At 50.0% G+C, this 70,588-nt stretch overlaps 2 protein-coding genes and 1 non-coding gene across 3 annotated transcripts; 1 reads left to right on the plus strand and 2 right to left on the minus strand.

Annotated features, from left to right (window-relative positions):
- Positions 1-16,482: 16,482 nt before the first annotated feature.
- TNFSF18 (TNF superfamily member 18) lies at positions 16,483-27,338 on the minus strand. Its single transcript, XM_056107399.1, has 3 exons — positions 27,198-27,338; positions 19,842-19,872; positions 16,483-16,829 (listed from the first exon to the last, which is right to left on the minus strand). Exons 1-3 carry the CDS (start codon positions 27,336-27,338, stop codon positions 16,483-16,485), a joined length of 519 nt encoding a protein of 172 aa, XP_055963374.1.
- LOC130016667 (U6 spliceosomal RNA) lies at positions 20,575-20,681 on the plus strand. Its single transcript, XR_008791251.1, has one exon. It is a non-coding gene; the product is annotated as a U6 spliceosomal RNA (small nuclear RNA).
- A 36,440-nt stretch (positions 27,339-63,778) lies between the features above and the next one.
- On the minus strand, positions 63,779-70,451 carry TNFSF4 (TNF superfamily member 4). Its single transcript, XM_056107383.1, has 3 exons — positions 70,299-70,451; positions 65,007-65,055; positions 63,779-64,125 (listed from the first exon to the last, which is right to left on the minus strand). Exons 1-3 carry the CDS (start codon positions 70,449-70,451, stop codon positions 63,779-63,781), a joined length of 549 nt encoding a protein of 182 aa, XP_055963358.1.
- Positions 70,452-70,588: the final 137 nt, after the last annotated feature.

The following is a 70,588-nucleotide window of genomic DNA, read 5'->3' on the forward strand; positions in this document are numbered from 1 at the left end:
TGAAGCCCTGCACCTGACGCTAAGTCTACCATGTTTCGACGGTTTGTTTGTATGTCTGTCTCCATGTAGAAAATGATTTGATCTTGTTTAGCTCTGCATCCTAAGCATGCATAGATGAACCTGGCACATAAAAGCTGCTCAGTAAATATAGTTGAGTAATATATGTATTGCAAAGCGTCACTTTCAACTTGAAGAGTAAAAAGGTGTACTTAAGACTGAAACTCAAACATGAAAGTTTTGTAACTGTATCTCACGGTGATTCGATTTTTTTTAAAAAAAAGGATACTTAAAATGTATGCTTGGTGTATACTTAAAACCCCAGGTATACGATAGGAGACCTCAGAATTTCACAAAGTCCCTTCCTGTTACCATTGTTCTCTCCAGGAAAGGGTTCAGGACACAATTTAACAACATATGTGACATTATGACACTACTAGCATGGTCATGGAGAGTATCATGTTGCGTGAAATGAGTCAGAAAGAGAGGGACAGACATAGAATCACTGCACTCATTTGTGGAATATAAAATAACATGAGATTGACACCCAATGACAGTAGAGACAAGGGCCAGGAGGATTGCTCCATAGTTGGGAGCCTGCCTCATGAACTGGGGGAGAAGGCAGCTGGGATAGAGAAGGGATCACTAAGAAAATGAGGGTAGGAGGAATCGGTCAGGATAGGAGATGTGTGCTGAAAGTGGATAAAGGACCCAATGTTACAACCTCTCAATATCTATATTACAAACCATAATGCCCAAAAGTAGAGAGAAAGTATAGAGGAAATTGTCTGCCATAGAGGCTGGAGCGATAGCACAGCGGGTAGGGCGTTCGCCTTACACGCGGCCAACTTGGCCGACCCGAGTTTGATTCCTCCGCCCCTCTTGGAGAGCCCAGCAAGCTACCGAGAGTATTCGATATGCCAGACACAGTAACAACAAAGTCTCCAATGGAGACGTTACTGGGCCCGCTCGAGCAAATCGACGATCAACGGGAGGGCCTTTACCTTTACCTTTTTAGAGGCAGGGAAAGGGTTGGGGTGGAACGGGATACTGGGGACACTGGTGGTGGAAAATGTGCCCTGGTGGAGGGATGGGTGTTGATCATTGTAAGACTGAAGCTCAAACATGAAAGCTTTGTAACTGTGTCTCAAGGTGATTCAATAAAAATTTGAAGAAAAATAAAACAACACCACTAGCAAGTACCCTCTGTGGCACTGGAGAAAATGCTCCTTCCAGGCAGTTCATTGGAGGCTGAAAGTGATTACTCTGAGTGACCCTCTAGTAGCTTAAAAGCAGTAAAGAAGCAGGCCAACCTTTATTCAGGAAGTTTTGAGGTTGTACCATTAGCGAGTTGGGTTTGTCCTCATGGAGGTCATTGCTGAAGCAGTTCTCTGGGAGGAAAGCATTCCAACAGCATTGCTCAGTGGATTCCTTCTCTTTCCCCGTCTTTTCCCGAGGAGAGACAAGAACTCACTGAGTCAGGGCCGCTAGCCCGGGACTAACAAATCCAGAGTCAGGAATTTCTGCCTCAAAATTTTGGGTTGGCCTTTTGGAAAACAGTATGGACGATTCTCAAAAAATTAGAATTCGATCTCCCATTTGACCCAGCTATAGCACTCCTGGGAATATATCCCAGAGAGGCAAAAATGTATAGTCGAAGTGACATCTGCACTTGTTTGTTCATTGCAGCACTCTTTACAATAGCCAGAATCTGGAAAAAACCTGAGTGCCCGAGAACAGATGACTGGTTAAAGAAGCTTTGGTACATTTACACAATGGAATACTATGTAGCTGTTAGAAAAGATGAAGTTATGAAATTTACATACAAGTGGTACTACATGGAAAGTATCATGTTAAAAGCGAAATGAGTCAGAAAGAGCGGGATAGACACAGAAAGATTGCATTCATCTGGGGAACATAAAGCAACAAAATGGGAGACTAACACCCAGGAATGACTGAGATTAGTACCAGGAATTTTGCTCCATGACTTGAAGGCCAGCCACACGTGCCAGGTGAAAAGGAAGCTCAGATAGAGAAGAGAGCACTAAAGAAAGGGTGTTGTGAGGACCCTCCCAGGGTGGGAGAAGCATGCTAAAAGTAGTCTATAGACCAAACATGATTGCCACTCAATGCCTCTCTTGCAAAACACAGTACCCAAAAGAAGAGAGAGAGAGAACAAGGGGGAATGCCCTGCCACAGAGGCAGGGTGGGAAGGGGGGATGGGGGGTGGGAGGGATGCTGGGACCCGTGGTGTTGGGAAATGGGCACCGGTGGAGGGATGGGTACTTGATCATTGTATAACTGAAACCCAAGCACAAAAATTTATAAGTCTATAACTGTACCTCATGGTGTTTCACTAATAAAAAAATTTTTTTAAATAAAATAAAATTTTATTTTATTTTAAAAAATTTTATTTTATTTATTTAAGATGCCGCGCGACATCTTAACAGAACTTTTTTTATGACATCTTATTGTCTTATTCCTACTTTGGACAAACTTGCAGGCTATCGAATGTAGCCTGCCCACAGGGCAGAGTCTGGCAAACTCCCCGTGGCGTACCAAATATGCCAAATACCAGTAACAATGATGGGTCTCATTCTCCTAAATAGCCTTGAATATAATCTCAGGGCTAGGATGAAAGAGACGTTACTGGGGCCTGCTCGAGGCAATCGACGAATAACAGGATGATGAAATGAAAAAATAAAATAAAAATATATATCAATCTTTAAAAAAATATTGGGGGTTGGGTTTGGTTTTCTGTTACCATCCATTGTTCCCGTCAGCGGCTGCCAAGTCAGCCCCTACCCTGGTAGCACAGAGACCCACGTGGGTCAAGCCGAGAAACCACCCAGAAGACCGAGGCATCCAGGCTCTTGCTGCTTCTCAGGACCCCTAATCATGTCGAGAGTCTCTCTGGCAAGAATGTCCTTATTTCTTTTCTTCTTTATTTTTTTTTAATTTCTAGTTACTTTTATTTTATCTTTCGCTTTTTGGGTCACACCTGGCGACACTCAAGGGATCCCCCTGGCTCATGCACTCAGGAATTACTCCTGATGGTGCTCAGGGGACTCTATGGGATGCCGGGAATCGAACCTGGGTCGGCTGCATGCAAGGCAAACGCCCTCCCCGCTGTGCTATCGCTCCAGCCCCTGAATGTCCTCGCTTCTCTTTCTCTTGGCGTCCCTTCCATTTCAGAAAGCCTCCCCAAGATTCCGGCCCCTCGAAGTCTTGGTAAAGCCCGCCGTACTCCTGTGCTCACCCACTGGTGTCCCCAATAGTCTTTTGTCCCTCGAGTCTTTGTGGAGGAAAGCTTGCTCTCCCTGGGCAGCCTGAAGCTACTTGCAGGCATGCGGATTGGCCTAGGACGCTGAGGTGGAGGTGTTCAGGGTGTGCTGCTACCTCCAGACCTTCTTCTTTTTTTATTTTTTTGCCTCCACCCTTTTCTCCTGCACTTCCAGCCCCACGGAAGGGAGGGTGTGGAGGCCGAAGGTTTCTCTAGGTCACTGTCAGCCCTGCTAAGGCAACACACACCTGGATTTCCTAATCCCCCAGGGCCATGATCTGCTTCTCCCCAACCTCGGCTCACTTCCTGTGGGTAGGACCCATGTTGTCATTCTGCCCGATGTGTAGGTGTTCTCAGAACAGGAGATAAAGCGCAGGCCGAAAGGGGTCCGAGGTGTGCTTACGGACACCACTACCAGAGTCTATGATGGTTGCTTTTTTTTTTTTTTAGTTGAATCACTGTGAGATGCAGTTACAAAACTTTTATGTTTGAGTTTCAGTCATACAGTGATGGAACATCCATCCCTCCACATTCTCCACCACCAATGTCCCCAGTATCCCCACCCCTTCCCTCCCCTCCCCGTACCTCCATGGAAGACAATTTCCCCCATACTTTCTCTCTACTTTTGGGCATTGTGGTTTGCAATACAGATACTGAGAGGCCATCACGTGTGGTCCTTTCCTTTTTGTGCTTTAATGTTTATTGATAGTACTCAGTGGGCCCAGTAACGTCTCCATTGTGAGACTTGTTGTTACTGTGTTTGGCGTATCGAATACGCCACGGGGAGCTTGCCAGGCTTTGCCGTGCGGGCGAGATACTCTCGGTAGATTGCCAGGCCCGCTCGAGCAAATCATTGAGCAATGGGAAAACAGTACAGTACAGTACCGTACAGTACAGTACAGTACAGTAAAGATAGTTCTCAGGCTTCTGATGTGTGGCATTAGAACCCTGCAGCTGCAGTTCCTTGTTTAACTGAGCTTCAAGGAGGCTCAGTACACTTGGAAGAACTGCAGGAGCATGTGGGGTCTCGCGATGGGAAGCGTGTGTGTGTGTGTGTGTGTGTGTGTGTGCGCGCGCGCGCGCGCGCGCGCGTGCGCACGCGCGCTTGCATGCATGTGCGTGCGTGTGTGTATGCAGGGCAGCTGTGGACACTTTGACCCCTGTTCAGCAGAGCCATGCCTGAGGGGTCACTGAGGATCCCAGTGAGACAGGCGAGCCCAGGAGAATGGCTCATGTGTTGTGTGCTAATGTGTTTATGTCTGCACCGTGAGTTTTTATTGCTGTTTTCTTTCAATCTGGAAACCACATTTCCTTGGACCCTGTGATCTTGGTTGGACTTCCGAGTCTCCTCCTCCAGAAGACACAGGCTCTGACCATCCAGGGTTCTCTGGGGGTTAGTTCAAGGTTCATGAGCCTTCCCTGAGATTCAGTGGATGGAAGTTGGGATAGAGGATGTTTCTGATAGATATATATATTGTACAGGTACATATATAAAAGCACACAAGGCTCAACTTCAACAATATGCTTGTGATCACTTCTAGAAGGTCTTAATGACCCCCGTTGAAATAGAACAATCTTCACACTCTTTCCTCTAAGGATCCTTTTTTTGTAGCGTTTTCAGTGGCGTTTCATGATAATACAAAAAAAATGCCATAATTCTATTAACACTACTGTCACTGTCACTGTCCTCCGTTGTTCATTGATTTGCTCGAGCAGGCCCAGTAACGTCTCTATTGTGACACTTGCTACTGTGCTTGGCATATCGAATACGTCATGGGTAGCTTGACAGGCTTTGCCGTGCAGGTGAGATACTCTCGGTAGCTTGCCGGGCTCTCCGAGAGGGGCGGAGGAATCGAACCTGGGTCGGCCAGGTTGGCCACGTGCAAGGAAAATACCCTACCTGCTGTGCTATTGTTCCAACCCATCAACAATACAAAATATATTATTTTGGTTCTACTTTGGGACAGAGATGGGGTTTGGGAATGGAAAGATCCAAAATACAGTGGTGAGAAGGTGTCATGGTGGTGGGATTGGTGTTTGAATATTAAATGTAATCAAATATTGTGAACTATCTTATAAAATTTTAAAAAATGTAGCACTGTCCTCCCATTGTTCATCAGTTTGCTCAAGCGGACACCAGTAACGTCTCCATTGTAAGACTTGTTACTGTTATTGGCATATTGAATATGCCACGGGGAGCTTGCCAAGCACTGCCGTTCGGGCGGGATACTCTTGGTAGCTTGCCGGGCTAAATAAATTAATTAAATAAATAAATTGAGGCGAAAAGGTAACAAAGACTAATGGGAGTGGGCCGCCTGGTGAGTATGGGATAGAGCCTGGGGGCTGCCTGCCTTGGGACCCTGCCTTCCAGGCCAGGGAGAGGGCTGAGTGACCTTTGATTCCGGGAAGGTCACTAACTCATCAGCCAGCTGCCATTTGGTCCTGAGCAAACCTTACAATTTCCCACTTTTATTATCATCATAAACTTGTCATCAAAAGAAAGGGACTTTTTCTTCGTATTTTTGCCAGGGACTCTGTGATTTTATCTTACCCAGCTGAAGGGAGCTGCTGTGAGGCGCTCTTCCTGAGGAAACCCATTCGAGCCACACAGTCTTGATCAGGAACCCTCAGCCTGGCCAGACTCAACTGGGTGCCATTCCGGGTGTCTGGCCTCTGTGCTTCCTGCAGAGAGAAGGAAATAAGAGGGAACTGTAGAAAGGTCTCCCTGATTTTGCCCATTATTCTTCATTTCTTGTGAAAAAGAGAATGACTTTCACCTGCTCTCATACTCCATAACTTTTCTCTGTCACCCAAGAGGACAAAGCATGACTGTCACTTGTCCTTACCAGCTGTAAGTCCTGCACCTGGCTGCATGTTTGAGGCCCCGAAGGTTATTTTAAATCATGACTGGAAAAAATGATGCTGTCATTCAATCAACAATGATTCCATAACCTGAACCTCATCACTTCCTATCTCTGGTGGGTCCAGAACATTCCGGGACATTTCTTAGAGAGCCATGGACTCTGAAAGAACTGAAGCCACACTTTAGTCTTCCGTAACATTCCCTAAGATATGTAAAAGGCGAGAATCAGTGACGTCAAGTTTCCATGCTGAGGACCATCGAGGTCAGAGCTGACGAAGGCACAGGATGGGAGGCATCACTCGGGTCGGGCAGGGAGGTCATGATCATAGCGTGGTTTGGTGTCCAGAAGTCGTGTTTTCATCTCCTCCATGCCTCATCCCTCTCGTATGAACTTGTTTCTTTTTTAAAAAAATTTATAAAGTAGTTCATCGCGTTCAGGGTGGTATGGCCGTCCTGGCAAGCTACCCGTGACGTATTCAATATGCCAAACACCGTAACAACAAGTCTCACGATGGAGATGTTACTGGGCCCACTCGAGCAAATCGATGAACAACGGGAAGACTGTGACCGTGACCGTGATAAAGTAGTTCACAATATTTGATTACGATCACAATCACACAATCATCCTGTTGTTCGTCGATTGCCTCGAGCGGGCACCAGTAACGTCTCCTTCGTCCTAGCCCTGAGATTTGAAAAAGTGCCATATTCAAGGCTCTTTCAGGGTTAGGAGAATGAGACCCATCATTGTTACTGGTATTTGGCACATTGGGTACGCCACGGGGAGTTTGCCAGACTCTGCCGTATGGGCAGGTTACATTTGGTAGCTTGTCAGGTTGTCCAAAGTAACAATGAGATAGTAAGATGTCATGTGGCGCTGAATGCGGCCGCGCGCTTCTGGGAGCTGGTTTTTATAGTCTCTGGTATAAAGATAAGTCTATAACTCTAGTCACTTATAGATATATACATATATAAACTCTAGTATATTCAAGACAATAAATCTTTCATCTGAAACTTTTTTTCCCTTCCTTTTTGGGTCACACCTGGCGATGCACAGGGGTTACTCCTGGCTCATGCACTCTCTCATTTGATTACATTTAATATTAAAACACCAATCCCACCACCATGACATCTTGCCACCACTATATTTCGGATGTTTCCATTCCCAACCCCAACCCGTGCCTCAAAGCGGAACCGAAATAATTTATTTAGTATTGTTTGTTATGAAAAACTTCTAAAAATGCTTTAAAAAATGTTTAGAGGAAAGAGTGTGAAGACTGTTGTAGTATTTCACCCAGGGGCCATTAAGTCCTTCTCTAAGAGAACACTTACATGTAGTTAGTGGTTGAGCCATATATGATTGTATATATTTCCCTCTACGGTTAGTTGCCTCCATACTTTCTTTTTTTTTTTTGCTTTTGGGTCCCACCCGGCGATGCTCAGGGGTTCCTCCAGGCTTTGCACTCAGGAATCACTCCTGGCGGTGCTCGGGGGACCCTATGGGATGCCGGGAATCGAACCTGGGTTGGCCGCATGCAAGGCAAACGCCCTCCCCACTGTGCTATTGCTCCAGCCCCTGCCTCCATACTTTAAACCCCATTAGATGTGGTGCCTACTGTTGGAGTATGGGTGGTGTGAGGTATGAGACATCCAGGAATAGGTTCCCTTGTGGGTGAGGTTCGGCTCAAGCATTTGGAGAGCGGCTGTGAGCCTGGCAGCAGTTGAGTTCTGGAGGTTTTCAGCTGCTGGAGATGGATCCCTTGGGGCGGGAAGGGGTCTCACCCGCCCCGCTTCAGGGCACCCCGAATCAAACAGCCTGGCGTGGGGTCCAGCGGCATGGTCTGGCGTGAGTCGTGATGAGCTTCTTCCTTAGTAGTTTCACTGGAAGGGATTTCAGCAGCACATCCAGAGGCTGGCTTTGTCAGGCACATCCTCCCAGCTAGCTGGCGACTCTCTCTGCATCTTCCCTCAGTCTCGAGTCTTCACTTTCCTGCCCAGCCCATTCTGGCCATCTGATCACTGTGCCCACCAAGCCAGCATCTGTCCTCAGGGACCAGGTGTGACGCTCTGTGCACTGTCCCGGTGCGTGGGGGTAAAATGTTTGACTGAGCTCTTTCTGTGCAGTGTGGAAGTGAGCACACCCCCAAAGTCAGGCGAACCGGTGATGCAAACCTCTGGAACGGGGGTTCTGCCTCTGGTGGTCGAAAGGGCCTGCCTGCAGGAGAGGAGCCCAGCTGAAGAGGGGTGGGGGGACACAGGTGGCTTATGTGAGGCAAAGAGGAGAGAGACGGTCACTTTCTTCCCCATTCACCTCTGCCACCCAGGGACCACCTGGGATGGCTCTTTGTAGGGAAGGAAAGTCAATCTTTTTGGGTCACACCCAGCAATGCACAGGGGTTACTCCTGGCTCTGCACTCAGGAATTATTCCTGGCGGTGCTTGGGGGACCCTATGGGATGCCGGGAATCAAACCTGGGTCAGCCACATGCAAGGCAAATGCCCTCCCCGCTGTGCTATCGCTCCAGCCCCGTAAAGTCAATCTTAAGCATCCCCCGGCCCTGACAGGTCTTGATCCTTCTCACAGGAAAGAATTTCAGGACTTGACGAGCAGGGACGGGAAAACGTTTTATTTGGAGGCTTTTAAGGAAGGGGGAGGAGGGAGAGAAAAGGGGGAGAGAGAAATGCTCTTGAGAGAAAGAGAATGGGCTCCCCCAAAGGCAGAGAGAGCCCCAGTACATGTCTCTAGCGGGGAGATGTGGGTACCACATGTGCTTGGCCACGTAGACCCAAGCAGCACATGGGCTCAGGCAGCATATGTGCACACTCTCTTTGTTCAAGGTGGCTTTTGTAGGGTTTCACCCAAACCACCCCATGTGGGGCTCCTGGCTAGGTAAGAGTCCGTTGCTAGGGTGGTTGCCAAGGGGAGTGGGGTTGGGATGCTCATCTTTGAAACTCCTTTCCTTGGTCTTTGTTCCTGCTGGATCTTCTCTTGGAGGGCGGGTCCAACCTTCTCTGCTCTGGGATAGCTCCGAGTAAAGGTCTGAGCACAAGGCGGGTGCTGGTGGCCTTAGGACTAGGTGGTTTTACTACTCCCCAGGAATTTCTTTGCCAACGTCTGTCTTTCCCTGTCCGTCTGTCTTTCACTGTCCGTCTGCCTGCCTACATCACAGCTGCCTTAGAGGATGAGCAGGTGGAGAGAAGGAAGTCAGAGGGTGACGGTGTGAACACAACACAACACACAAAGGCCAGAATGACTGCGGGGCTAGAACTGGGGTTCAGGGGAGGGGCGGAGAGGCTGCTGGTCCTTCAGGCAGACAAGAGGACCTGCCTGTCCCCTTTCCCAAGAAGGCCCCGGAGCTCTCAGCCCAGACTAGTCTACCTGGGACCTTTGGCAGTGTCATGTCCTTGGAAATGTGACCACTGTGCCCTACCCTGCTGGCACAATGGTGGCTGTGGAGTGGGGGTGGGCGAGCGCCACTAGGGTTTCCCTCCACTGATCCTCAGTAGCTAGGAGTTCCGTGATAAATATTTTAGCTCTTATATTTTGGTTGGTTGCTTTTTTTTTGTTTGTTTGGGTTTTATTTTCCTCTTTCTTTAAAAAAAATTGCATGGCATGACTAGCAACATGCAGAGGCTCCTTGGCCACTGCTGGGGGTGCCCAGGAGACCATGTCATGTTAGGGACTGAACTTAAAGTGCCATCATGTAAAGCCTATGTCCCACCTATGACAGAGTGTATGTAGACTCTGCTGTATAGACGTTTCGTCTTCACTTGTTATAGACGTTAGTGATAGAAATTGTGTCGTCATGGAATCCTTCATGTCCGTTATTTTTTTATTAATTTTTTATCGCTCTGGAGCGATAGCACAGCGGGTAGAACGTTCGCCTTACACGCGGCCAACATGGCCGATCCGAGTTCGATTCCCCCGCCCCTCTCGGAGAGCCCGGCAAGCTACCGAGAGTATTCGATATGCCAGACACAGTAACAACAAAGTCTCCAATGGAAACGTTACTGGGCCCGCTCGAGCAAATCGACGATCAGCGGGAGGGCCTTTACCTTTACCTTTACCTTTTATTTCAATGAATCATCATGAGATGCAGTTACTGACTTACTTTCATGATTGCGTTTCAGTCAAGCAATGTTCAAGTCCCCATCCCTCCACCAGTGCCCATTCCCCACCCCGAATGTTCCCAGTATCCCTTCCCCCCACCCCACTTTTCCCCACCTCCTTCCTCTGTGGCAGGCACATTCCCTCTTACTCTCTCTGTCCTTTTTGGGTGTTATGATTTGCAATTGAGGTAACAAGCAGCCATCATGTTCGACCCATAGTCTACGTTCAACCTGCATCTGCTATCCCGAGCGATCCCTCCAACCATTATTTATTTAGTTCTCCTTTCTTCATCCCAGCTACCTTTTCTCCTAGCACATGAGATCAGCTATCAAGTCATGGGGCAGTCCTCCTGACCCTGTCAGTTATATTTTATTTTTTATTATTTTTATTTTTATTTTTATTATTTTGCTTTTGTGGGTCACAGCCGGCGATGCACAGGAGTTACTACTGGCTCTGCGCTCAGGAATCACTCCTGGCATTGCTCAGGGGACCATATGGGATGCTGGGAATCAAACCTGGGTTGGCTGCATGCAAGGCAAGAGCCCTCCCTGCTGTGCTATTACTCCAGACTCAGTTCATTATTGTTTCTTTTTATTTATTTATTTATTTATTTATTTATTGCTTTTTGGGTCACACCTGGCGATGCACAGGGGCTACTCCTGGCTCTACACTCAGGAGTTACTCCTGGTGGTGCTCAGGGGACCATATGGGATGCTGGGAATCGAACCCAGATCAGCCACGTGTAAGGCAAATGCCCCACCCGCTGTGCTATCTCTCCAGCCCCAGTCCATTATTTTTTAAAGAGTAAAAATAATGATTCTCCTGATCCCCCATCAAGACCAGGCTAATAAGTGACTTTTCGCTCTGGAAACCTGCTGTGTAAACACAGATAGACCCCAGGACTTTGTATGGCCATTTCCAAAAGGATACGTGTGAGTTTCAAATAGAAAAGCAGGTATGATGGGCCCACACAGGGGACTCTAACATTTGATGGCTAAGAGCTGCCTCCCCTGGCTGGTACCAGGGGAAACGGCGAAACAGGACCCAGGCCCCAGGCTGGTCGGTTGTCAGTTTATTTTTCTGTTTCTCCAGAATAGTTCATCTCTCCCTTTATGGCACGGTTGTAGTCATCATTTTGGTCATAATCCCAGTCATCAGAGTTCCATCATCCTACTCTCCTCATGGACCTCAAAGTCCTCTCCTCGTTGTATCTGCTTCCTCGTCTTGATGTAGTCTCACAGTCCTCCACTTCCAGTCGTCATCGTCATCTGGTTCTCCTCCTAGTCCCAAAGTCTCCAAAGTCTCAGTTGTCTTCCTCCTCTTCAATGTCTCATCGTCAACTTTCTCATCCTCATCATCTAGTCCTCAGCATCTAGTCCCAACTTTCTCGTCCCCAACATCTAGTCTTCAACGTCTTCAGCATCTTTCCAGAGTCTGGTCCTCACTTCCTCCTTCTTAGAATCTCCTTCCCAGAGTCTAGTCCCCTATTCCCCCTTACAGCATAGTTACATAGAGATCATGAAGCGTGGGGATACAAAGGTGGGGTTGAACATCGTCATAACAACAAAGAGAGGTAAAGCCTCTCCTTCAGGAGATTAACTCAAGGACAAAATCTCATCTGAGGGTTCAGCACTCCAGATTACTAGAATCCGCTCAAGGGCGGGATTCCATCCAGGGTGTATTGCTTTCTCCTTTCCTGGTTAGTAATCCATTTAAACAGTCATAGTAAATTTACTACTTACAATATTTCTTTGTTGTTACTGTGTTTGGCATATCGAATACTCTCGGTAGCTTGCCGGGCTCTCCAAGAGGGGCGGAGGAATCGAACTCGGGTCGGCCATGTTGGCCGCTTGTAAGGCGAACGCCCTACCGTTATGCTATCACTCCAACATTGCAATATTTCTAGCAATGTCATTTTGTATGAACATAGTAAGAGATATATATTAAGCTTAAAGGTTGACTCTTCTGGGGACATCTCGCTATATATTCCAGACCACAGTCCTTAGGCCAAGTTAGTCTTTCCTAACCCCAACCTGGTTTTCATTCAGTTACTTCTTTCTGGGTCATGACAGAGTTTGTCCATGACCATGCTCTTAACGTATAGTTCAGTATTATGGCGCTTGGCCTGGCCCGTTTCGATGGCAGGGTAGCTCACAGCTTGCCCTGGTTCCATTCAGTCCCTCGTTGAGACCCTGCTCTTGACTTGAAATGCTAGGAACTAAGGACAACTGACTTAAGTCAAGTAAATATGGATTCCCAGGAGAAAATGGGCTGGAGCAATAGCACAGCGGGTAGGGCGTTTGCCTTGCAAGCGGCCAACATGGTTGACCCAAGTTTGATTCTTCCGCCCCTCTTGGAGAGCCTGGCAAGCTGCCAAGAGTATCTCGCCCTCATGGCAAATCCTGGCAAGCTACCTGTGATGTATTCGATATGCCAAACACAGTAACAATAGTCACAATGTTACTGGGCCAGCTCAAGCAAAATCGATGAACAACGGGTGACAGTGACAGGAGTGAATATTATTTCGGAGTCAATTAACACCCATGTTGCGTAGCAGAGCACCCACTGTCATCCTGTGTCTATACAATAAGGACATTGATAAATAAACCAAGCAAATGACATAAAGGAAAGAGAAAGGCAATATAGGATTATTAGTGCCTGAGGGGCACTGTTGTGGGAGTAGCTCACTTAACCTAAGTTTCCTTTGGGAGGAACAAGGACGACCCAGTGTTACCCAACAGACACATACCAACTTGGCGGCCTTTTCCGATAGACATATTTCATTACTTTTAGTCCCAACTCTGGAGTCTCGGGGGGAGGCATTCAGAAGAGCAAGACTCCACACTGAGCACTAGCTAGACTGGGAAATCCGAGATTGCTTCCAGCCTCCCTTGGGAATGGGTGTTCCCAGAAGACATTCCCAGGCCTGGCCCCCTGGGCTGTGTTCTCAGTCAAGTTGCTGAGGTCAGTGGTTTTCAGCCAGCGCTGATTAGCAGAAATGACCTATCTGGCCACGAGACGGTCATCCCCACATACCACGAGATATGTATGAACAGAACACGCCTTGATTGCTCAAGGTCCTGGGTTCGATTCCTTCACTTTGCTTCTGCCCAGCACTCCTGGATATGGCCAGCTTGGCTCAGAATGAATGGGAGTGGCTTGCTGTGCACCACTTGAGAACACCCCTCCATCTCTTTCTCTCTCTCTCTCTCTCACACACACACACACACACACACACACACACACACACACACACCATTGTATATCATTAGTTTTTAAAACAGATACTTAGGCCTGCAGAAGGCAGCTGGCTTCTACTGTGGTACATCTGGGCCTACGCCGTGGGTCAGAGGCTCCATCCATTGGCCATGAGTGACGTTGGCCTGGTCACATGTTAACCCCTAGAGAGAGCCTTCCAGGTACGTGTGTGTGCTGCAGTCTCTCCACCCTGTCCTGAGACCTCTCCCCCACAGTGGTGGGGGTTTGGACGCTGCTTCTCATGAAACGTGTCCTTTCGTGCCAACTAATGAAATTGCCCGTTGGGGTTAGAACAGACCCATCAGAAATGGGGGTGTTTGTAACCCAAAGCTAATTGCACCCAGCTCTGCTGGCTGCCAGAGCCTATGTGAATGGGGGGGGGCGGGTCACTGCATGTCTCTTATTCTCTGGGGCCTGGATCACTAAGTCCACCAGTAACTCACCTGGCCACCCGTGTACCAACGCACATGAAGTGTCAGTTTAATGCTAACATCTCTGTAGAGAAATAGCTGTAGAGATGGCAGAGTGGTTAGTGCAGCTACCCCTGGTTCAGTCCCTGGTACTGTGTATAGTCTCTGAGCAGTGCCAGGAGTGATCCCTGCACACCACAGTGTGGCCCAGACTACCCCCAGCCCCACCACCAACACACACACAAAAGAAAGAAAGGAACAGCACATATTATCAACAAAGGCTGAAATCCCCTCATCTGGAACACTGTAAGAGAAGTTGCAGTCGCCTTTCCCCAGACTGTAACTGCAGAGACTTGGATGCGCCCTGAGAAGGCCCTGTCATACTGTTTTTTCTGGGTGCTTGTCAGTTTCATTCTCTCTCTGGGCTGCCTTGATTTCCCCAAGAATGTGACAAAAGCAGAGGGGGGAAGTGGAGATCTTTTGATTGATTGATTGATTGATTGATTGATTGATTGATGTGTGTGTGTGTTTTGGTTCATACCTGGCCATGCATAGGAGTTACTCCTGCCTCTGCTCTCAGGAATTACTCCTGGCGCTGCTCGGGGGACCCCTATGGAATGCTGGGGATGGAACCCGTCTCGGCCGTGTGTAAGGCAAATGCCCTCCCTGCTGTGCTATTGCTCCAGCCCCATGGAAATCTTTTGAAACCAAGAGTACCAGTTGTCAAGAAAAGCCCTGACTCTCAGCGTTTGCTAGTTTCCATGGTACCAAATGTTCCCACCATGCAAGTGACTGGATGGCTCATACAGTAACCAGGTTAGACAAATTCCTGAAAATCGGGACATGAGTTCTCGGGAGCTAGGATGAACACGTTGAGAACAAAACCAGCACACCTCCACGTTTCCATAAATACATGGCGCAGCTTTAATTCCTGAGAAGACACACGAACACAGGAGGAGCACACTCTGCCCTGCAGTGACAGCAGAGAGTTCTTAAAAAAGAAACAGAGCCTAAGCAGGTTTTTTTTTTTCCTGAGCAGTCTCTGCCGTTTACGATACATGTCATGTTAAATTAGCTTTCTATAGGATACTATTAGTTAACATAATACATAGTTTTACAAATAACCATAAATATTTCAAATTGGGTTAACTTGAATCTTATGACGTGATTCTCAGCAAGAGTAGACAAGCGGCAGGTTATCAAGAGTCCAGAACCTTCACAGGCTGTTGCAGTGCGACTCATTCTTTCCATCAAGATACTTCTTCCAAGTGAAGATTGGGGGGTGACTGGGTCAGGCTATGCCTCCTACTCCAGGCAGGAAAGCTCAGCCGTTGGGGTCTCCTTGGGTTAAAAGGGATTCGAGGGGCTGGGTAGGGTGTTTACCTTGCATGCAACCAACCCGGGTTCGATTCCCAGCATCCCATAGGTTCCCCTGAGCACCGCCAGGAGTGATTCCTGAGTGCATGAGCCAGGAGTAACCCCTGTGCATTGCTGGGTGTGACCCAAAAAGCAAAAAACAAAAAAAAGGAATTTGAGGCCTGACCTCTGACCTCTACATGTGCCCTGACCAAACACGTGACAGCAGAAACAGCAGCTTCAGAGCTGGTGCAGTGGGGAGCCCGCCGGCTGGCTTTGAACCTCTCCTCTAGGCTGAGGCCAGTGAAGCCTCGCTCTCTCTGCCTCCAGATTCCCATTGCTTAAATGTCTCCTTCACTTGATAGTGTTGCAGCTTGAGCAGTGAGCATACTCTGCAACTAAGACACGGGAAGCCAGCTCAGATTAAGAAATCACTGCATGCCATAATGAAGTAGAGATGATGCAAAGATGAGGGGCCTTAGTCTCAGGATTCTCAGTGATTGTCTCTTTACTAATGAGAGCGAGTGTTCAGACACACATTCCAGTCACAACACCTCATGTGGTAGTGCGAAGGACCCCCTTTGTCCTACTGCTTTTGGTCAAGCCCCCTACACCCTGAGTATGAGGAGATCAAAGAAAATTCCATTCCTCTCCACCTGGGACTCTGTTCCCCACTAGTTTTCTAGAACATTCTCCAGGCTCCAACATCACTGCATCTGAAGTGCAGATGTTCGTGGCATATCTGGAGCTACCTTCCCTTCTAGCTGCTTGTTGCGGGTCTCAGCATAGAAGAATAAAGAAAAATAGCCCAGAATAGAAGACGAAGCCAGATTACTCCCCTGGATCAGTGCATTCCTCCTAAGGCACTATAGAAATAGACTTCATTTCTCCCTCAGGGACTGGTGGACTAGACAAGAACCCTCTGAGGACTTTCTCTGCCCTCCATCAGCCCTAACACATTTAATTTTGGAACTGCACAGTGGCTTTGCCTAGCCACCACCGGGGGAAACGTGACTTTGACCCTTCCTCTGTCCTATAGATAAGTCCAAGAGAGAACATTCCCAGGCAGAGGAGTTCTGCTTGTGTGTGTGTGTGTGTGTCCCAAGACAAACTGGAGAAGGTGTTGAAAATCTGCTTCCTCCCACCCATCCACCCACCCACCCAGAACTCTACATCATGTGTGGAAATGGGTGAGAACAAACAGTTCGCTAGGAGGTGAATTTGAGATGATCTATTAAGAAGATCCCCAAGTAACTGTTATTCTTCAGAACTTGATGTTCCGCATTGAATATCAAGTTTATGGTATCTTCAGCATGCAGTTCAAAAGACCTTCCTACATACTCGACTTTGGATTTGTCCTTGATCACGTGTAAGATGTCTTGGTTTTTTAGAAGTCGCACCTCATAAGGGGCCACTTCCTGGTAGGTCGTATTCGGAGCCACTTGAGCAAAAACTAAATACAGCCCATCCTGAAGTATCCTCAGTTTCCAGTCATCTGTGTAATTCATGCAAGGAGACTCACAGGACGACAGTTTCCACTTGGAGGGTAATGGTCCTATAGGAAATTTATAAGGGAGGGAGAAGAAAGAAAAACCATAGTTAGTTCATGATTTCATCTTCCTGATTATAATTCCCTTCTGCTCATAGATGGACACAGTTCTTCCCAGGACCTGCACACCAGTGAGGAGGGGCTATTTTTTTTCCTGATTGATACTTGTTCTTTCCCACCATGATTATACCTAAAGGCTCCCGAGAGTATTCCACCCGCACGGCAGAGCCTGGCAAGCTACCCGTGGAGTATTCAATATGCCAAAAACAGTGACAATGGCCCTCATTCCCCGACCTTGAAAGAGCTCCCAATATGCCATTGGGCTACGCTAGCACATGACAGGGATGAATGGAGTCGTTACTGGCACCTGCTCAAGCAAATCGGTGATCAATGGGATGACAAGTGACAAGTGACTGTTGACAAGATGACAAGTCCTAGTTAAATCTCTTGCTTATACCACTCCTGGGAATATATCCCAGAGAGGCAAAAAAGTATAGTCGAAGTGACATCTGCGCTTGTTTGTTCATTGCAGCACTCTTTACAATAGCCAGAATCTGGGAAAAAAACCTGAGTGCCCGAGAACAGATGACTGGGTACAGAAACGTTGGTACATCTACACAATGGAGTACTATGTAGCTGTTAGAAAAGATGAAGTCATGAAATTTACATACAAGTGGTACAATATGGAAAGTATCATGGTAAGCGAAATGAGTCAGAAAGAGAGGGATAGATATAGAAAGATTGCATTCATCTGGGGAACATAAAGTAATAAAATAGGAGACTAACACCCAAGAGTGGCCGAGATTAGTACCAGGAATTTTGCTCCATGGCTTAGAGGCCAGCCGCACATGCTAGGGGGAAAGGCAGCTCAGATAGAGAAGGGAGCACCAAATAAAGGGTGTTGGGAGGATCCTCCCAGGATGGGAGAAGCATGCTGAAAGTAGACTCTAGACCAAGCATGATTGCCACTCAATGCCTCTTTTGCAAACCACAGCACCCAAAAGGAGAGAGAGAACAAAAGGGAATGCCCTGCCACAGAGGCAGGGTGGGATGGGGGGGATAGGGGGTGGGAGGGATGCTGGGACCCGTGGTGGTGGGAAATGGGCACTGGTGGAGGGATGGGTATTTGATCATTGTATAACTGAAACCCAAGCACAAAAGTTTGTAAGTCTACAACTGTACCTCATGGTGTCTCACTAATAAAAATTTAAAAATAAATAAATAAATCTCTTGCTTAAGGAGTTCTAAGAAAATGAACTAGAAATGTGTGTTAATTTGGGAGCACTCTCATGGCAGTTGGTGTCTGGGAAGGAAGTGTACACGTAGTAGAGATGTAGCAGAGAGGAAGGAGAAGAGTCTCCCCAGGGCTGGGATGACTTGAGAATTTCGTGTGGAGTGTGTGTTCATGTGTTGTTTGTGAAAACTCTTCTTACTCCCAGCCCCTTGCCCAGGGAGAGCTTCCTAATTGGTCCCTGTCCTTTCCTGAAGTGCTCCCCCCTTCCCCCCTTCCGTCCCGTCCCTTTTCCCTTTGAAAAAGCGGTCCCCAGCTAGTGTGTCACTAATGAAGTTGCCGTCTGTTCATCTCCTGGGTTCTTGTGTCTTTCGCTCTTGGCTTGTGTATGCCCCCCTCAGAGAGGTCCTGGTACTAGCATGACTTCAGTGAGCTGTTCCTGATCGGTGCTTCTCTGCTCCCAGAATGAGTGAGTTGTTTCTGACTGGTGGCTTTCTTCCTTGTGCATCATAAGCATTTTGAGTGACACCCTCTGACAGCTTTGATCCAGTCTTCCTAAAACCACTACTAAAGTCACTGTCACTGTCACTGTCCTCCTGTTGTTCACCGATTTGCTCGAGCGGGCCCAGTAACGTCTCCATTGGAGACTTTGTTCTTACTGTGTCTGGCATATCGAATACGTCACAGGGAGCTTGCCAGGCTCTGCCGTGCGGGCGAGATACTCTCGGTAGCTTGCCGGGCTCTCCAAGAGGGGCGGAGGAATCGAACTCGGGTCAGCCTTGTTGGCTGCGTGCAAGGCAAACGCTCTACTGCTGTGCTATCGCTCCAGCCCACTACTAAAGTCAGGAGTCCATAAAGATAATGCCCGGATTGTCCCAACCTCTCTGTCCACTTGGGCCGTGCTTTAACCAACCAGATATGTACCCGATCTGTCCTGTGATTTTCCCTACGTGTTTTGGAAGGAGGGGAGAAAGTCTTTCGTAATGAGAAAGAGCTTTGGTATCTGGAATGCATCTGCACTGATGTCATTCTTGTCACGTAAGTGACCCATGGAGGGCTTTGGGGGTGGACTCTGAAGGCGAATGGGAGGGAGATGCTGGCAGAAGCAATTTTCTCCACTAAATTTCCTCCTGCTCCCCATGTGATAGGCAAGAAGGGGACAGTGGTTGTCCTACTAACTTATGGTCAGGGTCTCTTACTGGTCACCTTAGCATCACATTGCTCCTCAATTTTTGCCATAGGCAGAGGAAATGTCAGACATACTGAGTTGACCCCATTCTTGAGGAAATCAGGCAGAGATGAACCCCCCCAGTGGGCCCCTAATCCCCAGAAGTCAAGGAAGCCTGCCAGCTCGAGCCCTGCAGTGAACTCCACAAGCATTGGCTCTGCGCCGAGCCGGAAACTGCATTTACGTGGGTGTTCGAACACTATCTTAAACTCAAAGGAGCCCTCAGAGTCACAGTGGAAGAACTAAGAGGAAAACGGGGCAGGGCAGATTACCAGTCCATCTCTGTTCCTCTTGTATCCACTTGGAAAAAAAAGACTTCACCCCACATCCTTGGCTGGGCTCCCGAGAGGAAAGGTGAGGAGTAGACTTCAGCCGAGGAAGAGAGTGTAAGACCCGAAACGTGCTGTGCTCCTGACAACACAGAACTCAGATGGGGTCCCGGTCCTCCAGTTCCCAGGCCTGTAAGGGTCATGCCTCACTCCTAGCTCAGTGATAAGGGGTTCCAGGCTTGCAGATACTCCACAAAGCAAAATGAGGACACACAAGACCAGGTACTCACCAAATTTAGCAACACAGGATTTACTGGCTGTCTGTAGGGGAGGAAAGGGGAAAGGGTTAGGATGGCCGTGTCACTGTTTCCCTCACCAATTCCAGCAGCAAGCAGCTTCCCCCTCCTTCACCTCGGCTCTCGAGGCTTCCCTGACAGGTGACTGGCTCCATCCTACATTTTTCATCGCCCTTTGGGGTCTCCAGTCAAAAGTTAAAACTCTGGGGCTGGAGCGATAGCACAGCGGGGAGGGCATTTGCCTTGCACGTGGCCAACTTGGGTTCAATCCCCGTCATCTCACTGGGTCCCCCGAGGACCGCCAGGAGTAATTCCTGAGTGCAGAGCCAGGAGCAACCCCTGAGCATCGCTGGGTGTGACCCAAAAAGAAAAAAAAAAGTTAAAACTCTGATTCTACCCATGTGGCAACTCTTTGATCTTGAGCTTGCCTTCCAGTGGTCTCTGGAGAGTCTCTCAGCCACAGTCTCACCACTGTACTCAGCTGCTGGAAGTCAGGAAGAAAATCAGAGAATTTCCATCCAGGTTTCCTTTCACTTTAAAATGTGAAAATTGGGTGATGACAGGTGTCAGCGAGAGGGAAACCGGAGTCATTGGTGGTGGAAAATGGACACTAGTGGAGAGACGGGTGTTGGATCATCGTTTATGGATCATCATTGTTGGATCATTGAAACCTGACCAGTGAACAGCTTTGTAAACTAGGTATCTCTGACTCAAAAATTTAAAATTAGTGCTCGCTTTGGCAGCACATATACTAAAATTGGAACGATACAGAGAAGATTAGCATGGCCCCTGCGCAACAATGACACGCAAATTCTTGAAGCGTTCCATGTTTTTCCAAGAACAGATGACTGGTTAAAGAAACTTTGGTACATCTACACAATGGAGTACTATGTAGCTGTTAGAAAAGATGAAGTCATGAAATTTACATACAAGTGGTACTACATGGAAAGTATCATGTTAAGCGAAAAGAGTCAGAAAGAGAGGGACAGATGTAGAAAGATTGCATTCATCTGGGGAACATAAAGTAACAAAATAGGAGACTAACACCCAAGAGTGGCCGAGATTAGTACCAGGAATTTTGCTCCATGGCTTAGAGGCCAGCCGCACATGCTAGGGGGAAAGGCAGCTCAGATAGAGAAGGGAGCACCAAATAAAGGGTGTTGGGAGGCTCCTCTCAGGATGGGAAATGCATGATGAGAGTAGACTATAGACCGAACATGTTTGCCACTCAAAGCCTCTTTGGCAGACCACAACACCCAAAAGGAGAGAGAGAACAAAAGGGATTGCCCTGCCAGAGGCAGGGTGGGATGGGGAAGATGGGGGGGTGGGAGGGATACTGGGATCCATGGTGGTGGGAAATGGGCACTGGTGGAGGGATGGGTATTTGATCATTGTATAATTGAAACCCAAGCACAAAAATTTGTATGTCTACAACTGTACCTCATGATGTCTCACTAATAAAAATATTTAAAAAAAATTTAATTAAATAATAGTAGAAAAAAATATTTAAAATTAACGTAAAGATGTATTTATCATCCAGAATAGTAATCCATCTTTTAAAAAAGTCATGCTGTTTTGTGTCAAGTATGGGAACTGAAATACACTAAACAGATTTGATTGTTGCCACAGATGACGTCAGCGTGGGTCATGTGACAAGCATAGGGGTTTTTTTTTTTCCTTTTTGGGTCACATCTGGCGATGCGCAGGGGTTACTCCTGGTTCATGCACTCAGGAATTACTCCTAGCAGTGCTCTGGGGACCATCTGGGATACTGGGAATTGAACCCAGGTCGGCCGCGTGCAAGACAAACGCCCGGACCTGCTGTGCTGTCATTCCAGCCCCAAGCATTTAAATGCTAGAACTCTAAGATTACTTGACCGTCAGGTGAGGTAGGACCACAGAAATGTTCTGTGTCTTGTGAACCTCACTGATTCCCTGTGGCAGTGTGCTTACGAGGCATTTAGAACTCAGAGTCATTGTCTCTTTAGAAGGGTTTTTATGGCCACTGTGCTGGGGAGAATGGGTTAAAGGGAGGTGGTGGCCGGAGCCAGGACACCCGCCAACTGGTCGTCACCATGTCTCTCTGCTCAGGCAGTTACAGGACAGAGGGCAGAGGGCAGAGGAGGGGTTGGAAAGGGGCCAGCAGGAGTTCCGGACACGTGGGCATTGGAGAGAGAATGCGGAGGCGACCATGATGGTAAGATCCGGGCATAAGCCTGTGGGAAGAGTGTCATGGATGTGAGGACGAGTCAAGATAAGGAAACGCAAGGGGTTGTCATTCAGGAGTTCCGTGTGGGACAGTCTGCTGAGTGACTGATGTGCCCTCCGTTGCCAGGGAGGCGTGTCGAGTAGGCAGTGGATGGCGGGATTGAGGATCCCCATGACAAGTATTTCCAGCTCTCAACCTCCACACTCTGAGGTCATGTGGTGGGTGAGTGGGACGTTGCGGCGTTTAGAGGTCAGGAAAGGAGGAAGGAGCACCCGCGGGAAAAGGAACAACAGGCCTGAGTCAGAAGGGGAGCCCAGGGAAAGTGTCCCAGGGAGGAGGGGTGGATGGGGAGGCCAGGCGGCCAGTGAGTGCTCCATGAGAGGGCGCCAGGAGGGACAGAGAAAAAACGGGTCAGAAGATGGAGCCGACCTGGAGTGGGATGAGAATTCCAAGAATTTCTCTCTGGGGGTGTTTCCCTGGGAGAGAAGTGACAACATGATGACCCATTGCCAACTGCAGGGAACATCCCAGGGAGCCCGGGAAGGGCTTGGAGGGGAAAGTTGGAGCCGTGTGTTGAATAGTGAAGAGGAAGAACTAGAATTGCTAACTTGTTCAGGTGACAGAAGCCAGCGCGTGTGGCCACGGGGGAGGGGTGGGGTATGAACAGGGTGGCAGCTCTGTAATTGCTCCTTTTCCCCTTCTGTGTTCAAGAGGCAAGCTTGCCGGGTGAAAGATGGAACCAGTGGAATGGAAACATTCTAGAAGAAGAGAGTAAATTTTGGTCAAAGCAAAAAAAAAAATTTTTTCCCCCTGTGAATCAACAGCATTCGGCATATTGGTTCCTCCTTAATATAGTCTACAGAAGTATGCTGGCTACTTTATTTTACTTATTGCTTGTTGGATCACACTCAGTGATGCACTGTGGCACTGTCCTCATCGATTTGCTTATTTGCTTAAGCAGGCACCAGTAATGTCTCCATTGTGAGACTTGTTCTTACTGTTTCTGGCATCTCGAATACGTCACGGGGAGCTTGCCAGGCTCTGCCGTGTGGGCGAGATACTCTCGGTAGCTTGCCAGGCTCTCCAAGTGGGATGGAAGAATCGAATTCAAGTTGGCTGCGTGCAAGGCAAACGCCCTACCCAATGTGCTATCGCTCCAGCCCTTAATATAGAACTTGCTCTTATAACTAAAATAACCGGCTGGGCTGGAGTGATAGTACCGCGAGTAGGGCATTCGCCTTGCATGTGGCCGACCTGGGTTCGGTTCCCAGCATCCCATATGGTCCCCTGAGCACCGCCAGGAGTAGTTCCTGAGTGCAGTTCTGCAACCAGGAGTAGTAACCCCTGTGCATCGCTGGGTGTGATCCAAGAAGCAATAAATAAATAAAATTAAGTAGCCAGCATACCTCTGTATACATATGTGTGTATATTTCATATGTTTATGGAATATAATATGGAGATATATGTATATATATACACAGAACAATGGGCTGGAGCAACAGCACAGTGGTAGGGCATTTGCCTTGCATGCAGCCAACTGGACTGACCCGGGTTCAATTCCTCCACCCCTCTTGGAGAGCCCGGCAAGCTACCGAGAGTATCTCGCCCACACGGCAAAGCCTGGCAAGCTACCTGTGGCATATTCGAGATGCCAAACACAGTAACACGTCTCACAATGTTACTGGGCCCGCTCGAGCAAATCGATGAACAACGGGAGGACCGTGACCGTGATACACAGAGAGAGAGAGGACTAAAAGTATTTTTTTGGTCATTATTATTTCATCCTCATTTGGGAGGTTCTTAGAAAAGCTGCTGAAAATTCAGTTTAGCCTCCAGCCCTTAAATTCCGAGTGGGAGCAATTAGAGATCAACTCTTGCTCTCCGGTTATTCCTGGGTCCACCTGAGATGGTTCTGTCTCTTCCTGCCTCGTCGGTATTCGCTGTTCAGAGAGCATGGCAGAAGGAATTGGATAAAAGTATGAACCCCTCTGTTCCCTGGAACCAGCACTGGAAGCGAGACAGAAACAGCAGCTGTGCTGTGGCCTCTTAAGAACTTAGGTTCTTGGGGCTGGAGCAATAGCACAGAGGGTAGGGCGTTTGCCTTGCACGTGGCCGACCCGGATTCGATTCCCAGCATCCCATATGGTCCCCTGGGCACCGCCAGGAGTGATTCCTGAGTGCAGAGCCAGGAGAAACCCCTGAGCATCACAGGTGTGACCCAAATAGCAAAAAAATAAATAAATAAAAAGACCCACACAACACTGTCGGGAATGATCTCACATTCAATGAGTGCCGGAGATGAACTGTGTGCCACCTCGTGCCGCGTTCAAGTTCAACTTGCTCAACTGTGGGGGCTGACCCAAGGCCACAGACCAGTTGGTCACCGGAGCCAGAAGCCCAGACTCTGCTCGGTGGCTGCCTCAACATGTCTCTACACAGGAAGAGCCTCCCTGAAGGGCCAAAAGGGAAGTCTGGAGGCTACCAAGTCACAAAAACCATCCTCTACCAGCAAGGCGACCTCTCTGAGGTGGTGGCACAGTGGCAGTCACAGTCAGACACCCCATTCGAGAATCAATAGCGTTGCACCCGATATTCTACCCTGCAGCCGACAGGAAGCCATCCGCGCCTCCACCATCAGACGCGGCCCTCCCTTTGGGTGAGGACTGTGAGATCAGCAACACAGCTGGTTCGCAGATGAGGAAATGCAGAACGGAATGAAGGACCCTGCCAAGGTCCGGCGAGGCTGAGATCCAAAGGGGCCCTTGACTCAGAAGCTTAACCCTGCGGCCGCGTGGGCTGTTTCCGTCGTGGACTCCAGTGCTGTTTGGGAAGGGCCCACAGGCACTCAGGGAAGCACATGGATGTTCCCTGATGCTCACTTCCACCCTGAAGCCTCAGGGGCTCGTGGAACCCCATCAGGTTCAGACACAGGTTGATGTCTTTGGGTTCAGGTGACCCAAATGTAGTTTCTTCTCGAAGCAAGTCTGCTCTGCACAACATTCACTTAGGGGGACTTGCCTTTCCCCTGGTCTTTTGGAACCGACCGTCCCCTCTGTCCCCAAAAGAAGGTTGGCGGGAGAGGTGGGAGGAGGGGAAACCCGTGTTTTTCTCCTAAGGGCATTTATCTGGGTCTAGAAGAAATAACCTTCTCTCCCTCATCCCTATCTGACCTCGCTCCAGCCCCTTCTCTTCCTTCTTCCCTTCCTCCCCTCATCTTTTTCTCTCCTTCTTCCTTCCCCCCTTTTCTCTCTCCCCACACCCCCCACCGAGGCCTCTGACTTCCTCTGAATCCCTCTTCCCAGAGTCACTGTGTCCCTCTGGGAAGGACATCTGCTTTGCCCCTGCACTGGTTCCAGACACCCTGGAACCGGCCTGTGTTCGTAGGGGACATCTGACTCATCATCACACAGGAGATGGTTTGTAGCAAGGCAAATGCTTCCAGATTCGAGTTATTCTTCTTCTCACTCTCTCCTTTCTTCAAAATCTGAACACCCAGAATGCCTGCCAGTCCTTTGCTTCCTGGGTCCTGGTGGTTCACACTTGTGCTCGAAGCATCCCAGGATAGTGGGGGGTGATAAACCATGACCCCGCTGCGTGCCCAAGCCACAGCTCTCATGACACAGGGCACTGGCCTTGGGTTAACATTTGGCCAGAGCTACATTTGCGGTAGCAAAATAAACACCAGCCGTGACTACGGTTGGTTCTGGCTGCCTTTCGCTCAATGGCTTTGCAGTACTTAAGTCGAAAATGCGTATCTGGACCCATCACTGGCCATAAATAAACAGTCCTGCTGTCACTGAACTGAGTGCCACACTCAGAGGGGACACTGTTCCACCTCGTTCTCCCAGGGCCTCGGGATTGAGCTCAGTCCCAAATGGAAGCATTTCTAATTTTTCAGTGCAGCCAACTATCAGAAGCTCCTAAGAACTAGTGGGTTTCTCAGAACAAGCCCCCCAACACGACTGTCACTCCTGGGAAGCGTCTGCGTGCGCCTTGCACCCTCCTTACCCACGACCCCCATCCCTGACCCTCCAGCCCGAAGATACTGCCCCTCTCTTGCTTCTTTTCTGTTTTGTTTGTTGGGCTCCACCCACAGTGCTCTGGGCTTACTCCTGGCTCTGCACTCAGAGATCACTTCTGGCAGGCATGGGGTGGCGGGGATTGAACCCGGGTTAGACATGTGCAAGGCAGACGCTCTCCCTGCTGTGCTATGGCTCCAGTTCCGTGCCCCTCTTTAAGAGTCTTAACACAATCATGAGATCCCTCTCTTTCTCTCTCTCCCTGATGAATGGTCTGACGCATATCCGAGTCGGAAAGGGCAGTGAAGGAACACATCTCTCAGTGCAGGTGAGAGAACAGAACCAGAGAGAGTAGATGTCCTTCTCGAATTCACGCCCTGGCTTACCGAAAGACCAAGAACCCAACCCTGGGTCTTCCTATAACATAGCTCAAAGCTCTTTTCTCTCCCTCAAACATCCCTGGAAACACCTTCTTTTCCTTCTTCACCTTCTTTTACAAATGTTTTCTCCCCCCCCAGTAAGACCAGGGCATGTGTCCTCCCTGAGGACAAGTGTCATGTTTTATGCCCCCCCCAATACTTTTTTTTCATTCCACTCCCCCTTTTTTTCCTCTATTCCACCAAGAGGATTTAGCAGTTCCAGAAAGAAAGGCCATACCTGATGGGCACCTGTCAACTGCGTGGTTGAGACTGTTATCTCTGGTAACTCAGTTCTGCAGCAAATACTCGCTAATACCTTCTATCCAAAATACTTGCCCAGGGCTGGAGTGATAGTACAGCGGGGAGGGCACTTGCTTTGCATACGGCCGACCCGGGTTCGATTCCCAGCATCCCATAGGATCCCGACCCAGGTTCGATTCCCAGCATCCCATAGGATCAGCACCGCCAGGAGTGATTCCTGAGTGCAGAGCCAGGAGTAACACCTGAGCATCGCTGGGTATGACCCAAAAAGCAAAAATAAATAAATAAATAAGTGCTTGCCCTATCAGGGACATGCACCTGAGCCCCATGTGACTCTCCCAGTGACCTTCAACAACAGTCCTTAGTGACCCTGACAGTCACCAGCTAACGAAGGAAACAGGGTTCTGGCAGAGAGCAACCCGAGGAACTGTCATCTCCTTACCTTGAGCGGGAAGAAGGTCTTGCCCAATTCAAGGAAGCAGCAGAACAGGGACAAGACCCCAGCTACTGACAGCAGGGAGTAGATGAGCCGCTGCCTCCCGGCCATTCTGTGTCCCTGAGGATCTCTGTCGTCTACAGGCATGATGTCCAGGAGACTCCAGCTGCAGGAGGGCGAGCTGGGGAGAGCAAGCCAGTGCTGGGCGCATGATGCAAGGGGCAGATTTGTAGTAGTATGGTAATTAGCAGTGGGTGTGGGAGGCGGGATTTCCTCCTGATTCACTGTGCTAGAGCAGGATGCTTCCAGGTTAAGTGCTGACTCTCGCTGGGCAGCGCTCCAGGTACTCAGGAACAGAAAGACGGCCAGCCAACATAAACAGGATAAAAATAACGACTCATGAGAAGTTCAGAGGGGAAAAAAAAAACAAAAACAAAAACATGCTTTCCTGGAGCAAGAGGAATCACAGTGGAATGCAGTTACCAGTTACTGTCAGATAAGAAAATGACGTTTTAGAAGATGAACTGAAATTCCATATGAAGCCTGTAGGAACCAGCCGGAGGTGTGTGTGAGGCAGGGGGCGGGGGCTCAAGTGGCGGAGGGGCCAAACTGTCTCCTCAGCTCCTAGGATTAAGGTGTGTTTGTTCTTCGACTGTCTCTAGAAAATACCAAGTAGGTAATGATGATATAATTGAGTTATGATAAAGAGACTTCAACAGTGTAAAGGGCTCAGCAAGCTAGAGGCAGACCTCAAGGCCAGCCTGAGCACCCCTTAGAGGTCCTCTCCCCCCCTCCAAGCATGTAAAAATAGCATGCCAGGCGCTGGGCATCTGGCCTAAGCTGGGAATGAATGAATGAAATAAAGGCTCCTCCCAGCGTCCGGCCCTGTCTTGGCTCATCTGCCCTAAGCAGGAATTTTCTTCTCGGATGCTTCTTCCCAACAGAAATGAAAGCCGGGGCTGGAGCAATAGCACAGCAGGGAGGGCATTTGCCTTGCACATGGCCAACCCGGGTTCGAGTCCCAGCATCCCATAGGGTCCCCCGAGCACCGCCAGGAATAATTCCTGAGTGCATGAGCCAGGAGGAACCCCTGAGCATCGCTGAGTGTGACCCAAAAAGAAAAAAGAAAGAAATGAAGGTCTTGCTGGTCATCTGCTTTCCTTGCCTTGCTTCAGTGGAGCGTGGCCTTTCCTGGGGGCTGCCGTGAGGTCAGGCTGCTCTTGCCCAGCCTGGCTGAGACCCGCGTTTCCTGGTACTGAGCACTGGGACTCCCATGGCTGGTGCGGCCACTGATGTGAGCCAGGGCCAGTCGTGGCCACTCCCTCCCCATCCCACACTGTGTGCAGTGACCATTCCCCACTGGGTTATCATTGTTTTGCTTGGCTGCATTTTCCCTTGATCAATATCTTGGGGGAAGCCACTTACAGAGGATTCTGTTCTCAGTGCACCCTTGCTTTCAGTGGCTCTGGACTAGATGCGGCGATGCAGGGGTGGGAGCGAGGTACCCAGGCACCTGCAGTGACCTCGGGCCTGAAGCTGACAGCCAAGATGTCTCGGCAGCTGCCAGCACCTGCTCTGACCTCCCTGCCTCCCAGCTGGGCCTCTTCTGACTCCTCCAGACTTTGAACTGCATGGTCAGTTCCATAAACATTTATTCAAATGAGGAATCAGACCGCCTCCCCCCGCCCCCCAGTTCCACTGCATAATTAAAAGAAAACAAAAGGTGAGACTCTGGCCGGTCCTGATGAATTAATTTAACCTTTGGAAAGTATCTTCAGAAGGAGGAAATGTTTTCTCGAGGAGAAAGCATTGCGGGGCTGCTTGTCAGTGCAGCTGAAGAGGCTTCAAGTTAGGACAAGCAACATCAGGGAAGGTTTCTTGACATTCTGGGGCCGTAAGTCACAGCCGGTAACTTTGGGGTGCAAGTTGTCTGAGGCTCTGAGGTGACCTCCTGGAACGGGACCAGAGGAACGAACACACAGCAGCCTGACGTTCCCAGGTTCCTGGGATATTTCTTTGCCAGCCGGCCATCTTAGCAGGCCTGAGGACAGAAGAGGACAGCGGGGACAGTTGAGAAGACAAGCTTGGAAATGGATCGAGTGAAGAAACGTGGGGGCCGTTTCGTGAGGGAGCAGAAAAAACCCAAAGGATATTCACATCTCTAAGCATCTGGAAAATATCCCATATCAAGAATTGCAGCATTATTGGAACTGTGATTCTCACGGTGATTCAGTTAAGAAAATTTCAAAAATTTTTAAAGAATTTAAGCATTTGGGCTGGAGTGATACTACAGCAGGTAGGGCGTTTGCCTTGCACGCGGCTGACCTGGGTTCGATTCCCAGCACTCCATATGGTCTCCCAGCACCACCAGAAATAATTACTGAGTACAGAGCCAGGAGTAACCCCCTGAGCGTCGCTAGGTTTGACCCAAAAAGCCCAAAAAAAAAAAAAAGAGAAAAGAAAAAAATTAAAGCATTAAATAGGACAATGCCAAAAAATGACAAAAATAAATAACAACCCTTTGGGTGGATGTAGTAGTACTTGTTCAAGACCTGCCAAAATGAAGAATCTGAGAGAAACCAGTAAAGAAAATAATGACCATGTTTTTGATAATGTAGCATGCAGGATATGCTTGGCTGAGCAATTTTTTAACTGTTCATAGCAGTTTCAATTCCTGATGGGTTCAGTAAACGGACCATTGGCTGTAGTTCACTTACAACTAAATCACCCTCAGATGAATCGGGCCTCCCTGAAGTGCCTTCTCTGGGCACAGCATCCAGAGCGGGATCTGACATTACCCTGCACAAAAAAGATGAGTTAGCACTGGAGAGCTTGGCTGACATTACCCTGCACAGAAAGGGTGAGTTAGCACTGGAGAGCTTGGCTGACATTACCCTGCACAGAAAGGGTGAGTTAGCACTAGAGAGTTTGACTGATATTACCCTGCACAGAAAGGGTGAGTTGGCATTAGAAAGCTTGGCACTCTTGTCCAAGAGTACAAGAATTGAGTTTCCATTTGCTGGACTCCAAAACTAATATTTTTTTCCCAGCTTCTTCATGCTGAAATCTGTCAGCTCGGTGCTGTCTGGACAAACAATTAGAATATATATTTAACTCTCCGAGAGGGTATTAGGTGAATCAGTTTCTTCCTAAGCCTGTATTCCTCACATAGGAATTGTACATTCTCCTTTTGCAAAACTTAACCAAGTTTTATTCTTGGTAGTTCAACACCCTTTATCTTTTATAAACATAAAAGATAGGGTCTAGATGGACATGTTTATGTCTAGTGGTAGTGCAGCATGCCATGAGAAATAATACATTAGCACTCAATAAGAATACCATAAATTGATTTTCGCATTCTCTGGTGGCTATCAGAGAATTCGTCATTGTGACAAATCAAGGGAGACTCCTTCGGTTTGAAGATGGATTGATTAGGAGATAGGAAGGTAGATATTAAACATGATATACAGATGGGATTTAAAGTCATCATCTCGAAGGTCACAATAGTATCTGCTAAGATTAATTGCAATTCTGCATATAGAAAGGTGTGGCACTCACTATACATAAATAAGTCCACGTAGACCCTATTTTGTATGTTTATGCTCAGGAACAGAAAGTTCTGAAGGATATACAAACTCTCACACCATTATCCCCTCTGAGGCAAGCAGCCCTAATTAGGGTGGTCTAAGGAAAAGTTTGAATTCAATCTGAGCCTTGTTCCCATGACCTGGGGAATTTTTTTATACCCAAACCTGTTGTCTTACCTGTATCTTTTGGAGCTTTGAGCAGTGTCTTCATTATGTATCTATATCTCACTGGCTCCCAAGGAACTTGTGTATTGGCTCATTTCCATGGAAGCATCCCTCTAGTCACTTCCTCACGATTACTCACTGTGCCTGCGGGGCCCTGCCCCTCTGGCCTGGGTTCTGTGTGAAAGAGGTTGAGTGTTGTTTCTATCAGAGCAGCAGTGGCAGTACCATGGTCGTGGAGAACGAGCATCCTAACCCTTTAGGATAGAAATAACCAGTTCCCTAGGAATCTGGGTGGAACATTTTTCCCCTTGTGTCATATGGCAACAATCCAATCCCTGTTTGAAACCACCTCCCATCACCTTAGGAAGCTTAATAGAAGGACACACACTGCAGTTGAGACAAATATTGCCTGCTATCACCCAAGTCTCTCGGAGAGCCCGGCAAGCTACCGAGAGTATTCGATATGCCAGACACAGTAACAACAAAGTCTCCAATGGAGACGTTACTGGGCCCGCTCGAGCAAATCGACGATCAACGGGAGGGCCTTTACCTTTACCTTTATCACCCAAGTCATTGGTCTGACCGAAATGAGAAGACATCAATCACATCACGCCATTTTCGACACTGGAGAAGAACTGTTCCTTGGAACATGTGACAAAAGAGGCGTCGGTGGTGTCGGTATCCTTGTCAACACGAACTTAGGCATGAGCATTGATTCATTCGAATGCCTAACAACCCGAATCGGACGATTATACTTGAATAGATGTGGCTCACTGCCGGGAGTTTCTATCTTTGTTGTCTATGCACCAACATCCAATTATGGTGAAAGAGAAATTGAGAAGTTCTACATGGAGCTGGAGAAGTTCTATAGAGAAGACCACACCTTCTACAAGATCATTGTTGGTGATTTTAATGCCAAGATAGGACCAAGAAGATCAGCCGATGAACTCCACATCAGGACCCATGGCCTAGAATGGAACGAACAGGGTGACAGACTGTCTGAGTTCATCATGTCAATCAAGACCATCCATGGTAACTCACAGTTCCAAAAGGCTGAATCTAAACATTGGACATGGGAGTCTTCCGGTGACGGTTCCACAATGAAATAGACCACATCATATTCAATCGGCGGTTTGGCCTAACCGATGTTGCTGTTGTCCCAAAATTCCAAACGGGATTGGACCATCGTCTCCTTTGTACAAAATTCTACCTCACAGAATGGGGAGAAAAGAATGCAAAGTTTAAGAAGAGAACTCCCAGAACGACCACCAACTGGGAGCTCTTTGACTCTGTTGCTGCAACATGGGAAGATGCTGTCATTGACAACATTGATGAGGAATATGATCGAATGATTCAGCACCTCCATGATTGTTCAAAGAATGCCAAGAGAGAGATAACCACAAAAAAAATGCCTTTCTTCAAACACTCTTGAACTTATTCGCCAACGTGGCTTGGCACATGCCTCAGGCAACCGCAAGCGAACATCCAAGCTGGCAAAACAGCGCAGAAAAGCAATCAAGGATGACCTCAAAGACAGGAGAGCAGCAGTGCTGGTAGATGCAGCAGAAGCCGGGAAAAGCATTCGTAACACCCGCCTGTCCTTCACCAACTACAAGACCAAGATGACTGCCCTCCGAAATCCTGATGGATCTATCACATCTTCCAGAAGGGCAATGGAGAAGATTATTCATGACTTCTACTCAGATCTCTTTAATAGCCACGTCCACTTACCCACATACCAAATTCCACAGGATGGATATATCGTTCCCGATGTTCTCCCTTCTGAAATCCAACACTCCATCTCGTCGGTAAAGAAACAAAGAGCATCTGGCCTAGACAAGGTCAGATCGGAACACCTGAAGAACTTACCGTCAATACTCATCAATACACTGGCTCGGCTCTTCACACGCTACCTGTCTGAATGCAAGGTTCCATCCCAATGGAAAACCAGCAGGACTGTACTACTATACAAGAAGGGAGACATTGGCAACTATTGCCCAATCTGCCTATTGTCTGTCATCTACAAACTGTTCACTCGAGTCATCCTGAATAGGATTGGCAGAACACTAGATGAAGGACAACCATGCGAACAAGCCGGGTTCCAAAAAGAATTCAGCACCATCGACCATATCCACACGATAACCAAGCTCATTGAGGTTTCTCAGGAGTTCAAGATGCCGCTCTGTCTAACGTTCATTGATTTAAGGAAAACCTTTGATTCTGTTGAGACAGAAGCGGTCATCAAAGTCCTAGCCAATCAGGGCATACAAACTCAATACATCAGGATCCTCCGTGAGTTCTATTACGGATTTACCACCAGGATCTCACCATTCTACAAAGAAGTAATCATCCATGTTAAGAGAGGGGTTCGGCAGGGTGATACCATTTCACCAAAACTCTTCAGTGCCACCCTCGAGAACATCATGCGATGACTGGAATGGGAAGGAACGGGAGTGAAGATAGATGGTCGGCAACTACACCACCTCCGCTTTGCTGATGACATCGTTCCAATAACACCAAACATCAGCCAAGTGACAAAATGCTGACCAACTTTGACCGTGAGTGTGGAAAGGTTGGATTACAACTGAATCTCACAAAGACAATGTTCATGAGAAACAGTCTTTTTCCTGATGTTCCATTTACTCTCAACAGAACCACCATCTCCGAATGCAACAGTTATATGTACCTAGGTCAAGAAATCAACATGATGAATGACCTGGCACCTGAGTTACACAGGAGGAAGAGTGCGGCTTGGAATGCCTTCAAGAGCATTGAAGAAATAGCTAAGAGGACAAAGAACCTCCAGCTCCGAGCACATCTCTTTGATTCCACTGTTCTTCCTGCATTAACATATGCCTCAGAGACCTGGGCCCTATGAAAACAGGATGAGAACGCTATTTGGGTCTCTCAAAGAGGAATTGAAAGAGCTATGCTTGGAGTATCACGCTTCACTCAAATGAGTTCCAATCTCCGTCAATGCTCAAGAATCAGGGACGCTGTCTCATTTGCCAAGGCATCAAAAATCAGATGGGCTGGACACGTAATGAGGTTTAAAGACAACCGCTGGACTAGAGCCATTACTGACTGGATTCCACGGGACGTCAAAAGATCGCGTGGACGCCCACCTACCAGATGGTCAGACTTCTTCATCAAGACCCTGAATGATTGGTTTGAGGCTCTGCATGTTCCTAGAATGAGCAGATGCCATTGGGCTACGCAAGCATGCAACAGGGATGAATGGAGACCTTATTGGCACCCGCTCGAGTAAATTGATGAGTAACAGGGTATCAAGTGATCAAGTGAAGTGATCACCCAAGTAGAATAAGGGATTCTTAAGACTCCTGAAACAAAACTTTGTCAACTTTCCTAAACTTCCTTGAGCAACCCTGCCAGAGTGGGTACTGGGGAGGTATTTTCTTTTAATTCTTTTGTTGGTGTCCTCATTTGACCATTAGCACCAGCACCAATAAGCACAATCTCCCTCCCCACTCCCCCCTACATCTTTGACTTGAACTAGATATTCTGGCTCATGGCTAGTTCATTGAGATATATACGAGATATACATATATAATACACACACACACATATATATGCATGTCATTAGAAAGAAAGAGCGTGTCAAAAAGAGCATGTCATTCCTCTTGTTCGCTTTCAGAACTTTATCTAAGGCCTTTTATGTTGTACCAAGTGCAAGGCTGGGAACTTGGGAGCTTATGTACAGTTTTAATCATCATAGTTTTTGTTGCATGTTTGGGTTGGGTTTGGATTGGATTTTGCAGGGAGCTAAGGAAGACACAGGGCAATCTGGGACAAATACGGAAATGGAATGGGAACTGAGTACCCTTAAAAGTACACAGAGTAAGGACATGCCTTATGGAGGAAAATAGGATACATATGTGAAAATGGGCTTTACAGAGGAATAAAATATAATATTGCGCTCTCCTTTGGGCTGGAGTGATAGCACAGCATTAGGGCGTTTGCCTTGCACGCAGCCAAGATGGTTGACCCAAGTTCGATTCTTCCGCCCCTCTCGGAGAGCCCGGCAAGCTACTGAGAGTATCTCGCCTGCACGGCAGAGCCTGGCAAGCTACCCGTGACGTATTCGATATGCCAAACACAGTAACAACAAAGTCTCCAATGGAGACGTTACTGGGCCCGCTCGAGCAAATCGATGAACAACGGGACAGTGACAGTGACAAGTGATTGTGCTCTCCCTAAATTAATCAGGGGCTTTTCAATTCATGCCTTATGGAGGAAAATAGGATACATATGTGAAAAGAGGCTTTACAGAAGAATAAAAATGTAATATTGTGCTCTCCCTAAATTAATCAGGGGGCTTTATGATACATTCATTAAAACATAATATATTGTTAAACATTTATCATTTTCTGACAAAACATACCCAAAGCATGTGTAGTGTGTGGTTAAATACACAGATACTTAGCGCGTGTGCAAGCATATGTGTAGTTTTAACCACATTTTGGGCATTTCAAATGGGAAAGGAGAACTAGAAGGAAAAACACAAAATCTATAATCTCAGGAATCCATTCGTCTTCTACACGCGAGTCCTTCCAAGCTGGCACTGAAAATGTTTCAATCGCAAGGCAGGTTTCACTTACCTTGTTTGTATGGTTTTATGCAACTTCCCCAGAGTTGCCAGTTTCGGAGGAAAACTGGCAAGCTCACGGCGATGCCAGCCCAAGCTCCCCGTGGATCTGGTTTGACGGCTCCAGCCCTGCGTGCCTTGCAGGGCTCCACTCGACAGCGGAAGTCTTGGGCCAACGTGCCAGTGGAAAAAACAGAGTCAGCCCGGGCTGGGGAGCTGCCTCCTGAGCTGGCACCGCCAGGAGTGACCAGGCAGTTTCCATGAATGAAGCAGAAGACAAACAAGCCCAGTTAGATCCAAATACTCCCCCGAGATAAGGCCCGAGTTGTTCCCCGTCTTTAGTCATCTAACCAGCCTCCGGGCTGCTCTCTGTGGCTGCCAGGTGGGAGTCTCCGCCCCACACGTACACAGCCGGGGCCGCTCCTGTTTCTCCTCAGCCTTCCATGACATCACACGCCTGCCCGTTGGAAACATCAGCCAAGAGAAGGAGAGAAAAAGTCAGAGCCTGCAAAGCAAATCTTGTTTCTAAAACCCCTCTTCAAAGCACTCGGCTAAGGGCTAAGGTTTAGACTTCCACGTCGATCATTAGACTTATTTCAACCTTACATTCCAAAGTAAGTCCTATTAGTTCCATTTACAGACAAGAAAATTCGGGTTAAGAAACATTTAACAGGGGCTGGAGCGATAGCACAATAGGTAGGTCATTTGCCTTGCACACAACTGACCCGAGTTCGATTCCCAGCATCCCATATGGTCCCCCGAGCACTGCCAGGAGTAATTCCTGAGTGCAGAGCCAGCAAGAACCCCTGAGCATCGCCAGGTATGACCCAAAAAAGCTAAAAAAAGTTTAATAGAGGCTGGAGCAATAACAGCAGGTAAGAGCATTTGCCTTGCATGCGACCGACCCAGGTTCAATTCTCAGCATCCCATAGGGTCCCCCGAGCACCACCAGGAGTGATTCCTGAGTGCAGAGCCAGGAGTAATCCCTGTGAACTTCAGGATGTGACCCAAAAAGCAAAAAAAACCAAAAAATTTAACAACTAAAGTCACAAAACTATAAAATTTCTAGGAATTCCAAATCTGTTCGACTCTAAAATCCTATCCTGTTCAGTGTGTCGAGATTCGTAAATGAGGACCTGAACTTGGCTGTGGTAGGGAAGGATTTTAAGATGAGAAATAATCGTGTTAAAAGTCTTTTTTTTAATTTTTTGCTTTTGGGGTCACACCCAGAGATGCACAGGAGTTACTCCTGGCTCTGCAGTCAGGAATCACCCCTGGCAGTGCTCAGGGGACCATATGGGATGCTGGGTATCGAACTCGGGTTGGCCGCATGCAAGGCAAACGCCCTACCCGCTGTGCTATTGCTCCAGCCCCGTGTTAAAAGTCTTAATGACAAAGGAAAGTATCTTTTTTTTTAATTTTTTTTTATTAGTGAAACACCATGAGGTACAGTTGTAGATTTACAATTTTTTGTGCTTGGGTTTGATTATACAATGATCAGATACCCATCCCTCCACCAGTGCCCATTTTCCACCACCATGGATAATATCCCCCCACCCCCATCCCCCTATACCCCCCTGCCTCTGTGGCAGAGCAATCCCCTGTGTTCTCTCTCTCCTTTTGGGTGTTGTGGTCTGCAAAAGAGGCATTGAGTGGCAAACATGTTCAGTCCATAGTCCACTAGGAAAGTATCTTTTTTAATAAGTGTATTTAAAAAAAAAAAGACAACTTTTTTGGTTCATAATAGGGTTGTTTCAGGCCTACAACATTCCAGCTCCAATCCCACCACCAATGTCCCCAGGTTCCCTGCTACCCCCAGCCTGCCCCCTTGGTAGGCATATAACACATTTATTTCATATTACTTGGTCCAATAAAACTTAGGGCGTTTGCCTTGCACACAGCCAACATGGCTGACCCGAGTTCAATTCCTCCGCCCCTCTCAGAGACCCTGGCAAGTTACCGAGAGTGTCTCGCCCGCACGGCAGAGCCTGGCAAGCTTCCCATGGCGTACTCGATATGCCAGACACAGTAACAACAAAGTCTCCAATGGAGACTTACTGGGCCCGCTCCAGCAATATAAAATTTAACAGAAAATAAATCAGTACAAGTAAATTTGTGATGACTAACTGCTCTATTTTTTAACTTTAGTAGAGGACATTGCACCTGTAGGGAGTGACATAATAGTGCCATATGATGGGAAAATTCTGTTACCATGCTTCTTGCAAAACTGATTTCAAGGCTATGAATTCCCTAAGCTGTTGCTTGTCCATGAATCTCGATGCAGTTCCTTCAAATCTGAATGATACTCTAACTGGATAGAGTGTTCTTGGGGAGGTGGTTATTTTGTCAAGTTTTTCTACATCCTTCCATATTCTTCTGGCTCCTGGTGTCTCATTTGATAGATCGGCTGTACCTCTTACAAGCTTTCCCTTCTATGGAAGTTTCCTTTTTTGATCTCGCTGCGTTCAATATTTTGTCTCTGTCTTTGGATTTTGTCATTGCGAGTATGGTGTGTCTGGCATTTTCCCAGTTGGGTCTATTTTCACAGGGACCCTTCTGAATCCTGTTACCTAGAATCCTCAACTCTGCGGTCTGAGGATTTCCTGGTGGTGTTTATATCTCTCTCTCTTTTTTTTTTTTGTAGGAGTACTGCTATTTATTCAGCCACTGATTAGCTGATTGAATTGTGCATGAACTCCACCTTACTTTTTTTTTTCATTTTTTTATAATTTTATTTATTGAATCACCATGAGAGCAGTTACAAAGCTTTTGGGTCTAAGTCTCAGTCATACAATGAAACACCCGTACCTTCACCAGTGCCCATTCTCCACCCCCAACAACCCCAGTATACCCCCATCCCACACCCTCCCCACCTGTGGGGCAGATGATTTCCACATTCCTCTCTCTCTACTTTGATCACATTCAATATTTCTACACCAGACCCACGATTATTATTTGAGATTTTACCCCAACACTCAGATGTGCTGAAAAGGCAACAATAGACAATTTGTGTTCTACTGCTGGTTATGAATAACATATGGCTGTAGTAGGGCCATGTGATTTTGAAATTCCGAAATTTTAACACTTAAATCTGAAGGGATTTCTGCCAAAAGTCACTGGGTTTCAAGATTTGCTCCTGAGTCTCTGGGATCATGGCTGTTGAGCTGCTTGATCAGGAGCCAGAGAGGCCATTCATAGGTGATGACTTGGGGTCTCGTTGGGGTGGGAAGGACAGGCCCGGCTCTACCCCCATCCCATGAGGCCCAACAACTTTCGTCACTGCGGGCCCAAGCTTGACTGTCCAGTGGCCTCTGGAGGATGGTGGCCACCGAGCCGCCACAGGGAAACAGGCGGAGGGACAGCACCCTTTCCCCCCTGGGGTGGCCCGGCGACAGTAACCTACTGCAGGGTCCGGACAAATTTCTGCCAAAAGCTGCTGGGTTTCAAGATTTGTTTCTGAGTCTCTGGGATCAAGGCCGTTAAGCAGCTTGATCAGGAGCCAGAGAGGCCATTCGTGGGCGATGACTTGGGGTCTCGTTGGGGAGGGGAGGACAGGTGTTTATATCTTTAGTGGTTCTGTGTTTGCTTATTGAGCTCGGTGGGCTTCTACATGTTTTCCCCATTGATCTTCTAACGTTCTCGCTGTGCTGGAGTTAGTCTGTGCAGTTACCCTTGGAAGATGCTGACAGATGAGGCCGAACAGATTGCTCTCTGTTCTCCTTCCACCAAAGAATGACAAGGAGAATAACTGTGAGCAGTGTGTAATATGTTGGCAAGATTCGTCGCTTCCAGAGCTGTGGGGTGGGCCCTTGTGAGCACCGGTTGGGTGTGGAGGCTGCTGGGACCCACCCAGTGGGGAGGGTGCTGCCTCCCGCTCTGGACCAGGCCCAGTGATCCAGTGATGTCAGCCGGAAGCAGCCTCGCCGGCCTGGTGCAGCCACAGGCAGAAGGCCAGGACACAGAGTCGCGGGATGGGAAGTGGTATGTGTGTTTACCGGCGTCAGCTTTATAACTGTCCTTTTACTGCATCTCAGAAGGACTCTGGTTTGTAAATAAAGTCAGATTTTGAAATAAAATGCCAAATGGGGATAGAGGTAATAAATTATTAGTGGAAGTACCAAAACTATTCTTAGCCACAGAAATTTCCCCATTTGACTTGAATTTCCCAAGGGGTTCATTTTTTTTCTCATCAGAAAGTGATGCCAACTGAGAAAAAAAGGAATCTTTCGCACTACAATACCGTGTTTGTTTGTACTCTATAGTATACTATATAAGTTAGATATAGTATATACACTATAGGGTATATACACGTGCTCATATGTATATGTGTGACTATGTGTGTGAATATAATGAAAAGGTAAAGTACTATAAACATACAACCCCACTAAGATGGGATCACAAAGAAATAGACAATCTTTGTTTTATTGGGGGGAGAGTATACCCAGGTACCCAGTGGTGCCCAGGGCTTACTCCTGATTCTGTGCTCAGGGATCGCTCCTGGTGCGGTTCAGGGGTGCTGGGGACCAAACCCAGATTGGCCGCATGCTAGACAAGCTTCTTACCTCTGTACTATCTCTCAGGCCCAGAAATAAACCATATTAGCAGATAGATTGTGAGCAAGGAGGCTGAATCAGAAATCAAATATCCAACGAGAGAAAATTTCTCGAGCCAGATGGCTTCCCTGTGAAGTAAATTTGTGATGAAATCAGTCTAAATATTTAGAAGGGTTAGCGCCAGACTTTCTCGTACTCTTTTGGAAATAGAAGATAAGGAAATCCGGCATTATCCTTGATGAACTAAACCAAAAAGGGACATTCAAGAAAAGAAAATGATGGGCCAGCATCCCTGAGGTTTCCGGATGCAAAATCTTACAGCCAACCAAGTTTGGCATATGAAGGGATCATACTCCGTCACCAAGTGGGATTCCATAAGGATGACGTTCACCTGCCTCTCGATAAATATGATGTGCCACGTTAACAAAAGGATAAAGGCCACGGTAGAGCGCCGGAACAGGCGGTCAGGCACTTGCCTGGCAGGTGGCCATGTCTCTGTGATGGCCCCAGAGTCCCATGACTGCAGGTATCATTACTATCATTACTACAGGTGATCACTCAGAGCACCGCGTGGTGTGACCCAGAACCCCCTCCCGAATCATGTTAGAATAATGTTGATGTTATCATGGACAAATTATGCTGATCTCCATAATACCCTCCAATGATATTGATAGTCAACACTATATTTTATTTATTTATTTATTTATGCCAAAGTGTCGAAAATCAGATGGGCTGGTCACGTAATGAGATTTAAAGACGACCGCTGGACTAGAGCCGTTACCGACTGGATTCCACGGGATGTCAAGAGACCGCGTGGCCGCCCACCTTCCAGATGGTCAGACTTCTTCATCAAGATCATGAGCGATCGGTTTGAGGCCCTTCATGTTCCCGGAGTGAACAGATGCCATTGGGCTACACTAGCACGCGACAGGGACAAATGGAGACGTTACTGGCGCCCGCTCGAGCAAATCGACGACTAACGGGAAGTTAAGTGATTAAGTGATTAAGTGATTTATTTATTTATTTGCTTTTTGGGTCACACCTGGCAATGCACAGGGGTTACTCCTGGCTCTGCGCTCAGGAATTACCCTTGGCGGTGCTCAGGGGACCCAATGGGATGCTGGGAATCGAACCCAGGTCGGCCGCGTGCAAGGGAAACACCCTACCCGCTGTGCTATTGCTCCAGTCCCAACACTATATTTTAAAGTGCTCCCACAACTAACTAGGAATAGAAGAGAATTTACTCATCTCCTGACATATTAACACCCGCACTGTAAAATGTGTTAATCAGTCACAGTCACATGTCAGCCAGCATTGGCTTAGAAGTTGTTTGATTTGGGGCCAGAGCGATTGTGCAGCGGGGAGGGCGTTTGCCTTGCACTCAGCCGACCTGGGTTCGATTCCCAGCATCCCATAGGGTCCCCCAAGCACCAGCAGGAGTAATTCCTGAATGCAGAGCCAGGAGGAACCCCTGAGCATCACTGGGTGTGACCCAAAAAAGCAAAAAATAAAAAAGAAGTGGTGGGGTTTGCTCCTGACTTCTTGCTTAGAAGAAGCTCTTCAGAATAGTCTCACAAGGATCCTGGCTCATAACAAGGAATCTATTTTCTAGCTGTACCAATATCAGAGAGGCCAGTATTTGAGCTGAAAACCCCCCTTCTGCTTTGTCCCTTCCTAATCTTGTGTTGGCCAATATATTATTCTCCAAATTTAACCACCTGCTTCATCCTAGAGAAAGCATCTATCTTCACGCCCTTTCTTAGATAAGTACCTTTTCCATTTATTTAATTTATTTTTTTTTTCTCTTTGGGTCCCACCCGGGGATGCTCAGGGCTGACTCCTGGCTCTGCGCTCAGGGATCACTCCTGGCAGTGCTCAGGGGACCCTATGGGATGCCGGGGATCGAACCTGGGTCGGCCACATGCAAGGCAAATGCCCTCCCCACTGTACTATCACTCCAGCATTTTCCATTTGCTATCAAATGCCACCATATTGATCCATGTTGTAGCACCCACCACATTCTAAGCTTATCGTTCCTTTACATGTGCTATAGCTCCGGCCCCTGCTAACAGGTTTTATTGTTGAGATTAAGTCTATTATCCTTTGGTGACTGCCCTGCGGTACTGTGTTTGCTGAAGCAGAGGCGCGTTTCACCCAGAAAGTGGAATCACATCCACTTTATTCAGGCTCGCCTATAGCCTGAAGCTGCTTGTATAATCCAGATGACTCACCGTGACCACGTCCAAACTGGGGACGAGTCGCATGTTGCCTGTGGTTTGAACTTCCCAGGAACTTCCTTGACACCCTGTGGGCCCCGAGTGGCTTCCCCTGTGAGTCTTGTGTAATGTAAGTCCTGCCCCAAACTGCATCCTTGATAACGAAGCGAGTCCAGCATTCAATTGGGAGCAAGAATGAGACATCCATCTGAGATGACCTCGATGCTGACGCACCTGCCCAGTTATTCTTTGAGCGCTGGTCAGCTAGTAAGAGCGGGCCTCCTCGAACCTCTGTGCCGGGCTTGGTAAATATACCTGATAGTATTTGTGTCTCTGAATAATGGCAGGCCTCAAAGGGCGTTAAACTGTTCATCTCTGTCTGTTATTATATATTATCAGTGCCCTGACCACTGTGGGAGTTCTGATAAAAGTCTATGGAAAGAGAGAATGGGCGAATGTATCACAGAATATATCACAGGGCACCCAGGGGTGCTCAAGGCTGGTAGCCCTGACTCTGCACTCCGGGATCTCTCCTGGCAGGGTTCTGGGGACACATGGGGTGCTGGGGATCGAACCCAGGTCGGCCGTGTGAAAGTCCCTCCCGCTGTGCTATCCCGCACTGAGCCTCTTTGAATCAGTTATCACCCACACTTCGAATCACTTTTCCAAGCTATTGTGGGCTTTCCCATCACTCACATGTTCCGTTGTGTGTTCCCGAATGATCGAATGCCTGTTGTGGGGGTCTTGTGGGTCGGGGAAGGCGCTGTCTTCTCTGGCCTTGCTCCTGCGACAGACCCAGCTCTGTGGTCACCTTTCATTCTAACTGAGAAATACAGAACTTGAATTTACGCGCGTGAATGTGAGACCCGCAGAATATGAGATTCTGATACTCTGCAGAAGCATGTTCGGAGAATGAAGGAAGAGGAACTGAATGGGGACAGGATGAGTGCTGGCCTCCAGGTTATAGCCAGGAGAAGCTGTCCCTGCAGCAGCCCTGAGCCAGGGACAGCCGTTCCCAAAGCAGCACTGAGCAAGCGGTGAGGTAGGAGCGGTCATCGAAGAACTGTGTTTGGTGGACAGTTTCTTGTTCCACTGTGACATCGGATGTCATAAAGCCATAGCACGTCAATCTCTAATGACTGCCCTCCACTAAGAACTCGTCCAGGCAGCGTCTCTGTGGGGCTGGGCCATCTCCAATGCCCCGGTCCCCCTCCCGACCTCTGATCACGCCACGGCCTGAATCCAATGGCCTCAGCTCATGAGTGAGTTCCCTTGACATCTGGGTGAAGACTAACATTCTGGCTCCCCCAGCCTCCCAGGGCTTCTCCTCCACTTCCCTCTCTGGCCTCATCCTCAGGCACCCTTTGGAAGTCTCCCAGATTTCCTCTGGAGCAGGGGTCTGTTGCGTTAGTTCCTCTGAGATTGCAGAACGTCTCTGGAGGAGGTTGGAGTACCAGGCCCTTACTGTTCTGTAGAAAGTAACTAACAGTGAAGACCCGAAGAGCTTGATGGGTGCTCTAGAAATTCCTTGCCACATTGCAGGGAGGAAGGGAATAGTAGCACTGTGGTACTGTCCTCCCGTTGTTCATCGATTTGCTCAAGCAAGCACCAGTAACGTCTCCATTGTGAGACTTGCTGTGACTGTTTTTGGCACATTGAATACGCCATGGGGAGCTTGCCAGGCTCTGCCGTGCGGGCGGGATACTCTTGGTAGCTTGCCAGGCTCTCTGAGAGGGACGGAGGAATCGAACCCGGGTTGGCCACGTGCAAGGCAAACACCCTACCCGCTGTGCTATCACTCCAGCCCAAGCAAATACTAGCAAAGATTATAAGGAAACAACCTAAATGTTGTTTCAGCGATATCCTAAATTTCAATAAAAATTTTAAATTCAAAATCACAATCCAGGGGCTGGAGTGATAGCACAGCGGGCAGGGTGTTTGCCTTGCACATGGCCTCTGGATTGTGATTTTGAATTTAAAATTTTGGGAGGCACGACACGGCCGACCCGGGTTCGATTCCCAGCATCCCACAGGGTCCCCCAAGCACGGCCAGGAGTAATTCTGAGTGCAGAGCCAGGAGGAACCCCTGTGCATCGCCAGGTGTGACCCAAAAAGAAAAAAAAAAAAGAAAAGATTCCATGTGCTGGGCTCAGGGCGGAGCCCCAGCCAGTGACCCAGCACACATGCTAAAAATGGTTTCTAGGGGCTGGAGCAATAGCACAGCGAGTAAGGCGTTTGCCTTGCATGCAACAAACCCAGGTTCGATTCCCAGCATCCCATAGGGTCCCCCAAGCACGGCCAGGAGTAATTCCTGAGTGCAGAGCCAGGAGGAACCCCTGTGCATCGCCAGGTGTGACCCAAAAAGAAAAAAAAAACATCGCAATCCACATGCAAAACGGCAGGGTATTACCTCCTGACACTTTGGCTGTCAGACTCCGTCCCATTCCCACGGAGTGTGGGAGGCTCGGAGGAAGTTCCCCCCTTCGGGGCAGATTTTCAGGCAGAGCTCTGGCCAGTTTCTGTCTTGCCTAACTCACCCGTGTGCTTGCCCAAGGGGCCACAGAAGCGTTAGCTCCCTAGAGATGGAAGGTGACGCTTTGGATCTGCCACCCAGAAGAACAAGAGTACTAGAGTGGGCTGGAGCGATAGCACATCGGGGAGGGTGTCAGCCTTGCATGCGGCCTACCCGGGTTCGATTCCCAGCATCCCATAGGATCTCCTGAACACTTCCAGGAGTAATTCCTGAGTGCAGAGCCAGGGGGAACCCCTGTGCATCGCCGGGTGTGACCCAAAAAGCAAAAAAAAAAAAAGTGAGCAGAGCACCCAAATAGAGAAATATGAATAAGCAGATACTGAAGCAGATGCTAAGAGAGCAGCTCACCCAAGGACGGCTCCCGGGAAGGTGAGCGGGGACAAGTGTAAGAGATGCGAGGTGAGGGGACCCGCATGCGTGGTTGGTTGGCAGCAAGCATAGCACACACGCTCAACAGATGGCGCTGAGAAGGGTCTCCGGGACATCTGAGAGGGTCCAGCGGTCCCCCGGGGGGTCTGCACCAGAGGGGCAGCTCCAAGGTGCGTCTGCTCCCGTGGTCACTGTGCTGTTCTTCAGAACAGCCCCAAAGTGGAAAGAACCGAATTCTTCATCAGTGACGTGAGGACAAAGAATCAGTCCTGAACACATTCCTGATGGATGGTGTGGCCGCTGGGGCTGGCCTGGACCAGCCGGAAATCACACACGGGGGTCCGGAAAGTGAGAAATTCTTCAAGTGGAACAAAAACGAGTGAAACTACATCTGTGCTGGAAGGAACAGCAAATGCGGGACGGGGGGACGGGAGCTGGCGGCCCTGCGCTGGGCAGGTGGAACTGGCCAAGATGGGCATTTGTTAAAGCATCACAGGGTATAATTTTTTTTTTTTTTTGCTTTTTTTGGTCATACACGGTGGTGCTCAGGGGACCCTATGGGATGCTGGGAATCGAACCTGGGTCAGTCGCGTGCAAGCAAACATCCTACCCGCTATCCTATTTCTCTAGCCCTGGGGTACAATTTAAAGGCGTTGCTTTTGTGTGTGTGTGTGTGTGTGTGTGTGTGTGTGTGTGTGTGTGTGTGTGCGCGTGCGCACTTTTTGGCTCACACCTGGCAATGCTCAGGGGTTCCTCCTGGCTCTGCACTCAGGAATTACTCCTGGCGGTGCTCGGGGGACCCTATAGGATGCTGGGGATCAAACCCGGGTTGGCCATGTCCAAGGCAAATGCCCTCCCCGCTGCCACAGTGCTATCGCTCCAGCCCCCAAATGTGTTGCAATTTAATTTGGAAATTAACTTCAACGATGATGAGAAGAAGAATCACACCAAAGAAGACTCGCCTTCTGCCTCCTCCCCCCTCCCCCCTCCCCTCCCTCCCTTCCTCCCCTCCCACCCTCTTCCCTTCCTCTCCCTCAACCCTTCCCTTCCCTGACTGTCCCCGCGTCCTGTGTGAGGGCAGCCATGGACACTGACTCCATGTCGGCAGATACTCCTGCCTGAGCCTCGTGGCCCAGCCAGGAGCCGCCCAGCCCGGGGGGGACGAGCGTGAGTCAGAACACAGGCCACAGCAGGGGACCTAGCTCCGGGCCCTGGGATGCTAGACGCACACTAGAGACACCCCGAAGGACGGGGCCGGGGTGCTCAGTGCAGTGGCCACGGTGAGAATGGCCGCAGACAGCTGGAGAGTCAGGGGTGAGGCTGAACCCCAAGGACAGGAGCAGGCGTGGATGAGACGAGGGCGGTGTTGGGATTGGGGACAGAGGTGGCGGGGAGTTGTGTCCATGTGGCCTTGTGGACTCCCCCTGCCTTTAAAGCTACCCGAGCTATCTGGAGCGATAGCACAGCGGGGAAGGCGTTGGCCTTGCATGCGGCCGACCCGAGTTCGATTCCCAGCATCCCATAGGGTCCCCTGAGCACTGCCAGGAATAATTTCTGAGTCAGAGCCAGGGGTAACACCTGATCGTTGCCATGTGTGATGCAAAAAATCATTGGCACTGTCACTGTCGTCCCATTGTTCATCAATTTGCTCGAGTGGGCACTGGTAACATCTCACAACAAATTGTGAGACTTGTTATTACTGTGTTTGGCATATCGAATACGCCACAGGGAGCTTGCCAGGTTCTGCCATGTGAACAGGGATACTCTCCGTAGCTTGCCGGGCTCTCCGAGAGGGGCAGAGGAATCGAACCCGGGTCGACCGCGTGCAAGGCAGACACACTACCCACTGTGCTATTGCTCCAGATGCAAAAAAATAAATAAATTTTTTAAAAAATTAAATAAAAAATATCTATCTGAACAGACTGGAAGCACAAACCACCCACAGGCCTGTGCACGCTGCCCCGGACTCCAGACGAACTGACCAATAAACCTCCGAGGCTGCCCACACCCTCCAACCATGCTCCCCTTTTCTCCTCACAGGGCAGGGCCTGAATCTCTTTTCTGCTCTGTGTTCGCCCCACACGCCACACTCTGCTTCATCTCGGAACCCTCCCGCTAGCCCTGGCCAAGAGTCAGACCGACGGGTTCCCCGGACGGGAGAGCTGGCTACGTCCAACTTCCCTCCCTGGGCATCGCTGCTGCGTGCCAAGCTCCTGTGTTTCCCCAGGCTCAGGGAGCTTTGCGGGTATCACATCACTGGCTCTCAGGACAGTCCTGGGACTTTAGGTTTCATGGCTGCTCACATCCACCAAGGAATAACCGAAGTTCTTCTCAGTTTGTAGCTAAGAAAACTGAAATAGCAAAGTTGTGTCAGGGGCCAGAGCGATAGTCCAGCAGGTCAGGCTCTGCACGCAGCTCAGGGCCCATCCCAAGCATCCCAGATGGTCCCCCGAGCCCTGGCAGGAGTGATGCCAGAGTGCAGAGCCTGGAGAAAGCCTTGAACACCTCTGGATGTAGCACAAAAGAAAAAGGAAAGGTGAGTCAGATGGTATTGCTGGCTATGCAGTGCCGGGAGTCTGGATTCGGGGCCTTTCCTGAACTGCCTCTAACTGCAGCCCACTGGCGTTTGCTTCCTCCTTTGCAGTCCAGAGGTTGATACTACAGCAGGGATTCTGAAACTGGAGCGATATCACAGCGGAGGGGCTATTTGCCTTGCACACGGCCAACTCAGGTTCGATCCCCGGCATCCCATAGGGTCCCCCGAGCACCAGGGGTAATTCCTGAGTGCAGAGCCAGGAGTCGGCCCTGAGCATCACTGGGTGTGACAAAGGAAGAAAGAAAGAAAGAAAGAAAGAAAGAAAGAAAGAAAGAAAGAAAGAAAGAAAGAAAGAAAGGGAGGGAGGGAGGGAGGGAGGGAGGGAGGGAAGGAAGGAAGGAAGGAAAGAAAGAAGGAAGGAAAGGAAGGAAGGAAGGAAGGAAAGAAAGAAAGAAAGAAAGAAAGAAAGAAAGAAAGAAAGAAAGAAAGTAAGTTTCCACGCCAGGAGAAATTCCTGAGCATCACTGGGTGTGACAAAGAAAGAAAGAAAGAAAGAAAGAAAGAAAGAAAGAAAGAAAGAAAGAAAGAAGGAAGGAAGGAAGGAAGGAAGGAAAGGAAGGAAGGAAGGAAGGAAGAAAGAAGGAAGGAAGGAAGGAAGGAAGGAAAGAAAGAAGGAAGGAAGGAAAGAAAGGAAGGAAGGAAGGAAGGAAGGAAGGAAGGAAGAAGGAAAGAAAGAAAGGAAGGAAGGAAGGAAAGAAAGAAAGAAAGAAGGAAGGAAGGAAGGAAGGAAGGAAGGAAGGAAGGGAAGGAAGGAAGGAAGGAAAGAAAGAAAGAAAGAAAGAAAGAAAGAAAGAAAGAAAGAAAGAAGGAAGGAAGGAAGGAAGGAAGGAAGGAAGAGAAGGAAGGAAGGAAAAGGAAAGAAAGAAAGAGAAAGAAAGAAAGAAAGAAAGAAAGAAGGAAGGAAAAAGAAAGGAAGGAAGGAAGGAAGGAAGAAAGAGAAGGAAGGAAGGAAAAGGAAAGAAAGAAAGAGAAAGAAAGAAAGAAAGAGAAGGAAGGAGAAAGAAAGAAAGAAAGAAAGAGAAGGAAGGAGAAAGAAAGAAAGAAAGAAAGAAAGAAAGAAAGAAAGAAAGAAAGACAAAGAAGTTTCCACATGCTTTTTTAAATGTCCCCTGAGCACGCACCAGGAGTAATTCCTGAGTGCAGAGCCAGGAGGAACCCCTGTGCATCACTAGGTGTGACCCAGAAAGAGAGAGAGAGAGAGAGAGAGAGAGAGAGAGAGAGAGAGAGAGAGAGAGAGAGAGAGACTTATGGCATAAAGAAGTGTGAGGAGAGGCTGGAGTGATAGCACCGCGGGGAGGGCATTTGCCTTGCATGCAGCCGACCCAGGTTCAATCCCCAGCATCCCGCAGGGCCCCCTGAGCACTGCCAGGAGTCATTCCTGAGTACAGAGCCAGGAGTCTGCCCCATGCATCGGCAGGTGAGACCCAAAATGCAAAAAAAAAAAAAAATCCAGTGTGAGGAGAGAGACAGAGAGACAGAATTGTTTTGAGAGCACATGAGGCTACGGGAGGGACCAAGAAGGAGGGTTGGAAGGAGCAGCCTGGAAGTTCTCTCACAGGACCAGAGTAGCTGTGTCCTTCTGTAGTGTCATCGTAAGCCCTGGGCCCGGAGTCCCGTCCTGCCCACCACAGCAAACGGGCTGTTTCCTGGCAGCTTGGGGGAAAGACGCCTGCTAACGCCCCATGGGAAAGGAAACTGCTCCCCACTTCATGCAACCTTCATGTGGCGTCGGCAGGCCTGGTCCCTGCAGGGAAGGCGTCCGGGTGAGCGTAAGGAGCTGCAGAGCCCAGCAAACCGGACAGGGCAGGGAGCCGGGCAGGGGTGAGGTCCTCTTGGTTCCAGACCCCGTGTCCCTTGGTCTGCTGCTCTTGTCAGAACGAGATCCCCCACACCCCCCACGGCCTCTCCACGGCCCCTCCACGGCCGCCTTTTGTCCCCTTCATGCCCAGGTCCCCAGCAGGTCTGCACTGTCTGCCAGGGACTCTGCTCAGAGTCAAGAAGGAAGCTTTAGCTTCCATGTTCCCGGAACTCAGTCCCAAGTTGAGCGCTTCCTCTACGAGCCAGGCACACAGGTCCATGGTCACCTCAGAGGGAGGGCGCAGTGGCCTGAGCTTATGGACACAGTCGTGGCCCTCCTGGGCCTCTCGCCATCTCGGTTGGCGCCGCTCTTCGTGAGTTGAAAGCATTGCCTCATCTAGAGGTGTGGCTTCACCTACGCAGTGACTAACTCTTACGAGGAAACTGCACCTCAGAAGGATGAGACGGTGAGCAGATGTGTGGTAAAAGGCTGTGGGGGCGAGCGGGACTCTCGGAGCTGGCTCGGGAAGGAAGGCAGTCCCTGTGGGGGGGGGGGGGGTCCCCTCTGCTGTTGGCCTGACCTAGCTTGGGTACATGCCACCACCGCCAGCAGACCTTCCTGTCACCCAGAGGGCAGCTGCTCTGACAGGACCCACTCACTGCCAGGGGCCTCCCTGGTGCTCAGTGATGGGTGACGTTACAGGTCTCTCCAGCACCCACTGATGGGTGATGATAAGGGCCTCCCCAGCGCCCAGTGATGGGAAAGCCCTCCCGTTGAAAAGGCCCTCCCGTTGATCATCGATTTGCTCGAGCGGGCCCAGTAACGTCTCCATTGGAGACTTTGTTGTTACTGTGTCTGGCATATCGAATACTCTCGGTAGCTTGCCGGGCTCTCCGAGAGGGGCGGAGGAATCGAACTCAGGTTGGCCATGTTGGCTGCGTGCAAGGCAAACGCCCTACCGCTGTGCTATCGCTCCAGCCGATGGGAAAGCAAAATAGGAAATTTCATATTTTGTATATAAATCCTGCTCTACCCAAGTGGGATGTCTTCAGCAGGAATGTACTGTCTGCTGACGTCTGGACATGCCTTGAAAACATGATGTTAACTGAACCGAATACGGAGGGTTCCATCTGGTCTGACTGATTCTGCTTCTGTGTGAAGCTGGGCCGTAGTAGCAGAAGAATTCTGTGGATGCAAAGGCATCTTAGTAGCGTGTAGTGGGAGGGGCAAGACCTTACGTATTGGCTTAGGTGATGATTTGTTTAATTTGTTTTCAAGTTACTCTCGCCTTCGTATTTTTCCAGTCCTGTCTACTCTGGGCTCTGCATTCTTCGTAGATTGCTGTCACTTGAGCACATTTCTGAAAGGATTTACAGTGGATTAAAGGAGACTTGGTGATTCTTTCGGCTCAGATTTCACCAGTGGTCTCTCCCCATGGTCTGTTCCTGCTGCTGAACTTGAATCACTGCACAGACTCTGTCAGCGAGCTCAGAACTGCAGAGACCTGGGAAACTCGGTCACCCAAAATATGGTTGGTTCCCTATGTGCTGACAGCTCCTCTCTTGTGTTTTCTGATATGTCCTCAATCGTCAGGCCACTGCATGCGGGTCCTTAAGGTAGAGATTCCCTTGGTCTTGATCAGTTTGTCTGTGAATCAGGAGTTTGCAGTTTGAGATGTTGGTCTCTACTTTTCACTGCATTGTTCTTGATGTTCTCATCAGATCAGTCTCCCCGTGATATGGAAATGAGGAGGTGGGGAGGAAGGGAAGGGAGCAGGAAACCAGATGGCCCTTGTGTGCTGCTGGGTCGCAGGTGGACAGGGTACACTATTCTTCCTCTGTCTTCATTTTCCCTGCTCGGGGTGAGTCCCCAGAGAAAGAGACCCAGTGTAGATGCAACAAACACGCTCAGGATGAGTCCCCAGAGAGAAGGGCCCAGTGTCAATCACCGACATGCCAAGGGGGGTCTCAGGACCAGGTGCCCAGAAACACGCCCCACAGCTGTGGGAACTGCCTTCGCGAGACAGCTCCTTGAAACCAGCATGCAGTTCCTCATGCATAGGTTCCAGACAAAGCCACATGTGTGCTCACCCCAAACCGAAGGGACCAGCTGCGCCTGGGAGCGTGCAGTTCATCCAGAGGCAGAGCTGGCGGGACCCACGGGCCGGGCCAGGAACATCTCCCTGCGATGCAGTCATTGTGGCCCCCGTGGAAGTGCTCCTGGGAAAAACCAGAGAGGAGAAAAAACTTGCAGAGCATCTGCTGAAAGAGACGGAGGCAAGGGAGGACCTGAGGGGCAAGAAAGGGGACATGGGACGTGACTGTCCCCTCGGCAGGGGGTTGGGGGACTTTATCAGAAAAGCAGCGCTGTTCTGTGTCCCTGTGTTAAACCCATTTGCGACCCAGTGGCTGTCCTGCCTTCCGGTGGAACGTGGGCTCCGGCTGTGCCCTTGGACTCTCGTGCCCATTTTCTCTCCAGTAGTCCTGGGAGGTGCCAGGCTGCTTCCCCTGGCATCATCTGCATGTTTCCTCCCTGGAAATGTCTCCGTCAGAGGATTCCCATGTGTCTGCTTCATCTCAGAGGCAGGCCTCTCCCTGCCTTGCCTAAAGATGCATCAATTTGAAAATCTGTTCCCTGTTGTGGTTGGGTCCCCCCGCCCTTCCCAGGCCCTGTCACCAGCTCCCTGTGTGGTTCTCAGGCCCGTGTCCCAGCCAGACTGCGTACAGGATGCCTGTTACGCTTCATTGCCTCTTCCCAGAACCCAGTCCCATGCTTGGAAAACAAGTACTGGCATTTGGCATTTACTGCTTTTAATTGTGTGTCTCAGATTTTATTGGTTCTCACTTTATTATTGTTACTATTTTTTGCTTTCTGGGTCCCACCCCGTGATGCTCAGGGGTTCCTCCTGGCTCTGCACTCAGGACTCACTCCTGGCGGTGCTCGGGGGACCCTACGGGATGCTGGGAATCGAACCTGGGTCGACCGCGTGCAAGGCAAACGCCCTACCCGCTGTCCTATCGCTCCAGCCCCTGATTTGCACTTTTTATTCACTCAAACCATATAGGACTAGGACTAAACAAAGCTTGGTCTTTACAATCCAGAGCTCTTGATTCTGCGGGGCAGGTAAATACATGAAATCACATTGCGGTGTGTCTGCGAGTCCTTCGAAAGAACTGTGTCATGGGGCCAGAGAAGGCAAATTCCTGGCTGACAGCCATGAGGGGTCAGGCAGACTTTGGAAGAGTAAACATTTGAAACTCAAAATCAAAGCAGGTTCTGCAAGGACAATGAATTTGTGGAGAAGGTGGTTAAAAGTGTATTGAAAAGCAAGGAAAAATCATACTAGTTCAGGGGCTGGAGCGACAGTACAGCGTGTAGGGCGTTTGCCTTGCACATGGTCGACCCGGGTTCGATCCCCAGCATCCCATAGAGTCCCCGAGCACCACCAAGAGTAATTCCTGAGTGCAGAGCCAGGAGGAACCCCTGAGCATTGCCGCTATGACCCAAAAAGAAAAAAAATATATAGCATTTTAGTTCATATGTGTAGGTTTTAGGGCTGGAACGATAGCACAGTGGTAGGGCATTTGCCTTGCACGCGGCCGGCCTGCCTGAGCCGGGTTCGATTCCTCCGTCCCTCTCGGAGAGCCTGGCAAGCTACCGAGAGTATCTCACCCGCACACCAAAGCCTGGCAAGATATCCGTGCCAAAACACAGTAATATGCCAAACACAGTAACAACAAGTCTGATGATGAAGACGTTACTGGGCCCGCTCGAGCAAATCGATGAACAATGGGAGGACCGTGACCATGACCAGGATCGTGTGTAGGTTTTATTGTTCTGAAACCCAGGAGTGGCACTCTGTGGATTCGGTCGACTCGGGTCCTAACTGGGCACTCAGCTAAGCTGCAGATTAAAGCATGTGTTTAAGAGTGACTTTGGATGGGGCTGGAGCGATAGCACAGTGGGTAGGGCGTTTGCCTTGCACGCAGTCAACATGGCCAACACAGGTTCGATTCCCAGCATCCCATATGGTCCCCCGAGCACCGCCAGGAATGATTCCTGAGTGCATGAGCCAGGAGTAACCCCTGAGCATCACCGGGTGTGACCCAAAAATCAAAAAAAAAAAGAGTGACTTTGGTTTATCTGTGCCACCATACTGGGGGAGACTTTAGCTCATGACCCGCCAGTACCCCAGTTCTGTGGAACCTTCCCTGGAGCTTCCATAAGCCTGTGGCCTGCCCATGGTTCCTCTCAGAGTCTAAGGACCTGCATTGATTGATCCAAAGTGCCTTTTTTTAAAAAAAATTGGTTTTTTTTTCCTTTTTGGGTGACATCCAGCAATGCTCAGGGGTTACTCCTGGATTTGCACTCAGGAATTACTCCTTGCAGTGCTCAGGTACTGGGATGCTGGGGCTCAAATCCGGGTTGGCCATATGGCAAAGCAAACGCCCTACCTGCTGTGCTATCGCTCCGGCCCGGATCTGAAGTGCCTTTAACCCCAAGCCGGTGAGTTACCCTAGAGAACTGATACCAAAGCCTGCCTAGACTTCCTGGTACCTGCTGTTTTCAGGAAGTGACTAATGACAGGGAAAAGGGAAGTGATGATTTTGAGTGTGGCACTGAATATTCACTGTAACAGACTAACACGTTGCTTTGGATTCCGTTTATCTGGGCAAATATATTCCTCTCCCCGCCCCCCGCCCCCCACAAATTCACTCTCTGCTTCATGGTGCTACTCTTTTCTATCTAAATATTCAGTAAGTAACACACCGGGCTGTGTTTGGGAAGGAGAGCACGATCACGATCACAACCATCCTGTTGATCGTCGATTGCCTCGAGCAGGCCCCAGTAACGTCTCCTTTGTCCTAGCCCTGAGATTACAAAGTGCCATATTCAAGGCTCTTTCAGGGTTAGAAGAATGAGACCCATCATTGTTACTGGTATTTGGCATATTGGGGACGCCACGGGGAGTTTGCCAGACTCTGCCGTGTGGGCAGGCGACATTCGGTAGCCTGCCATCTTGTCCAAAGTAAGATAGGGGAGCGGAAAAGCTGTCTTCATTGAAATGAAGTGTTCTGGAAGCTTCCACCACCAAGCTCCTAGAAGTCACAGATGAGTAAGACAGAGGCACGGTTCTCAGAGAGTATACTGAGATGGTGGGGTCTGGGGGGGGGGGGGGAGTCTGGAGGTAGGACCCCAGGTGAGGGGGTACACACACACACACACACACACATCTTGCCCCAGTAAGGAATTAAGACATCACTAGGAAGGTTAAAGCAATGTGTGCTGTGAGATTTTTGTTTTAGAAAAATAACTGCCCACAGGACCAGAAAGATCGTATAGTGGGCAAAGCACGTGCCTTGTACACGGCTGACCCAAGTTCGATCCCCGGCACCCCAGATAGTCCCCTGAGCCCTGCCAGGAGTGATTCCTGAGAGCCAGGAAGAACTGAGCATCACCAGGTATGACCCTAACCTCTACCCAAAACCACCTCCTCGAGAGAGAAAAGGAAAAGAACTGGTCACATAGAACATGGATTTGGGAACTGAAGTCAAACCAGGCATCAGTTTTTAGGTGAAGCCTCTGCATTGTCTGTACTTTAAGATTCGTGTTTTATTTCTCTGGCAGTTCCCAGCAACCAAGAGACTTTGTCCTGGATTTCACCACAGGCCTGCGTCCACTCTCCTGGGAAGTGTGGCTGTACAGTAAAGGTGACAGATAATTCAGCTGCTCTCGGTTCATCGGAAAAGAAGGAAATGGGAAATTTTCACGGGTTAAAGCGTAGCGCCTTGGGGCTGGAGTAATAGCACAGCGGGGAGGGCGTTTGCCTTGCACGCAGCCAACCCGGGTTCAATTCCCAGCATCCCATATGGCCCCCTGAGCACCGCCAGGAGTAATTCCTGAGTGCAGAGCCAGGAGGAACCCCTGTGCATCGCCAGGTGGACCCAAAAAAGCAAATAATAATAATAATAAGTGTAGCGCCTTATCTTAAGGCTCCGAACCCTGTTCCGATCTGCCCAATTTTAGCACCATCCTTAGGCCAGCTCCTCCATCCTGGTTTATTGCAGGGCCCGTCACAACCTCCTCTGTCCCTCCACCACACCGGGAAGATTCAAAACAAACACCGGTCTCTGTCTTCATAAAGACAAACTCCCGGGATCACAAGGTTTTCCGAACAAGGTTTTCGGTGGGGGCTTGTTCCAAACCCTCGCTGAAGGCCACTGCCCAGAGCCACGGGGAAACAAACACTGATGGGAAAGGGTGGAAGGAGGACGCAAAAGAGCGGAGATCGACGTCCCTGTCAGCTCTTGCTCAAATCGCCGCTTACATCACTGAGTGGAGGGATGGTTTATTTTTAGAATTTTGTTTTCCATGTCTGGAGGAGAATCTTTCCCCTTTTTTTTCTAAGCTACCGAGAGTCTCTCGCCCACACGGCAAAGCCTGGCAAGCTCCCCGCGGCGTATTCGAGATGCCAAACACAGTAACAACAAGTCTCAAAACGGAAACGTTACTGGGCCCGCTCGAGCAAATCGATGAACAACGGGAGGACAGTGTGCATGTTCTTTTGGTCCCTGGGACCCCTGTGTTTAAGAGTCCGTGGGGTGTCTGTGTGTGTGTCTGTGTGCATGTCTGTGTGTGTGAGCATGGTTCCTGGGACCCCTGTGTTTGAGTCTCATGGTGTGTGTGTGTGTGTGTGTGTGCGTGTGCATGTGTGCGCAGTTCCTGGGACCCTGTATTTAAGAGGCTCGTAGGGTATATGTGTGTGTGTGTCTGTGTGTGTGTCTGTGTGTGTGCGCATGGTTCCTGGGACCCCTGTGTTTGAGTCTCATGGTGTGTGTGTGTGTGTGTCTGTGTGTGTGTGCGTGTGTATGTGTGCACAGTTCCTAGGACCCTGTATTTAAGAGGCTTGTGGGGTGTATGTGTGTGTATGTGTGTGTCTGTGTCTATGTGCGTGTGCATGTGTGCGCAGTTCCTGGGACCCTGTATTTAAGAGGCTCGTAGGGTATATGTGTGTGTGTGTCTGTGTGTGTGTCTGTGTGTGTGCGCATGGTTCCTGGGACCCCTGTGTTTGAGTCTCATGGTGTGTGTGTGTGTGTCTGTGTGTGTGCGCGTGTGTATGTGTGCGCAGTTCCTAGGACCCTGTATTTAAGAGGCTTGTGGGGTGTATGTGTGTGTATGTGTGTCTGTGTGTGTGTCTGTGTCTGTGTGCGTGTGCATGTGTGCGCAGTTCCTGGGACCCTGTATTTAAGAGGCTCGTAGGGTATATGTGTGTGTGTGTCTGTGTCTGTGTGCGTGTCTGTGTCTGTGTGCGTGTCTGTGTCTGTGTGTGTGTCTGTGTCTGTGTGCATGTCTGTGTGTGTGAGCATGGTTCCTGGGACCCCTGTGTTTGAGTCTCATGGGGTGTGTGTGTGTGTGTGTATGTGTGCATGTGTGCGCAGTTCCTAGGACCCTGTATTTAAGAGGCTCGTGGGGTATATGTGTGTGTGTCTGTGTGCATGTCTGTGTGTGTGAGCATGGTTCCTGGGACCCCTGTGTTTGAGTCTCATGGTGTGTGTGTGTGTGTGTGTGTGTGCATGTGTGCGCAGTTCCTGGGACCCTGTGTTTAAGAGGCTCGTGGGGTGTATGTGTGTGTATGTGTGTCTGTGTGTGTGTCTGTGTCTGTGTGTGTGTGCATGTGTGCGCAGTTCCTGGGACCCTGTATTTAAGAGGCTCGTGGGGTATATGTGTGTGTGTGTCTGTGTCTGTGTGCGTGTCTGTGTGTGTGCGCATGGTTCCTGGGATCCCTGTGTTTGAGTCTCATGGTGTGTGTGTGTGTGTGTGTGTGCGTGTGCATGTGTGCGCAGTTCCTGGGACCCTGTATTTAAGAGGCTCGTAGGGTATATGTGTGTGTGTGTCTGTGTGTGTGTCTGTGTGTGTGCGCATGGTTCCTGGGACCCCTGTGTTTGAGTCTCATGGTGTGTGTGTGTGTGTGTCTGTGTGTGTGTGCGTGTGTATGTGTGCACAGTTCCTAGGACCCTGTATTTAAGAGGCTTGTGGGGTGTATGTGTGTGTATGTGTGTGTCTGTGTCTATGTGCGTGTGCATGTGTGCGCAGTTCCTGGGACCCTGTATTTAAGAGGCTCGTAGGGTATATGTGTGTGTGTGTGTCTGTGTGTGTGTCTGTGTGTGTGCGCATGGTTCCTGGGACCCCTGTGTTTGAGTCTCATGGTGTGTGTGTGTGTGTCTGTGTGTGTGCGCGTGTGTATGTGTGCGCAGTTCCTAGGACCCTGTATTTAAGAGGCTTGTGGGGTGTATGTGTGTGTATGTGTGTCTGTGTCTATGTGCGTGTGCATGTGTGCGCAGTTCCTGGGACCCTGTATTTAAGAGGCTTGTGGGGTATATGTGTGTGTGTGTGTGTGTCTGTGTGTGTGTCTGTGTGTGTGCGCATGGTTCCTGGGACCCCTGTGTTTGAGTCTCATGGTGTGTGTGTGTGTCTGTGTGTGTGCGCGTGTGCATGTGTGCGCAGTTCCTGGGACCCTGTATTTAAGAGGCTTGTGGGGTATATGTGTGTGTGTGTGTGTCTGTGTCTGTGTGCATGTCTGTGTGTGTGCGCATGGTTCCTGGGACCCCTGTGTTTAAGAGGCTTGTGGTGCGTGTATGTGTGTGTGTGTGTGTGTGCGTGCACACACGTGATTCCTGGGACCCCTGTGTTTAAGAGTCGTGTAGTGTGTGTGTATATGTGTGTGTGTGCACATGGTGTCTGGGACCCCTGTGTTTAAGAGTCTCAGGTGTGTGTGTGTGTGTGTGTGTGTGTGTGTGTGTGTAGTGGAGTGCGAAGACAGCCAGTAGAATTCTGAGGAGCTTCTTGTCCGTGAAGCCTCCACACACCAGTAGACACAGGGGGCTGCGCTTGAAAGGTTGCATGGACCCCCGTGGCCACTCCGGAACAGGATGCAGAGATGGACAGTGGACATGAGGCAGAAGCGTCTCCAGAGAGGCCACCTCACCACGGGGGAAGGGGAAGGGCGGCCACCCCTGGTCTTAGGACTTGGAATCAGGTTTGGATTCTGAGTGCAGACTCGGCCACAGGTGCCCTGGCCCGTGCTGGCGAGGCAGGGCGCGGCTCCCCTTCCCACGGGGGGCTCTCGGGAAGGGGCGCCTTGGCCTGCACCCGACACAGCGGTCCCAGCAGGTCCCTGGATTTGGGCAGATCCAGGCATGTGAAAAGGAAGAAGCTCACAGCACTCCCAAGGTGCCAGGAAGGACAAGTCGGGTGGGGGAGGCTGGGTCTGGGAGGAGGGTCCGCAGGGGGGCTGGTCTCCCACTCCCTGGCAGGGTCAAGTCCCTGCAGAGCGAGTGACACAGTACAGGAAGTGTGTCCAAGGGGAAGGGGGGAACGAGACCCCCACCCAGAATCACCACCCCAGACAGCTCCCAGCATTCTCCCTTCCTCCCTCCCTCACCCTCTCCCTCTCCCCCTTTTTCTCTCCCCCACACAGGGTGCTCCTTTAACCCTATCAGCCCTTTTTTTGCTCTCCGCGATTCCAGAAGTGTCACAGTTTCCCACTCCCCTGGCCCTTCCTCATTTCCCTTTCATTTCCGCTCAGTGCCTGAGGGGGTGTCTTAGTGGTTGCATATGCAGCAAAGGCTCCCGGGCCCCTGCTACAGGGACCACACACGCTAGAGTAACGGTTGGTGAAAGTGTGCAGATCCCGTGGCCACTGACTCTGAGGACAGACCGTTGCCCCGTCACCGCGCCCAACGGACAATCTGGCGCCCTCTGCTGGTGACTGAGGCTGCTGGTGCCAGGTGCCTCTATGGTGCCAGGTGCCAGCTCTCCTGGGGGCTTCTGGGCTGAGGCCTGGGTCGCCTCCTGTCCTCCTGTTCCGGGAAGGCTCAGGCTGGCCCCCTTTTCCTGATGCAGGAGGGGGGCAGGATGGCACACTCTCTGGGAATGACCCCGGCAGCAAACAGGCCAGCTGGCTCTGCTGGGTCTGGGCTGCTCTCTGGTGCCAGCAGCTTCCAGAATGCTGGGCAGAGCGCATGCACGCAGCAGAGAGCACCCATGCCTGGGGGTCAGGGGTCGGGGGTGGGGAGGGGAGGGCGCTATTTCATTCCAGGAACAAGCCTGCTTAATCAAGCCTTCCTGTGGCCCAAAGCCAGGGCAGATCAATAGCCTCCCAGCTTTTCTGAGCACTGTGTACCTGACCGAACTCTCTCAATTTTCACTGAATTCTTGATGCCCCCCAAAAAGTGAACAGAGGCTCAGACTTCCTGCAGCGGGAAAGATGCTGTTTTTTTTTTTATCTTCACTCCTGGTTGAAGCCCAATTCTCCGGTTTGACTTTTATTAAGTTTTAAATGACCCCCACCCCCACCCCACCCCCAGGACTTCTATCTTTAGCTCCTGGGTTACAAAGAATTTGTATCTTCGGACCCTGAGTCAGCAGGTTCCCGCCTGGCGGTCACTCAGTCACTCGGGCTCAGCCGCCTGGGCCGAGGGGCGGTGAGAGGCTGAATGCGGAGGTCCCAGACCCGAATTCCCAACCTGGCACGAGTCTGGGGAAGTCTCCTTTTCACTTGGCATTTCAAGAGTTTTCACGATTTGACTTTCGCCAAATTTGCAGAAGCAAATTTTTTGGAAGGATCCAGAAACGCCGTGAATTTTTTTTGTTGCCTAGTAGGTTTCTGTGCGTGGGTCTGGATGAAGTTTACTGGTTCCCACCAGTGCTTTAATCAGGCAGGACTCGCTGCCGTAAAAACAGCGTGGGAGTCGGGGGCCTTGAAATGCTTTCTTGTGTGTTTTTTTTTTTTTTTGCGTTTTTGGCCGAGGAGTGGCGTGGATGAAGCCCTCCAGGCTGAGTGCAAGGTTGCAGGCGGCTTCACGCGTGCCCTGGGCGGCATCTGTCAGGAGACAGCGGGGCTGCGGGACGCCTCGAAGCCCTTTGGCTGGACCCTCAGGAGCAGCTGGGGTTCAGGAAAAAGGAGCGTGTTCGGGTGCACAGTAGTACTCTGTTTGTGTGACGCTTGGCTTTCTCAGCTGCAGAACAGAAAGTCTTCTCTGGCTTCTGCAAACTTTATTAAGCCCGAGGAATATTCCAATAATAAAATTAAAACTTGCGGGCTCACCAATTCAGGCAGATCCTTTGCCAAGAATACAAGCTCTTCCGCTTCTTCCTATTACGAACCCATAAGTTTATACCTTTTTCTACTCTCAGAGGCTCTTATAGCAAAGACCCTGTGTGTAGAGACTGTGGTTTGGATGATTAAACCTGAGACGATGAAGCATCTAGAAACTGTCGTGAACTGTATACTGCACTTCGTGCTTTCTGGAATCCATAAGGGGCTTATGAGATAGGGACATCTGTTTGGTAAGATGGTTATCTTGATTACCTGAGAGATCGGCTTAGCGGGAGATCTTAGTAACTCACTGTAGGCGCAGCTGATAGAGTCCCGGTCTGAAAGGACAAGGTCATGAGTCCCGGTTGTGGGCTCATGTCAATCATTTCATTTTGCTGCCTTTGTCTACCTGGCAACCCCACCAGAACACCTCAGGAACTGCATGGCCTCAGGAACGGGTCTCCCTGGCAGTCAGTATTCCTGAAGGACACCTGTGCCGGCCCTTCCTGGATTCTTTTTTTTTTAATTTTGCTTTTTGGGTCACACCCAGTGATGCTCAGGGGTTACTCCTGGCTCATGCACTCAGGAATCACTCCTGGCAGTGCTCTGGGGCACCACATGGGATGCTGGGAATCAAACCTGGGTCAGCCGTGCCCTATCCACTGAGCTATCACTCCAGCCCTGACCATGAGCTTTTCTTTTTTTTTTTTTGTTTGCTCTTTGGGTCACACCCGGTGATGCACAGGGTTTCTTCCTGGCTCTGCACTCAGGAGTTACTCCTGGCAGTGCTCGGGGGGCCATATGGGATGCTGGGAATCGAACCCTGGTTGGCCGCGTGCCAGGCAAATGCCCTACCCGCTGTGCTATCGCTCCAGCCCCCCCTTTCTGGAGTCTTGCTTTCTCTCCTTGCATTTCAGTCCTCTTCCCAGTGCTCCCTGGACTCCCTTCCAGTGCTCACTGAGGGGCTCAGCGCCCCTCCCCCACCAGAAGGAAGCCGAAGCAGTGACTGCATGTGTGCCGGAGAGCCACAGGAGGACTTGATGAGCGTGAATGACTGTGATGTCACTTTGATTCTTTTCAGAGATCTTTTTATGGAATGTGGGTGTCAACCCAGCTGTCCCCGTGTCTAGACTTTGCTCAGAACACGCCTCGGTCCCTGGGCTCCTCAGCTGATTTCATTCGCTTTGTCGCCAGACTGTTGAAGGGTGATATTGGAGTCGTGTTTTCACTTGTCAGTGAGCGAGCGGGGACCCTGGCAAGCCGGAAGGAAGTCATGCTGTTCCTCTGATCTCAGACCAGCTGGCAGACTCTCTTGTCACACGTCTTCTCTTCGGCAGCAGGCCCATCACCGGGCTCCCTCTGTCCCTTTCACACAGTGTAAGGCACCTTGTCTTGTGCGCAGGGAAGCCGTGGGCAGGGGATTAGTAAGATGACATTGTTTTCCTGTTGGCAGCTATCGATGGTTTATGAGATTTGTCTAACAAAGTAGAATTCCTCTAGAAATCAGGGCATTCTGAACCCTTGGGAGCTATCTCCATACAACCAGTCTGGACCAAAACAAAAACAATTCCCGGGGGAGAGGGAGAAAGGACGGCCCTGAACGGAAGGCGTGTGCTAAGTAGGTGATCAGCGAAGATACATCTTTAAGCTATGGCATTACTTTAGCAAAAAAAAAAAAAAAAACACAGGCGGCCAGCATGAGTCATGTAGGAACACCAACACTGTCTTTGCCCCTTCCCTGGGACAGTGCAGTGTCCATCTTCGTAGACTTAGCACTGTGCCAAGTAGGAAGGAACTTAGCACTGTGCCAAGTAGGAAGGAACTTAGCACTGTGCCAAGTAGGAGGAACTACCTTCATGGACATAAGGGGAAAACGTGAAGTCACTGTCATGAGAAAGAGTGATGGACACTGGACACAGCAGCGCAGGCCCAAGCCCTGTACCTGCCCGGCACGTGTGAGGCCCAGGGTGAAAACAGAAAAGACGGGGCGGGTGCTGGAGCACTGAAAGGAGGGCACTTGCGCACAGCACACCCAGGGCCCCGCCCCTCCCCATATCACCCTCCAAGCACCACAGGGTGCGACCCGAAAAAGAGAAAACCCAAATAAGGAGGGAAAAGAAATTGTAACTGCATCACTCTTAAGCAGTGGTAAACTGAGGTCATTTATTTGTCTCCACGTAAACTCCGAAAGCCAGGAAAATACAAAATACAAAAAGATGGGGTCTGTCCAGTGCCCTTTCAAACAAATTATGTCCAAGACCATCGTTTTTTTCATAAGTCACTGAGGAAGCTGGAGAGATTGCACAGGGCTGAGAGCACTTGCCTTGCATGCAGCCGGCCCAGCTTCAATCCTTGGCATCCCCAGGAGTAATTCCAGAGTACAGAGCCAGGAGTAACCCCTGAGCATCGCCAGGTGTGACACCAACCCTCCCCCCCGCACATCCCTCAAAAAAAAAAAACCAGTTATTAAAGAAATCACCAAGAAGGCAGAGGGAAGTGTTTGCTTGTTCGTGGGGGGTTGGAGGGCATACAGTGAAAGAATCTTGATTCTGAGCACTCAGTGCCTGACAATCACTGCCCTCACGGAGTCAGCTTCAGAAAGGGAACGTTCCATGCCCGTGGTCTGACTCAGGAATCAGCCCACTCTCGACTTCTCATGCAGTTCCACAAACCTCCACTTCTCGTGCAGTTCCACAAACCTCCACTTCTCGTGCAGTTCCACAAACCTCCGCTGTGTCCAGGAAGGCGAGGCTGTCCCTCGGAAGAAATGCTGGTGTGGGCGTGTGCAGTGTGACAGGGCTCAGCGCAACGGCTGAGCCACGCCTTCTCCCCGGGGTCCTCCGTGGCAGCTGGCCGGGGTGGGCGCGTTCTCGCAGCCGCAGGAAGCTGCTCATTCTGCGTTGCTCTCGTTCTGCTCTCAGGCACCGGCCTCTGGTTCTCGTGAAGGCGCCTGGCGAGGCGTCGCGAGGGCAAGGTGACTTAGAGGAGGAGGATAAATAAAGTGAACAAGTCACGGTGTCCCCGCGGCAGGGGCGGCCGGGACGCTCCCGCAGCCAGAGGGCGGGCTCAGATGGCGCAGTACTTGCCGGGGCTCTGGTGAATGAGGATCAGCTCGCCACCGTTCACCTGGATGTCTTCGCAGGAGGTGCTGTGAGTGGTCACGTTCAGGTAGACTTTGTCCTTGAAGGCCAGCGAGGCCACCGTGATGGAGTTGACCGAGGGGACGTGGCTCAGCGAGAGGAGGGGCTGCTGGCCGGGCCGGTAGTGGAGCGAGAGACTGAGCGCCTGTGAGAAGTAGCCCTTGAGGGAGATGAGGTAGTAGCCGTCGCAGTTGATGACGATGGAGTTGTCTCGCAGCTGCATGGTGCTGCTGTCCGGCTGGGTGATGATGAAGCCCTTCTCGTCCTCACACCCTAGGGCGAGACAGGCCGTTAGCTGGGGGTGACAGGAGGAACTGCAGCGCAGGGAGAGGCGGCAGGCGTTCAAGAGCGCCCTGTTGCTTATGGAACGGGCAAAGCTACCGGGAACGGCCGGGAGTTCCACGGGCGGGCGGGGGCTCCACGGAGTGCCCAGAGCAGCCAGGGGCACCACAGGACGCTTGGTAGATCTGGCAGCCACTGGCAGGGGATGGAGCTTTGGAAATCCCCCATCCTTCAGGACCAAGAGCCGCTGACCACCTGCCCGCTTTGGTGGTCACTAGAGCAGATGCAGTGGCAGGTGCGTCGCCCGCCCGAGGTCTGCGCACCCTCATTCCAAGCAAGTGTTTCTGCCTTCCTCTTCCTCTCCCCACCGTGCTCCCCAAGACCCGGGCGCAGCCTGCTCCCCTCTGCTCTGCCCCGCTGGGTCCTCCTGGACGGTTCCCTCCCATGAGGGAAAAAGAGGAAGATGGACTGAGGGCTTTGGTCATTCCTGGGCAAGCGGGGAAGGTCACCCAAATGACCACACCCATGGCCAGGGGACAGAACAGATCCTACCGTAAGGGACTTGGGCCCATAACATCAGGGGACATGCTTTAGATTGGAAAAGAGGACAGGCTATACTTCCCTTAAGATGCAGGATACCCTAACAAAGGAATATCCATACAGAAACTGCTGGTGTATTAATCAGGCATCAAATAATGGTTCCTTCGTGTGATCTAGCACCAGTCTCATGTGGTGGATCTGATCCAGCGACAAGGACATGGTAATTCCCTTTCTTCTCTGAAATACGCAGATTCCAGCTACTGAGAGGGCTTGTGTGTATATGAGGCGGGGGGTAGGGGGCTTACAATTCAGGAAGCAAGGCAGATACTTACGGGTGAACAGCACTCGTATACTCTGGTCCGAAGGGCTCTGAGGTGGTCCCTGAGGAGAAGCAGAAAGAAAATGTTTTTAGAAAAAGGACAAGGCGGACGCGGCACTGAGTCTCTCCCGGAAGCAGCAGTGCTGTCTGTCCAAGACCGGGCTCACAGATGACGGCCAGACGCTCACTGCAGCTGCAGTGAGACAGTGAGACGCTCTGCTCCATCCTGCAAGCTGCTGAGGTCTTCCCTCGATTCTGTCAAACTGTCTTTGGCTCCCGTCTGGACCCCAATTTCCCACGTGGGATAACAGCCCTCAGGAGACCCTCGGCCCACCACAGCCACAAAAGTCTGTGGTGGCTTGGTGACGTATCTCCTTAAACCAGTCAGAAGGCCCTGGGGGGACGTCAGGAAACTTCCGTTCCCTCTGTGGGACTCAGAAGATCCAATCTTCAGGCCATAGAGCATGTTTTTTAAATTTATAATTGAATTCTATTTTTATTTTTTGCTTTTTGGGTCACACCGGCGATGCACAGGGGTTACTCCTGGCTCATGCACTCAGGAATTACTCCTGGCAGTGCTCGGGGGACCCTATGGGATGCTGGGAATTGAACCCGGGTTGGCCGCGTGCAAGGCAAACGCCCTATCGCTAAACGTGCTATCACTCCACCCCTTTATAATTGATTCAGACGCTGTGATGTACCAGGTTTTTGAGTGACACCTTCAGTGACCCCACGCCCCTCCCGTCTGATTCCCTACCTCAGGAGTGTTGGGTCTATTGGTTTAGAAAATGCCAGAAACCTCCCAGAAATCAGTGTTATCTGTGTACGGTCTGTGTTCTCTCTTGAACAGACGTCTCCGTCTCTCCCTCCCCCCGTTTCTCTCTGTTTCTTTCAGTAAAAACTGCTTCACAAAAAGCAGAACAACTTTTTTTTTCCAAATACTGGATCTTCCCCTACATACCCCTCAGAGCTTGAGAAGTCTAATTTGAAGTTGAGTACATAGCACTCAAACAGAACTGAAAGAAAGGGGAAAGCTGGTAGGCAAAATGTAGTTATTTGGTGGTTAGAATATCCAAACATTCAGTATGGACCTACAAAATATACTCAGTGAAAAAAAGCAATAAGGAATATTACATAAGCACATTACACATGATTGAAACATGTTTACAAGGCAATGAGAATTTATCCGAAAGGCGACGTAAGAGATAGATGCCTGGCGAAAGGAATTGGAATCTTGAGGTCAGGAGTTGGATTGAGTCACTTTTCTTGATCCACTGTTTTGTACTTTTAAGCGGGAAATTGAGGGGCTGGACTGACAGCACAGCGAGGAGGGCGTCTGCCTTGTACATGGCCAACCCAGATTCAATCCCTGGGATCCCATAGGGTCCCCTGAGCACCGCCAGAAGTAATTCCTGAGTCAGCCCTGAGCATCAGCAGGTGTGACCCAAAAAAAAAAAAGCCAAAACAAAAACAAAAAAAAGGAAAAGAAAATTAAAGTTAACAGGGCCTGTCACCACATCACCCTCCTCCCCTACTCATTAGGACACTTTTGAAACTCTGGGAAATTGAATTGTAGCATCCTGAACCAAATGATTCAATCCTAGGGACCATCGAGATGAGTCTGAAGTGACACAACCCAGAAGACTATCTAGCTTACTTGAGGACATTAGTTCAGCTGTTAACACGCAGGGCGTTTGCCTTGCACACGGTCAACCAGGGTTCGATACTCAGGACCCCATATGGTCCCCCCAACCCTGCCAGGACTGATTCCCAAGGGCAGAACCAGGAGTAGCACCGCCAGGTATAGTCTAAAAACAAAACACCAAATAGTTGATGAGGGAAGAGAGTGCCAACTGGAGTCAGTGCCATGCTCAGGGAGGCGCCCCCTCGCCTTCCACTCCAGGGAGACGGGGCCGGGGGGTGTCTCTCCCCAGGGTCGGAAACTCCTACACCCCTGCTCAGGTCACGCGTTACAGTGAGATGGTAAAAACCCATGTCAAAACGTCACTGAGCTGTGTCTGTAGGGACCCTTTGGCTAGTAGGGCAGAGAGGGTGCCTGCCTTTTACACGGCCAACCCCACGCAGCCCAGGCACCCCGGGCTGTGAGTCTGGGGAATCAGATCACGTGACTCCACTAAAAAGTGATCCCCCATCACTTTTTAGCAGCGGGGTCTTCCTACCCACAGACACGGTGGCCAAGTTCAACTTGCTTAACTGCAACACGGTGATGGGGACTTGTTAGGGCTGAGATGGTCACTGTCTCTTAGAGCATCTTATCGCCTGTGATATTCTCCGGCTGTGGTCGGCACAGTAACAGACTTGCAGGAAGCAAAAGCACAAACCAGTATGAATTTCTGTTCTCTTCTGCTGGTCAGGGGGAAACTGGAGGGGGGGAGAAGGAGGCGCCAGACCCAGGGATTCTCAGTGTGATTCTGGGTCTCCCATCATGCACTAACTCACAATACTTTACAGTCAACCTCTGTGCCCTAACCTGGCCATGCACTCTTGATTAGAATTCATACTCAGGAATGCTACAGTTAATCCCAACAATAGTAAAGTCAAGGGCTGAAGCGACAGCACAGCGGGGAGGGCGTTTGCCTTGCACGCGGCCGACCCGGGTTCGATTCCCAGCATCCCAGAGGGTCCCCTGAGCACCGCCAAGTGTGACCCAAAAGGGAAAAAAAAAAGGTGTATCTTTTGTAACTTTAGTCTTCTTTCTGGTTTTTGAGCTATGGGCTATTTTGATTAAAATGATGCCCGGTTCTCTTCAGGGAGTTTACCCAGGCTACGCATGGACAGGCGCCCCGGCTGCTCCCTGGAACAGCTGGGGGGAGGGGCCGCTCTGAACAGTGAAGAGCCCCAAGTCACGGCCAGAGAAAGCTGAACTGCCAAGTCCTGGGGCCATCCCTGCCCTCCTCACTTCTGCTCCCCATCGTGTGTCTGATGCATGTCTATGCAAGTCTAGGCAGACGTGGCATGCCTGGGTCATGCCCGCAACTACATGCTCACAGAGAAGTCTGATGACTGTGCAGGACTCAGCCGTCACCAGTGTCTCCTGAGAACGTCTCCTGAGAACACCCTGAGAGGCCCTGCCCGCTGCTGGAAGACGCGCCCAAGGTTGGATGGTGGCGCCCTCTAGTGCTGGATCCTTAGTGCAGATCAGCGCCCACGTACTTGCCCCGAGTTTGCTGCAGTTAAGACAGACCCTTCGTGAATGGGCCCTGCCTCGACTTCCCCTCCACTTTCACCATACTTCAGTTCAACAAGTCAGAATGACCACCCGCCTGTCTTGCTGCAGGATTCCTCCTAACAGCTGAATTATGCCTCCTAACAGCTGAATTATGCCTCCTAACAGACATAATTATGCCATTATGTCTGTGGGGGTCTCCGATCTTGAGTATCTTTTGGAGCTTCGAGATAGACAAAACAGTCAGTGTCTCAAGGGCCTGCCTGGGCCAGAGAGAGCCCAGCGGGCTCAGGCCCGACTTCAGTTCCCAGTACTCAGTACTGCATGGGCCCCTGAACACCACTGGAGATTGAAAACATTTTCAGATGCTACATCAAGCGGCTTCTGAAATGCCAGCTGCACTTAAAAACAACAGAAAATGAAAGTTATTTTCTTAAACATGTTCTGTTACATCCATTTATATTGAGCTGAAACAAAACATGCATGTGACAGAAATTCCCAGTAACAGAAACTTAACCAAGGAACCGTAGTGCTGATTCTGACCTTCCTCATTAGCCCAAACTGTCAAAACTGCCCTTCCCGGCGGCCTTCCTTCCTTCCTCCTTTTCCTAGTGGTAAAAACTGCCAGAATGGGGGCTGGAGCAATAGCACAGCGGGTAGGGCGTTGGCCTTGCACGCGGCCGAGCCAGGTTCGATTCCCAGCATCCCATAGGGTCCCCCAAACACCGCCAGGAGTGATTCCTGAGTGCAGAGCCAGGAGTCAGCCCTGAGCATCACCGGGTATGACCCAAAAAGAAAAAAAAAACCTGCCATAATGTAAACATATGCGGTTACTGAGATAACAGATGAGTCAAGGGGCAGTGGCATGAGAGTGACCCCACCCCGCCCCAGCCCAGAGCTCCTGGGAGCCCCACACACATGCCAGTGGCAGAATGTGCTAGTTAGCAACTGAGGGGCTCACGGCCCCAGCAAACATGACTCACACACACTCTCACCTGAGTCAGAGAAGCTGGAGGTCTGACCCTGGGCACACAGGCCCGATGCAAGCACGGGCTCTGGCACCTGGCTCCAGCTGTCAGCCTTCTAGCCAAATCCCCTCCCCGCCCCCCGTAAAGTCAGACACAGTTACACTGACCACATTCTCGTACCAATCCTATGAATTATACATGCTACCTATTTGCAGTGTATTAGCTTGGACCAAAAAAGCTCGTGTTACCAAAAAAATCAAATAGGGAAGTGAATTATGTGAAGAGGCCTATTTTTTTTTTCCGAATCTCTAAAACAAAAGCTTCCGCTTTTCACAAATACCAAAAAAAGAAAGAAAGGGAAAAAAAAAAAAAAGCCGGTGGTGAGAAAGCAGAGTTTACTAAATAAACTGATTTGAAAGGAAAGTTGACTTCTGCAAAAGGGCTTTCATGGTTTTATCTGCATTGCTGCAGGGCTGCCCATGGGAGCCGTCGCAGGGAGTCTGGTACGGAAAGCCAAGCTGTTATCTTCCAAGGAACAGACAGGGGTGCGCTGGGCACACGCAGAGAAACGCGGGCTTACTTCAGGTTCTGTATCTGGGGCGAGAGAAAAACCAAGAGACCACAGAACAGCTGGACGCCCTGGCCACGAGTGATCAGAAAGCATATTCCCACCGCCGCCGAGTACCAAAACCCCCGATTTCCTGGGGGAGGCAGTGACAAGCCCGGACACCTCCTACGGGTCTGCCCGGGGTCCGGGCTTGTCTCTGCCCAGCTTGTCCTGCCCTAACTAGACAGCGGAGCAGCGAGAGGGTGACGCCACCTTTTCTCTTACGACTCTCAGGAACATCCTTAAGGGCCTCGGGATGCTACATTGGAGCCGGGCCAGGGAGATGGCAGGCATCTCGGGGTGGGGGGGTTGGGACGAGGGAGATCACGGCTCACCCCAGCACGTGAGCAGGCTCCCCTGACAGCCCGGCAGCGCCCACGTCATAGTGAGGGGCAGGAGGGTTGCTCTCTGCAGACCTTCCTCTGCCTCTCCCCCGGAGAGAAGGCACTGACACTGCATTCTTGGCAAGAAGAGAGGGAACAGCCCGGGAACGGTGGCCCTGCGAGGGCAGCCCAGGGGGTGCTGGAGTAGCCGGCCCCTTACCTGGGAGGCAGAGAGCTGCAGGCAGACGTAGACGAGACACAGGAGCAGCCCCAGCCACTGAGCCAGGGACGCCGCCAGCAGCAGCCTGGTCCTCAGGACGCCCCGCCTGGTTGCACCGTCCACATTCCCCTCCTGCGGCGGGAGCCCGTCCATCCTTCACGCGCTGGGTGCAGGCAGGCTAACGGCTGCACCCCGGGGGGAACCCAGGTGGGGACTGGCCTCTTCCCCTTGGACCAGGAGGCGAAGGCAGAGGACGCCTCTGAGCCCGGGAAGGGTGACAGCGGCAATTG

The sequence above is a fragment of the Sorex fumeus genome, unplaced genomic scaffold, assembly GCF_029834395.1.
Source record: "Sorex fumeus unplaced genomic scaffold, SorFum_2.1 ptg000164l, whole genome shotgun sequence".
NCBI classification, from domain to species: Eukaryota; Metazoa; Chordata; class Mammalia; order Eulipotyphla; family Soricidae; genus Sorex; species Sorex fumeus.

Coding starts and splice junctions, on each gene's coding strand:
- TNFSF18 (XM_056107399.1), bottom strand. CDS start 27,338: ATGCCTGTAGACGACAGAGATCCTCAGGGACACAGAATGGCCGGGAGG. Junction 19,873..27,197: donor AGACCTTCTTCCCGCTCAAG/GTAAGGAGATGA, acceptor CCTCCCCTACAG/ACAGCCAGTAAATCCTGTGT. Junction 16,830..19,841: donor ATCCTGTGTTGCTAAATTTG/GTGAGTACCTGG, acceptor AATTTCCTATAG/GACCATTACCCTCCAAGTGG.
- TNFSF4 (XM_056107383.1), bottom strand. CDS start 70,451: ATGGACGGGCTCCCGCCGCAGGAGGGGAATGTGGACGGTGCAACCAGG. Junction 65,056..70,298: donor TGCAGCTCTCTGCCTCCCAG/GTAAGGGGCCGG, acceptor GCTTCTCCTCAG/GGACCACCTCAGAGCCCTTC. Junction 64,126..65,006: donor TATACGAGTGCTGTTCACCC/GTAAGTATCTGC, acceptor GTCTCGCCCTAG/GGTGTGAGGACGAGAAGGGC.